At 38.0% G+C, this 62,921-nt stretch overlaps 3 protein-coding genes across 3 annotated transcripts; 1 reads left to right on the plus strand and 2 right to left on the minus strand.

Annotated features, from left to right (window-relative positions):
• The first annotated feature begins 7,265 nt into the window (after positions 1-7,265).
• Positions 7,266-12,013, plus strand: gpr75 (G protein-coupled receptor 75). The gene is made up of 2 exons (XM_066660687.1): positions 7,266-7,630; positions 9,143-12,013. Exon 2 carries the CDS (start codon positions 9,238-9,240, stop codon positions 10,897-10,899), a length of 1,662 nt encoding a protein of 553 aa, XP_066516784.1. The 5' UTR covers positions 7,266-7,630; positions 9,143-9,237; the 3' UTR covers positions 10,900-12,013.
• Positions 12,014-18,610: 6,597 nt separating this feature from the next.
• Positions 18,611-34,777, minus strand: erlec1 (endoplasmic reticulum lectin 1). The gene is made up of 14 exons (XM_066662242.1): positions 34,482-34,777; positions 33,687-33,791; positions 33,293-33,373; positions 31,697-31,774; positions 29,430-29,490; positions 29,295-29,332; positions 28,908-29,131; positions 27,700-27,838; positions 25,972-26,133; positions 25,744-25,803; positions 25,263-25,387; positions 25,089-25,166; positions 24,897-24,972; positions 18,611-20,555 (listed from the first exon to the last, which is right to left on the minus strand). The coding sequence occupies exons 1-14, from the start codon at positions 34,653-34,655 to the stop codon at positions 20,484-20,486; spliced, it is 1,473 nt and encodes a 490-aa protein (XP_066518339.1). The 5' UTR covers positions 34,656-34,777; the 3' UTR covers positions 18,611-20,483.
• Positions 34,778-45,639: 10,862 nt separating this feature from the next.
• chrna9a (cholinergic receptor, nicotinic, alpha 9a) lies at positions 45,640-54,439 on the minus strand. Its single transcript, XM_066662199.1, has 6 exons — positions 54,397-54,439; positions 52,907-53,052; positions 50,655-50,809; positions 48,278-48,461; positions 47,197-47,551; positions 45,640-46,496 (listed from the first exon to the last, which is right to left on the minus strand). The coding sequence occupies exons 1-6, from the start codon at positions 54,437-54,439 to the stop codon at positions 45,640-45,642; spliced, it is 1,740 nt and encodes a 579-aa protein (XP_066518296.1).
• Positions 54,440-62,921: the final 8,482 nt, after the last annotated feature.

Raw genomic sequence — 62,921 nt, forward strand, 5'->3', positions numbered from 1 at the left:
GAGCAGGTAAGGTTTGGGTGGGGGGTTGTTCTCAACTCAACTCAACTCAACTCAACTCAACTTTATTTATAGAGCACTTTAAAAAACACCAACAGCTAAAACAAAGTGCTGTACAAAAGATGTTTATAAAACAAAATAAAATAAAATAACCAATAAGGAAAAATAAATAACTTAAATAAAAACAAAACTAATAAAACAAAACAAATGTCTCATGCTGGGTTAAAAGCCAAAGAATAAAAATGGGTTTTAAGATAAGTTTTAAAAATCGAAAGTGAAGAAGCCTGCCTAATCTGTAATGGTAGGCTATTCCACAGTTTTGGCGCAGCAATTGAAAAGGCTCTATCTCCTCTGAGCTTACATTTTGACCTCGGCACCTCCAGGAGCAGCTGATCAGCTGACCTGAGGCACCGAGCAGTACCGTGGGGATGTAGCAGCTCAGTGAGGTAAGGTGGGGCGAGTCCATTTAAAGATTTAAAAACAAATAAGAGAATCTTAAAATGTACTCTAAAATGCACAGGCAACCAGTGGAGAGAGGCCAGAATGGGAGTTATATGTTCCCTCTTACACGAGCCTGTTAAAAGTTGGGCAGCAGCATTTTGTACCAATTGGAGACGTCTGAGGGAGGACTGGCTGACTCCAAAATACAGTGCATTGCAGTAATCCAATCGGGAAGTGATGAAGGCATGGATTACTGTTTGAAAGTGCTCATGTGTGAGAAATGGCTTCACCTATGCCAGCTGCCTCAGGTGGAAAAAGCTGGACCTAACTTCTGTGCTTATTTGGCGGTCCAATTTAAAATCACTGTCCATCTTAAAACCCAAATTTAAGATAGTTGGCTTCACATACAAAGTCAAGGGGCCCAAATCAACTGGAGGGGCTTCACAGGGACCACTGGGACCAAACACCATCACTTCTGTTTTGTTTTCGTTAAAATGTAAAAAATTTAAAGCCATCCAGTCTTTAATGTCATTGAGACATAACAAAAGTTGTTTAATCAAGAAAGCATCTTTCTTCTTCAAAGGGACATATATCTGGCTGTCGTCAGCATAACAGTGGAATGCAATGCCATGTTTTCTCAAGATAGAGCCCAATGGGAGCAGATAAAGTGAGAAAAGGAGGGGCCCTAAGATTGAGCCCTGTGGAATTCCATATGATAGGGGAGCTGAGGAGGATTCTGAGCCAGCAAAACTCACACACAAAGTTCTGTCCGTCAGATAGGACCTAAACCATTCCAAAGCACTACCACAAATGCCGACTAGATGCTGCAAGCAGGAAACTAAAATGTTGTGATCCACTGTGTCAAAAGCAGCAGTTAGATCCAGCTGGACAAGAATTGCATGGTCCCCAGAATCATTGGCAAGGAGAATGTCATTGAAAACCCTGAGCAACGCTGACTCTGTACTTTGCAAGGTTTTAAAACCAGACTGTAAAACCTCCAGAATATTATGCTCATCCAAAAATAATTTCAGTTGAGCATAAACCACTTTCTCCAAGATCTTTGAAATAAAAGACAGCTTGGAAATAGGCCAATAATTAGCCAATATTGTATGGTCGAGGCCAGGTTTCTTGAGCAAGGGTTGTACTACAGCATGTTTAAAACTCACAGGAACAACACCAGAAGACAGACTGCTGTTAATAATGGCCAGAACCTGCTGCCATATTGTATGAAAAATCTCTTTTAGAAAGTGAGGAGGCAAAACATCACAAGGAGAACCTGAGGGCTTTAAATGGCCCACCACATCCTCCAAGTGCGACAGAGTCACCGGCTCAAACCTATCAAACACAGCCAAGAAAGGGGCAGAGTCAGAGGGGTCAACAGCAGGAGCTGTGATAAGAGCTCTTGCAGTAACAATCTTATCAATGAAAAAGTGCAGAAAGTCATTACACATGTCAGGAGATGCTTTCAAACAGACAGGCTGAGGGGCCTTAAGAACAGAGTCAATGGTTTGAAAATGCTATAATACAATAAAAACTTATTTATTAAAGAATTTATTATGATTAAGGCATTATTATAATTTATTATTAAAGTAGTTATTATGTTAACTATCTTATTTTGTTAATATGTTAATTTGGCAGCATTAATAATATGACATTTTTCAGTAGCCATCCTTTGATTTTAAGCACATTTTTATTCATTTTAATATACTTTCTGTTTTTCTTTTTGTTATGCATTTCCCAGTGCCCTTGTAGAGGTTTTTAATGCAAACCATTTTTCCTGTTTATTGTGGTCAGTAATGGCTTCTTATCAGTTACACATTGTTGCATTGTTGTTAATAGTCTGATTTTTTTCAATTGTGTTTCTGGGGTAAGGGGATAAAAACATCAATTGTAAACGTAAAGATCAATGCTTCTGAAGGCAGCTGTTCTACTCTTTTCAATGATTCAGCATTGCCTCTCTTTTATTTTTGTTTATTCCTCTTTCCTCTTCCCAGGTGTTGCCATGGCAACACCTGGCTTCAGGGGTATTTATGTTTCCATAACAACAGGTAATCTGAATTCTAAATAGTGGGGGTGGGGTTTGGTAGCAGAAAAGAGGATAGCCTTTCTGTATATCAAATCACAGCAAGTTTGTTGTAGGCCAAGTTTCAGACTTCTGGCACTACACCTTTGTAGCACCTTTGTTCCATGTAAATGGAATTTACATTCCATTTAAAGCTACAACCCTATCATAAGTGTCTATCTCTCTTAATATGGTTAGCCCAACCTATGACTCAAAACTATCGATAAACTGGACGCCATGACATTACTTCTGACTTATTACTCAGGTAATGAGTAATAAGTCAGAAGTAATGTCATGGTGTCCAGTTTATCGCTATCTATTTGTTAGTTTATTGTGATTTTGTCAAGGCTGTAGGGAGCATGAAAAGGCTGACGTACACACAAGGAAGGCTTTTAATAAGACAAATTAAAAAACAAATCAAAACAACGCACAATCTGATAATAAACAGGGACAAATCAGAAACAAACTAGAACTAAACTGAACTAAAAACAAACAAAACAGCCATAAATGGGTGTAGACATACATAAACCACACCGAAACACACACCTACACACAAGACCAGACAAAGGAACGCTGAAACCATAGGGGTATATATACAAGCAGCACAGACAAGGATCACCTGAGAAGGATATCATGGGGTCAGGATCACAAGGAGACACAGGTGTGAACACTGATAACAAGGTGGGGCTAAGGCAGAGACAAGGGAGGAGACTGGAAACAAAACAAAACAAAGCCATGTGCTAAAGGAGCACATGGCAAACAAGGGAAACACAAAGAACAGGGTAGAATGCATGACAGATTTGTTCATTCAGTGTTTTAATTTATATGTATCAACTAAATATTGATTATTAATGTAATACACAGTAAGAAAGAAAGTAAGTAAGTGAATTTTGTAATGGAATACTACTAATTAGGGAATGTTTTTGAGATATGTAAAAGATGAGTGTGATTATATGTGTGTGTTTATCTTTGTCCAAAAAGACAGATTATGTTTTCCCATGTTTCTATTCTATTTTTAAAGGTGAACCAGACTATAAATACATTCTCTCTCTCTCTCTCTCTCTCTCTCTCAATAAAGGAAGGTAGAAATGGAAAGAAATTTAGCATCCACACTGAAACTTAACTGGAATCCTGTTCTATTGTTTCCTATTTTGTTTCAATGTGTCTTTTGCTTCCTTACATTCTCTGGATTACTCACTCACTCTTTCTCTATTTTTCTATTTCATTCTGTGTTGTAGGTGAAGACAGCTGACAACTTTGAGTGGTTTCCTGCAGCATACTTTTCTGTGAATAGATGAAGGCTTGCATGCTCATTTTGACACCTTGTGTAGGACATGACAGCGACCATAAAAGGAGGGAACTGAGTTCTGTGGTGGACATCATTACCTCTGCTGGTGTACACACACAGACAGATACACACCTACAAATGGCATCTTTACCCTTCAGTAAAGCAGAGTGTAAAAGCAAATGTGCACATAAGTGCAGAACTGGTTTGAAATAATGTTAAATTCTAAACACATGTTCAATGTCAATATTTTTATTGACATTTCTGTCGGTCCTCAACAACTTCATGGAAATGTTTTGTGTCTTAACTGGAGGATCGCTCTTACCAGCTAACATGGAATGGATCTACTTCCACTCCATGCTGGATTTTCACTGGTGTCCTGCAAGTCTCTCTGCTGGGTCCTCTTCTTTTTTTCTCTATATACCTGTTCTCTTGGTGATATAATTACCTCTCATCATTTCTCTTACCACTGTTATGCTGATGATACTCAACTAATGATTTCCTTCCCACCATCTGATACTCAGGTAACTTTTGTGAGTCACTCTGGATAAGAGCATCTGCTAAATGCTATAAATGTAAATGTAATATGCATCTTGTCATGTCTAACTGATATGGATGACAGCTCACCACCTAAAGCTCAATCCTAGCAAAACTGAGCTGCTGCTCATCCCTGGAATGGCCAGTCTTTACCGCCTTGGTGTGATTCTGGATAGCCAGCTATCGCTCAAAACCAATATCGCGAAAATGACTCATGCAGAGTTCTACTGTACAACAACCAGTCGATTCAGCCTTTTCTTTCTAAGGGGGTTGCCCAAGTGCTAGTCCAGTCTCTAGTCATTTCAAGGCTTAACTACTGTAACTCCCTCCTGAAGACAAGCTGCACGGCTTGTCTTCAATCTTGCAAAAGTTCACCCATGTCACTCCACTGCTGCACTCTCTTTATTGGCTTCAGGTTTAAAACTCTTTGTCTTGCCTACAAAGCCAAAAACGCACCAGCCCCTCCCTACCTTATGGCAATGGTCAAGAGTCATGTTGCATCTTTAAGTACAGCTTGAGTTGACCCGTCATCCCTAAAGACACATGGAGGACTAGCGTAAAGACTCTTCTAAGTCCTGACACCCAGATTGTGGAATGAATTTCCACTGACTGTCTGAAATTGCACACCGTACCAGACTGTATTGCACTTATACCGTGCTTAACTCCTTTCTTTCTAGGTATGAGCACTGGACCTTGTTCTGGCAGCATCTGAGCTCAGGGAGAGTTTGGACTCTAACCTATTGTACCAGCTAGGATACACCAAGTACTTTTTTTAAGTTGCTCTGGATAACAGTGTCTGCTAAATGCTGTTAATCTAAATGTAAATGTAATTAGGATGAAGAATGCTATACATCATTTTTAAATAAAAATTGTGCATCCATTCCAACAAGCATGTGTGCAAAATCACTACTCAAAATGCTTTTGAAGGCCGCTGAATGTATTTAGTTACCAGCAAATAAATATTGCTTAGCCAATAACTCAAGAAATAAAGAGCACATATATTACATTTAACAGCCCATACTGCACAACAAATGAGACCATTCTTCCAGAAGTGCATTTGTGAGGTCAGACACTGATGTTGGATGAGCCAGTCAAGTTCTTTCACACCATTCCTCAAATGTATGTCAGTTAGGACTCTTCATCGACTTTGACGTACCACAAATATGCCTGAATGCAGTTAACAATGCCCCGTCAAGCATCAGAAAGTTTAAACCCTTTCAGCTTTTGCTGCAATGGAATAATACATTTTTTTTATATTATTAATGTGAACAAGTGTTTCTGTTCATACACTAAGCGCAGAAAACACTATTGGAACATTCTTTAGAAGTCCACTGATAATACCTAAAATCATATGCAGCCACCAAGTAGTTATTACTGATACAAATAGAACCGGATCTGTTCCTGATTCTTTGAACCATGAACCGTGACCTGGTGGTGCATTGTGTGTTGTGATGCTATGAGTGTATCAGAACCAGCAGAGATGCTGGAGTTGTTAAACACTTCAGTGTCACTGCTAAACTGAGAGTAGTCCACCAACCAAAAATATACAGCCAACAGCATCCTATGGAGGGCATCCACTGACTACTGAATGATTCCAGGTAGGCTCTGGACCCACCGTGACCATGAACTGGATAAGTGGTTACAGACAATGAATATATTTTTTATTATTTACACATGTAGATCACATTTTCCCCAGAATATATAAAAACAGCACTTTTTGCTTCTCCAGAAAAAGGGGCTGGAGAGGAGTGTGTGTGTGTGTGTGTGTGTGTGTGTTTGTGCATAGGGGACAAAGAGTTTAACTTAACTTAATGCAGTGTCATTAGCTTTGACAGTGTGTGAGTGCAATATCATTGAAATGGATGCAGTGACCCCTCAGTCACCTTCCATTATCACTGCAGTATCTTTGGTTTTACAAAAAGGATCTCTTTTATATTTATTTATTTATTTATTTATCTATCTATTTATTTACCACAGCAGGTTCAAAAAGGCACGGGTGTCACTTTTAAACTTCTGAATACTTTGCATTGCTCCACCCCACCCCATCATCCAAGTTGTGCCCCCGCCTTGCACACAGGGATTCCAGGTAGGCTCCAGCCCCACCACGACCCTGGATACATAAGTGGGTACAGATATTGGATTAATGAATGAATGAATGAATGAATGAATGAATGAACCTTGAGGCTTCTTACTAAAGCAATGAATAAACTAGAAGCAATTTCATTAAGTAATGTTACTGAAAAGCCTTCAAAATTGTAATAGAAACTGAACTAAGTGTGTTTTCTCATTTAAAGGAGAAACATGATAACTAATATATAATAATACTAATATATATATAAAGTATTTGTTCAATTATTCAAATTTCACGCAGTGTTAATCACAGAAAAATACATGTGTTGACATTTAACATAATGTTATATTTTTTATATATATTTTCCCTCATTAGGGCACTTAATAATTGTTCCTTGTTGGTCATATAGCTGTCTCAATACCAATCTCTGTGTCTGCCACAGTAAATGTGTTACAAGGTTTCTGTTGGGTACCCCACTTACTTACTAATTACTTTTAGTACCTAATGAGTTACTTAATGTGGCTTTATTCAGATTGAACAACTAGACAATGATAAATAACCAAAGTGTGGTGAGCATGTATGATAATGCAATGCAAAAGAACATTTTAATCATTCATTTACATTTATAAATTACAACTGATGAAAAATTAACGTTTTTAAGCATGAGTTTTATTTTAATTAATGTATTTGTACCATCTATGGAAATGTTAAATGTACACTGTTTTGTGTAACAGACAATAGAACCTTTGTTTATTAGCTGCTTAATGCAATTATGTGAAATTGACTCTTGGAGTCGAATCTATGATTCCAGATTTTGTGGATTCGAACAGCTCTATTTCTAACGTTTGCCTGGGTAAGGACAATAGCTGTCCTCCGTGCCTGCTTACGTGACATACGGAAACAGCGTTAGCACAGAGCTCATTTTTAACTGACTGCAGTCGGGCATCTTCTCCAGCATTTCCGACAGTAATTTGATTGTGTGTCATTTAGAAAACCTTTCCTTCAAGCCCATCCCTTACTATCGTCGATGCTTCTCTAGAGCTGCACTGAATCTCAACGGAGGGAGAAAGGCGTTAAAGGAGGCAAAACCGTCTCATCTGTTTTTGGCACGACATCAACAGGCAAACCTTCTTTTCTCCCCACACGTAATATTCCTTTACGAATATGGCAAATGCCAGCATATATTAAAAACCTGGGAGGTGTAACAGAGAAAAAGATGAAGTCACAGGAGAACACGGTAAGAACGTTTCCTCGTGTTGTAATTGATAAATATTCGGCTCAAACGGCGTTTTTATGAAAGCTACATCCAGGAAACGCTTTATTTTATTTTGTCTCGTACCTGAGCATCAACGGCACGTATTGCTGTACAGGTTTTATGTAATAGACGTCTATTTATGAGTCTAACTTGCACTGTCAGAAATAGGGGTGGGGGTGGGGGTTGGGGGCGCAGATCCCATTTGAAAGCCTCAGACCGCATCTAACGTACCTAGCGATAGCTGTTCTTAAGGACGTTATAAAAGGCTACTAAAATAAGTAATAAAATACTAATATTATAATATAATAATATTTTACTATATATTTTGTTATCCGATAGAAAATGTATAATGCACACATTCCACAATACGTAATATTAAATTGCCATTTCTTCATTAAAGTTGAATGTTGGGAACTGTATCTTTGCATAAAAATGCAGCTAAGACTAGCTCAAATGGTCTCAGCTGGTCATTAGCTACATTCTTGGTGACGGTGTTCTAACGAGTTGTGCTACACCTTGTCTAACGGTCAAGGTTACTAGACTAGGTGAAAACGGTCCACTGGTTAATCTGGTAGACAAGCTTTTTCAAACTGGATATGCTGGTAGCTCCCCTACACCAGTAGCCGTTAAACGGATATAACTTCAGGGCAAAGTCTTTCAAATATAATATGCCCCAGACAGCGAACATATATCGGTCCACTGGCATAAAAAGGCTGGCACACCACTGACTGTAGACCACTGCTGGTCCACCATGGGACCACTCAGATTACTGTCCTGTACAGATTATAACTCATTTTAATAATGTCAGAGACTTTTATTCTGGAAAACAAACTAATACCAATATTACCAACAAATATGAGAGATATAATAATGAGTATAAGCCTGATGTAAAATGATTATACTAAAAATGTTGACATTGTGCTGGATTAAAATTATTTACTAATCTTATTTATAAAGGACAACAAAAGAACCTAATGAAGGAAAAAATGTAAATTGGACTGTGAATGGAAAAGTGCTAAAATATGACATTTTGTCTAAAATGTTTTAATCACCAGTGGTCTGCCCAGAAAATGTTGTGCAAAACACTAGTGGACTTCCAACTTTGCCCTCAGTGGGACAACAGTTACCTGCCGTCTCCTTGCTATTAGGGGTGGCATGTCTCCAATAAATTAAATTCATATTTTCACATGAAGGGTCTTTTCAGCTTAGTCTCACCCACACATACCCTTACATATATCAGTTAAAAAATTCTAATGGCACTGTTTTAGTTTTAGTCATTAAAAAGCATAAACTGGCAAACTTGATAACAGTAGTCATCAAAGTATATTATTAGTTTGTATAATAGCTTTTTGTCACTGGATGGTAGAGTCTATTGTTTTGCAATCAAGAACAGGGGTTTCTCTTTAAGAAACACTTTTTCCTTAAAAAAAATGTTGTCAGTGTTTATGTCCTACTGGCAGGACTCATACATTTATCCCTCTCTTTGTCTTGTAGTACTCAAGGACAGCAAACAGTGCAACACAATGCTCAGCCTCAGTGAACGCAGCACAATGGCCAAAGTAGTAGGCCCGTGATCCCAACCCATCATCATGTGTACCATGAACTGCACGGCCTGGCCTTTGGACCTGGCAGACCTTGGGAGGCGCCAGGCCTTCAACAGCACCTCAATACAGAGTCCCACACCCAGTGGGTGGGCTTTGATCCACACGGCTACCCTGGCCTCCTGTTCCTTGCTCCTCATTCTCATTTTCTGCCTGGGTTCCTATGGCAACCTGGTGGTGTTCCTGTCCTTCTTTGACCCTGCCTTCCGCAAGTTTCGCACTAACTTTGACTTCATGATCCTCAACTTGTCCTTCTGCGACCTGTTTATCTGCCTCATCACTGCACCCATGTTTGCGCTCATGCTCTTCTTGGACGTGGGCAATGGCGGAGGTGGTGTTTCCAAGGGCTTTTGCTGTGCCTTCCACCTCACCAGCACAGGTTTCATTATCATGTCTCTAGAGACAGTGGCTGTCATAGCACTCCACAGACTGCGAATGGTCCTAGGCCAGCAGCCGAACCACACTGCCTCCTTCACCTGCACCTTAGCCCTTACTGCCCTGCTGTGGACCTCTAGTTTCACCCTGGCAGCTCTGGTCACCTTGCGAGCCTATCCAAGGAGCCCTGGTCCCTGTCTGCCCCACTTTGGCCTCATGGGGAGCCGGGCCAAGGTGGTCTTGTACATATACCTCGCAGATTTTGCCTTTTGTGTGGGCGTAGTTTCCATCTCATATCTGATGATTGCTCAAACATTGCGCAAGAATGCCCAGGTAAGGAAGTGCCCCATCATTACGGTGGATGCCACACGACACCAAGGCCCTCCACCACCCTTCATTGCAGCTGGATTTGAGGGCATGCAATGTGCTGTCCCTGTGCCCTCCCTTTATCGCAATCAGACATACAACAAGCTCCAGCACGTCCAGACACACCCTTTCACTAAGAGGAACAGTGGTGCACTAGTGCCAGGGGCTGCTGCAGGAGCCACATGCTGCCAGATAATGTCCACAGTCAATCTGGCCACAGCCAAGGATTCAAAGGCTGTGGTGACATGTGTGGTTATAGTCATATCTGTGCTCTTTTGCTGCTTGCCGATGGGTGCGTCTCTAGCACAGGATGTCTTATCACCAGAAAGTGGATTTGTTCACCATCAGTTTGAGCTTTGTGGGTTTGCCCTGATCTTCCTTAAGTCAGGCATAAACCCATTTGTTTACTCAAGGAACAGTGCAGGCCTGCGTCGCCGTGTCCTCTGCTGTCTGCAGTGGATAGCACTCGGCTTCCTCTGCTGCAAGCACAAAACCCGACTTCATGCAATGGGTAAAGGAAGCCTGGAGGTCAACCGCAATAAGTCCTCACACCACGAGACCAACTCAGCTTATGTGCTCTCACCTAAGCCTCAGAGGAGACTGGTGGATCAGGCCTGTGGTCCTAGCCACTCTCGTGACAGCATGGCCAGTCCGCGTACCATTGCTGGACGCAAACCCCGGCCTCCGAGCACTTCTACACCCATCAACACTCGCATAGAGCCCTATTACAGCATTTACAACAGCAGCCCTTCAGCAGGACCCAGTTCTCCCAACAGCTTACAGCCAATCAACTCTCAGACCACCGCCTTTGCTAAATGCTATGTGGCCATGCACTACCACACCCACCAGGAGGCTCTGCAGGACTTTGACAGTACCTCTGCCCATCAGATCCCCATCCCTTCAGTGTAAGGGGCCTGTGTTATCTTTCAAAGCACAGGAGTATTTGAATGTCACCAATGTGCTTGCTTACTGTGTGTATATGGGAGCAGTATAGTATTTGCTTGTGGTATATTTGTGATGTTTTTTCAAGAGACTGTGCACCATAGCCTGTTAAAAAGAAAATTGGATATTATTATTTTCCCCAAAATGTTTTATGTTAATTGACATTGGATATTCTATTTTTACACTGACATTATTTCATAACATACGAAAGTGTGTCTTTTATTAATTAAAGGAAAATGATAGTACTTTTCTATATAACATATTTTCCCAGTTTTAAGCAGTGTTTTAAAACAGTGTTTGTGGTTTTAGTTTTATTATAAAGAAGACCAGACTTTCGTAGGCTTACACAAGGCATAGACGTTCACACAGATAAGGGTACAATAATTCATTTCAATGTACAGTTCGGTGTCACACATTTAGGTTATTTTGTGACTTGCATGTTAATATTAAGTTCACTGTAGGTGTTTAGCATAAAAATGTGTTGTAATAGTGATTAACCTTTAGCTTTAAACATGCCATGGTTTGTCTGTAGTAGATGTGGATGCATGTTTTGGGGAGTAAGGTGACCAATGTTGCCCTGTTCAACGGGCATTAATTGGATTGCTGGACAGTAAAATAATCTCAGGTTCGAGGCCCACTGATCCTGAATTTTTACAGCCTATGACATTTTTAAAAACAAGAATCTCAAAAAATGCAGTATAAATGGGGTATAAATTAACAAACACAGTTACATTTCCAATATTTTCAATTGGTCAAACATAACAGTATTTTTAATTTAGCCTAATGGTTAGAGGACTGGGCTTGGTACTGGAGGGTTGCCAGTTCAATCCCCAGGTACCAGCAGGAACATCCATGGCTGAAGTGTCCTTGAGCAAGGCACTGAACCCTCAAAACACCCCCTGCTCTGGGTGTGTGTTCACTGCCACAGATGGGTTAAATGCAGAAGAGTTTTTTTTTTGTACGTTGTACAATGACAAATAATTGCACAATATCATGTGCAAGTGCAAGTACCTAAATCATGTTATTTACAAAACGCATTTCCTGGAAAGCTTGGAAACTTTCTAATAATGCTGTAATTATTAAATAGATACATTATGGAACATCTATTTAACTGGTAATTGTACAAATATATAAATTTCAATGTTTTCACCAACAGACCTATTTCGTAAATATAAACTTTTTATTTGGTAAATATAAAAGAGTTCAATGTGACAAACAACAACAAACTCAAAAATAGTTGGGCTAATAGTTATACAATAACACTGTTCTTTAAGGCTCTATAATTAGTAGTTTAATTGCTAACAGGTGAGGTTATTAATGCTGAGTATAAAAGGAGCTTATACTTCAAAGGCAAACAAAGGCTTAGTTTTTGCACACAGGGATGGTTCGTGTTTCACCTCTTAGTGCCAAATTTTGTGAAAGAATTGTCAGTTCAAAGACAAAAGGCAAGATTTCAGAGAATCTAGTTCTTTCACCATTAAATCATCAAAGCTTCAGTTGAAACCTTGGTGAATAAAAGTCAGAGGTGAGAAACCATTGCTGTATATGCTCAACCAATGAGTCCTCAGCCTGTAGAAACCGCCATTTCACGATAATAGATTTAGCCACGTGCTCCAGAGTACGTAGGAAAATCTTTGTCACTTTGCGCAGTCCGCTGCTGGATCAAGAAAGGTGTGAAACTGTGATTTGCAAAGTGGAAGCCATATATTAATTTTGCACAGAAATGCTGGTAAGTTCTGAAGTCAGAAAGTCAGTGGAAATGTGTTCTATGGTCCAACATGTCCACTATGTGCCATGATCATCCAGTGTGATTTTGTAGTCATAGTGTGGGTGTTTGGCTGGCCTGAGATATCTCTCCTATGGAAAATATATTATGCGTCATGAAGGGGAGACTAAGATGACGGCTGCCACAGAGGGTCTTGTATACAGCAAGAATGTGCAAAAATTCTACACGAAAACAATTAGTATCTTCAATTTCCAAAGTATTAAAAACTAAATTTAAAATAATAGGTTATGTGACCCAGTGGTAAACATGCCTCAGTCCATGTAATTTCAATATTAATAATTAAATAAAAAAAATAAATAATTATATTTAACAGAAAAAATTAAGTCCATAATAAAAATCACTGAAATCACTTTTTGTTATTCTGTCTGTTAAATAAAGGTAAACCAACAGATTGCTGATTTCAGGTTTTAATGCATTTAAAGGTGTGGACATGGGTTTTATATATTATAAAAATATCAAGTACAATCAAAATATTAAAACATGAATTTTGGATGTTTGTAGTAAAATGTGTGTCTCTTTTGTTTTATTGCGTTAGCAATATATTCAAATTTGTATGATTCCTGCCTTGTGGAAGTCTATGAAAGTAGTTTAATATTTCACAGAAAACCTGCATAAAATGTGAATTTGAGAAAACCATTGCACCTTTCAGGATAAATTCAAAAAAATTGGAGAAAGTGTTCTACAATGTATATCTTATTAAATGTTTTGCAAGTAGATTTCCCTTTCCTGATATATGTTATTTTGAAAAGAGTTCTCAGAAATGTTTAATTTATGAGGCCACCCTTTCTTTATGTAATTATGCATTTTTTGCTGTATTTCAGGACTGGAGCGTTCTACTATTATATTCTTGCCAGTATGAAGGATAACTTGGTTAGTATAATGGCATATTGTTAAAAACTGCCACTACTAATGCTGGTATAATCATGATTTCAATTGTTTATGCTCAACTCATAACAGATGATTGCAGCTTTTTTAAAGAAATTAAAAACTTTTTATGCAACTGCCTCATCTGATTGAAGCACTCTGAGTTCAGTTTGATAACTTAATACAACTTTCCATGATAGAAATAATTTACCTCTAGAATAATTTCTGCATTTTATAAATATTTATGTATTGGCAGGTATGTAGTTGGTAAAACAGAAGACAAGTATCAGTCTACACCAGCCATATAGTTGGATCATTATTCTTTTGAATATATTTTATATGAAGCAGACGAATGAATTTGCAGACTTTAGACACATTTCATGCATGGAGTGAAAAAAACATTGTGTCTGGGTTTTTTTTTTTTTTTTTTTTTTTTTTTTTTTTTTATATAACAGTGCTTTTTTACAACCATACTATGATTCTTTTGTCTAACTCTTAAACAGTACTGTTGATGTCTACACTAGGAACTCAAATCTGGTGTCACGCAGCCTTACAAAAACAGCCATCCATTGTTTTATTTGATAGCACTTCATCTTATTCTACTGAATAGAAAGGATGGTTTTCATGTGCTACATTTATTTCATGTCAAACAGTTAATCAGTGTTGTGTATTATCAACATGTTTCAGGTATACCATTTGACAAATTTTATGAATACAGCGTTCTCCTAAAATATTGGCATACCTGGGAAACATCAGGACCATGGGCTGTTAAAACATTGTTGATCATCCTTTTAATGTTTTATTCAAATGTCTGATTTTATTTGAAATAAAATGATTGAAAGAATAAAATCTAAGTCTTACCATAAAATAAATATTTTCTCAAATATATGTGTGCCATAATTGTTGACCCATTCATTCAATAGAATTTTGTGCAACATCCCTTTGCAAAGATAACAACTCTAAGACTTCTAATATAATGCTTAATTAGACTGTTGAACATATGGCAAGATATCTGAGAACATTCCTCCATACAGAATGTCTACCGATAAAAAACAAATCCATATCTTATCATCTCCCATAAATTTAAACTCTCTGTTGTTTCCCTGTTACTAGAGTTGTTCAACATTTTTCCAACTTATAGCTGTTTTGTTGAAGCAATTTGCTTATCAATGCAGCGTAATCATTAATCTGATCATTAATTACTGCATTCTCTGGTCTTTCTGATAGAGACTGTGTTTAAATACGAAGTGGCCTGTATGTTAAACCACATATTTATGTATGTATGTTTTGTTAATGTTTTGAATGAACCGTGAACAGGATAAAAAATAAATAAATAAATAAAACTGAGCACCCTGACACAAGAATAACAGTTGACCATTCACTGTCTCATGCTGTTTATGTTCTGAAATAAATAAAGCACTGCTGTTAAATAGCGTCATCTAATGTTAATAAATGCAAGTTGATGGCCAAACTAAACCTGAGTTGAAATATCAAGGCTGAGTTGAAGTAATTGCACAGAATATTCTCTGTTGCAAACACAGTTTAAAGTGATTGTGATTAAAAAAGAGGTATATATTATTTTGAGACTGATAAAAGTGACGTTCTACGGTTTTCTTTAAAAAAAACAGCTAGTGTCAATGTCACACAGTTACAGTTTCCTGGGGTTGTGAATTTGAGTCCCACTCCGGGTGACTGTCTGTGAAGAGTTTGTTGTGTTCTTCCTGTGTCCACATGTGTTTCCTCCAGGTGATCTGGTTTCTTCCCACAGTCCAAAAAACACATGTTCATCAGTGGATTGGCGACTCAAAAGTGTTTGTACGTGTGAGTGAATGTGTGAGTGTGTGTCACCCAGTTAAGGACTGCTGCCTCTTCTAGGGTGTATTCCTACCTTGCGCCCAGTGATTCCAGGTAGGCACCGGACCTGTCACAACCCTGAATTGTATAAGTAGTTACAGACAATGAATGAATAAATGAATATATATAAATAAAATGCAAATAATAAAAAGTGCTAAGTAATAGTAAGGACCAGATATCCAAAGTATTTTTTGCCACCTAATAAATACAGTGGAATCTCTACCTATGAACTTGATCCGTTCCGTGACCCGGTTCGTAAGTAGAAATGTTCGTTTCTCGAGTCATTTTTTCCCATTTGAAATAATGGAAAAGCAATTAGTGCCTTCCAGCCCACCCCGAAAGTCACCCGTTTTGCACTGATATATGTTTGCAAAACTCTCAAATTAGTAAAAAAAAAAAAAACGTTGCATTACTAAAAGTAAAAAAAAGTTTTAAGTGGTTACACATCGCTACCTTGAAGACGTGACGACTGGCTGGAGGAGTGACACAGGCACTGGCTGTATGACGGGAGGTGGGGGGTGGGTGGAATAACGGAGAGTAGGCGGGTGAATGTGGGGAGACGAAGCGTAGATACAGCTTAACTTGGCACAAATTTCGATGTCTGCTATTTACACTAATGCTACATTGCTAAAGCTACAATATGCTAATCTTAAAAGCTCACTCAAGTCTGGGGCGCTGGGAGACTCGCCTATTGGGTTCAGTGGCCATTTCCAGCCGCCGGCTGGAAAAAAAAATATAGGCGTTCTTTAGTAGAGGTTCCACTGTATTTCAATGCCTAGGAGATTTATCGGCACCACTTTGAAATAAGACTATACTTATAAAAATGTATAACTGGTTTAAAATCTGTTTATTACATGGTTATTAATTAGGTTGTAAACACCTTAAAAGTAACTATTAATCATTTGTAATACAGAGATAAAAGAGAAACAGTGACATCTTTTTTGTCTAATATTGAAAGTGTCAAGAGAGCTTAGTCAAATTGTCTAGGTAAAGAATAAGCCAAGACCTAAGAATATGAGTTTACTCATTCATTCATTGTCTGTAACTGCTTATTCAATTCAGCATCACGGTGGGTCCAGAGCCTACCCAGAATCACTGGGCACAAGGCGGGAACATGCCCTGTAGAAGGCGCCAGTCCTTCACAGTGTGACACATACATCTGTGGACACCTTTGAGTAGCCAATTCACCTAGCAATGTGCATTTTTGGACCGTGGGAGAAAGCCAGAGCAAACTCACACGGTCACCTGAAGCTGGGCTCGAACCCACAACCCTAGGACCCTGGACAGCAACATTAAGTGTTGCACCACCGTGCCGCCCAATGTGAATTTAGTAATTTCACTTTGGTTAATTGTAGTAATTTGTTGGTGGTTAATTAATTGAAAATGGTCGTTAAATGGTTAAACTGACAGGGTTAATGATGACTGGAGAGACTGAATTTATAAACCAATAAATAAAATTGTAAAGCACTTAAAGAACTTTATAAGTGTAGTCTTATTCTAAAATATCAACAATTTATGTACGTATGTACTTAGATAATCTTGAGATAAGGATTCAACATTAACTTTTTAGAATCTCTATGGTAGAAAGGTACACTTAAAGGGAAATTATATAATATTTTTACATTAAAATTACAACTTAATAATCATTGGCATGTTTCAGGGGGAATATAGGTTCAACACTGCAGAAACTGCACTATGTAACTTTGGAGGGGAGTAAACTTTGTTTGTTTGTTTTGGATTCCATCAACATTGCAATTAAAATGGAAGACCTGTAGATTCTTTGCTTTAGGTGAGGAAAATGCCTATATTTAAGAACTCTGGGTTATCATTACAACCACTGTAAAAATAAATTAATAAATTCACACCAAAAGGCAGGATATAAGTGGTAAATAACAGAAGGTCAAGAACATGGTCTTAATGGGGACGTCTATGATAGTGGGGAAAAATTATGGTTTGTTTACATTCAGGATCTCAATGTCTTTTAATGTGGAACCGTATGCTTGAGATGAAAAAAAAAAACGACTGTATGGCTGAAATTTAAATTGTAAGTTTTTGTTTAGTTTTGTAGCACTTTCAGTAATGCATAGCCGTCTTAAGACATTTCCACCTTACGCAAAAATATTTTCAATATTACCCACACCTATGGAGAAGGAATAGGGCAATATCCCCATCCCAGTTCATGCTTTCGTTCTTTCCGTTGTCTAAAAAAACAACAGAAGCTTATTCTCTCCCATGAGCAGAGAGAGAGAAAGCTGAGAGTTAGTTTTTTACTCATTTACAGACACTGGGGCTTCATAAACACATTAGGCACGTTTTTCAGCACACAGACTAGAGAGCTAGCAAATAGTGAGGAAACATCTGATTTTTATAAAAATGTTTTTTGATTACAGTTGTGCCTTTATGGAACACTCTACATAAAAACTGTGTTGAATGAAGTCACCCTCAGTGTGTGCTGCTCTCTGCTCTTTATTTTCACCATTGGGCCAGTGACACATGCATGTTAGCACTGCCCTGTGGAAACACTGGCCATACCAGTTTTGTTTTGTCCTCTGTTTTGCTGAAATTCACCACCTCCAATCGGTCACACAGACACTGCATAGGTACTAACCACTTTCGTTTTAGCCACCCCTGTTCTGACTAGAGTTTTGTTTTCCACGTTTTGCTTCATAACTTTTGTGTTGCTGTGATTTATATGGCTTTTGTAACCCTCTGTAAGCACATTGGTATATGGACAATATGCGCAGCAGGCAGTGTCGCAGTCACACAGCTCCAGGGGCCTGGAGGTTGTGGGTTCGATTCCCGCTCCGGGTGACTGTCTGTGAGGAGTTGGTGTGTTCTCCCCGTGTCTGCGTGGGCTTCCTCCGGGTGCTCCGATTTCCTTTCACGATTAAAAAACACACGTTGGTAGGTGGATTGATGACTCAAAAGTGTCCGTAGGTGTGAATGTGTGCGTGTCTGTGTTGCCCTGTGAAGGACTGGCGCCCCCTCCAGGGTGTATTCCCGCATTGTGCCCAATGATTCCAGGTAGGCTCTGGACCCTCCGCGACCCTGAACTGGATAAGCAGTTACAGATAATGAATGAATGAATGAATGTACAATGTGAGCACATGTAAGAGATGAATGAAATGGGATAGAAATCAAAATATTAGAGACAATTCTTTAATAGTCAGTTGGTGAAGATTTAAATTAGGAAATTATCTGAGATGGCTTAACAGGACAAAAATCTGAGAGGCAAGTACTACAGGGACTTGGAAGAAAGCCAGAAACAGCCAAAAGGGGGAATCCTGTCAGAAATGGTACAAATTTTCTCTTGAACAAAATAAAGCAAAACAGTATATTTTTCAGAAGAGCTTGAGCAGACTGAATAAGTTTGGTGAGAATGTCGCTTGGATTTGTGGCCTAAGGCATTCATTACAGTTGATAAAGTACAAATAAGCTGAATTTAAACCAGTTTTTTTTATTCAACCATGTGATACGAGAAGAAGTGCGCAAGTTTGCGTAGTTGCTCAAACCTGCTGTATTCAGCAAACATACAGTTCTGATCTTCAGCGGGGCAGAGACAGAGGTGGATAATAACTACACTACACACTACATTTACTTGAGTAACTTTTTGGATTAATTGTACTTATAAGAGTAGTTTTAATGCAGCATACTTTTTACTTTTGAGTATATTTGTGGAGAAGAAGGGGTACTTTTACTCTGAGCTACATTCTGCTCACTACTCGCTACTTATTTTTATTGATCTGTCTAATGCACAATCTCTTTGTTTTGTCAAGACTTCCAACAGTGGCTCTATCACATGACCTAGCATCTCACCAATCGAAAGTCGCCACTAGAGACATTTGACTCAGTTTCACCAATCAAACAGTGTCATGCCATCACATGACCACTCAAAAAATCCCTGTGGCAAACAGTTGGAAAAGAGCACAGAATCACAGTACAATGGCAGAGACAAAGGTGTGCGTTTTGCAACAACCCAAAGAAACACAGCATCCCTGGCCCCACATAAAATTAGTTATTGTCGGTGAATTTAATTTGTTACCTAGTAAAGATTTAATTTATAATTGTTTAGTTGTTCAAAAATTTGTTCACTGCCGTTTTATATTTTTGTGCATTCAGGTGTATTATTTGACACCTGACTATTAAACAATGAAGTTACTCAGCACTTGAGTTGTTTTTTCACTTAGTACTTTTTACTCTTACTCAAGCAATTAATTGGGTGACTACTTTTTATTTTTACTTGAGTCATATTATACTAAAGTAACAATACTCAAACTGTACTTGAGTACAATTCTTGGCTACTCTACCCACCTCTGGTCGGAGACTCATCACAGAAAGATAAGGGGAAAGTTGAGCAAGATGAACAGAGGGTAGAGGATTTATTCCCCAAAAGGCAAACAAAGGTACTGAAGATTAAATATGACATAGCAAATAAGGCAACAGTAGAGCATGAGTACGTATCACTCCACTGTTCACAGACCCTTTCCAAATATTTGCAGAGTTAAATCAAATCACATTATGAATTTTTTACATCCCAGCTTCATCATGTACATTTTTCCAAGTGCAAAATGGCAAAAGCAAGCATTAACAGAAATTAAACCAAATAAATAAAAACAGTTAAAACAACCAAATTTGTTACTTTCTAATAAGAACAAGTGTCTGCATTAAACTTAGAAAGATAACTGCAGTGTGTTTATTCATATCCATTCATTAAAACGTGGCAACAGAAATAACTAACCACAAACGAATAAAAATGTCCTCCTGCACATCTGAGGAATCCAACATTTTCTCAGTTTAGTTGATTATAGAAGACTTCCAATTTCTTGTAATGCCAGCAGTGCATACAACAGTTCATCCACAGCTCAGTCCAGAAGGGCTCAGTTCAAAGGGAACCTTCAGGGCTTTTAAAAGGGAGAGTGAGGAGTTCTTGGCCACTCATCTCATTTCCATCTCAAAGCATACACCAAAGCTCCTTCTCCAAAAAAACACAGATCACTTCAAGTAAAATTGCTTTTTTTCTGCATACAGGGGTCCATTTTTGTTATTTTTAGCTAGGGGCAGAGAGAAAGCCATTCTCATCAGCTGTGTCCAGAATCTTACAGATCACTGGAGATTCCACCTGAAGAAAGAATATTATTACAAACATTAGCAAATTGTTTGGTTAAATCTCTTATGTTAAAATGTCTTTTATATGATTCTGGAGAATGACTGTCGAAATCTGAACTGGGCAGGAGGGTAAACACACTCTTCCTTTCAGTGCTCCTCCAGAAGCTCCAATCTGTGTTGTGTTTCTTGGCCTGAGTTCTTTGTTTCCCATATGCAGAACTGGAGATGAGTATAAACATCAGTGCAATCAGTGTGGAGAGCTACTGAACCATAAGGAAGCATTCACTAATGTTACAAAATGTGCATTGGATTGAAAATGCATACAGCATATGAAAATGCTGATAACATACGTCTTGGTTTTCATGTTTGTTTCCATAGTTTTGTCAGTTTGGTGACAGATTTGTATGCTCAAAGACAAATCCAAGCAAAGTTGTCTCACAACAGAATTCATTTAAGGTAGAGGATAAAGTCGAATTATTAAGTGTGTTTTAAGAAACTTCAAGCCACCTTACATGGAATACAAACCCCATTTCTAGTAAAGGTGGCAAATGTATAAAAAAAGATTATTAAAATAATTTAGGCCTGCCACACATTCAAAACCAGGCCAATTAAAATCCAATTTATATTTCTTTTAGAATCTACACCACAAGTACAGTGTAGTTAGTGTGAAGCCACGTACCCTACACTGTAGTCTGAAGTCTGAAGTGCACCTCTCCAGAAATGTAAATACACATCATGGTGATGCAAACCTTACTGTACTGCAGTTGGATGAACATGGATCAAGTTAAGGAAAGATTAACTGAAAAAGTCTAGAAAAATGAACTACGGCACACTATAAAGACAGCCAGATGGTGGAAAATTTATGGCAAGGCATTTCTTCAAACATCAGGTTGAACGTCATGAAATGTATGAAGAGGTAGAAGAACTTGAGGGATATACAATTTAAAATATGGCCACCACAAATAAAAATGCAATGAAGAGTGAGGAACAAGGTAGGAAAAAGCACCAGTGCTGCATGTGTTTCCTTCCTGGCTGTAAATGCAGAGCAACACAGACATCTCACAAGAGCGTAGACAACTTGTGCAGACAATGTCCTACATTTTGCATTGACATAATGCAGAAACAAATCTGCTTTATATATGAAAAGTTTATATTCAAGTAAACTTCAAGTTTAATGCATTTTGTAACAATAAACTGCAAGCAGGTGTACATAAAAATGTATGACAAGGGCTCTGTCCAAAAGCTCTAGCTTTGCAGGGTGTCATGGCTCATCGTTTAGGCTAAACTTTGTGAGGGCTTTTTCTAACCATTCAAAAAGAACATTTCTCAGTGCATGTCAGCAAAGCAATTAGGTCTTTATCTTTTCCCAATGTTATGTATGGGAAACAGTGAAAGGAATTTCAGAAAAATCTTGTTCTGTGTAGGACATAGCCAGTCACCATTGTTGAATGTGGGTGACCTTCTAGCTTTTAAATGACACTGCATACATGGCCACATTGCTTCTGTGATACATATAGCCACATGGGTTTAGAAAATCACCATCACATAATACAGTCTGCCACTTCATCTTTGCTGTCCAGTGAAAAACAAACATCTCCAATATAGCAACTTTACAGGAAAAGGAAAACGGAGGTCAACGTAAAAAAAAAAAAAAAAAAAAAAAAAAATTCCAAGTAATGGAATTTGGAGCATTTCTTTTGGTCCATTCATCATGAATTGTCCACAGTGTGAAGTATATGAAGCTAAGTGAATGACTTAAGTATTTGAATATTTGTCTGAATTTTATATTTGAATTATATACATCTGAATAATTTATATTAGCCTTATATTTGTATGGCATTTGTTAAACTTGAAATTGAGGTCAACCAGCAGGCTTCTTAGGAAAAGCAAACTTCCACAAAGTGATAACAGCATTAACCAATCACTCCACCCTCTTCTCACAGCCACCAATCCCAGAGCAATCTTACTCCATTCCAATTCCTACCCTGAGCCCAAAGTACTTCCTTGAAGTGAGCACTTGAATGACAGTGTAAGCGTGAGCAAAAGGGGTGCCGTGTTCAAGTAATGAAGGGGTCTGAGAGTAAAACTGTCCATCACTACAGCTTAAACATATTTCATGCTGTTTAGCAGAGCTCTGTTCAAATGTTTTACTGTATGCTCAGACAGAAATGTGTTGAAAGTGGAGGTTTTATCATAATCTCTTATTCATGTGTGGAGGTGTTTCGGATCATGAGTTTTTTTGCATAAACGAACGTAGTATCATTTAACCAGCGTCTTCACTTTTGTAGTTTGTCATGAACAGACAGGCTTTCCATGATCATATATTGTTCTGAACTGCATGATGCTTTCATTATACCACTACGGCAAATTAAACTGAGCTTGACTCATTACTAAACACAAATACATGTATTATTTATTAACCAGAATTATATATAGTAGGAACCGGGTATTGCAAAGAACCTACCACTTATGTAGGAATACATATATTTCTGTATAAATGTCATGTTTTAAAAACAGTGCTGTGTGCAATGTTGGCCCAGTTGCCTCATATAAAATTAACGAGGCCAAAAAAAAACCCCAAGAAAAAAAACATGCCCTCTGATAATGTGGATTTATAACCTGGAGATTTCTCTTCTTTTGGTGTAAACTTAAAACAGAGACACTGTGTAGATGAATTTACTTCAGTCAGATGTGTCCAGTAAAACACTGTGACAATCTCTGTGTACATTAACTTTTCCTGAGAAGCCCAACGGGTTGACCTCTGGCCTGGATTCGAATATTTGGGTCTGGATTTTTTTATCTGAATTTTTCCAAATCTGAATATATCAACACCAGAAAATTTCAAGTTTATCAAATGCCTTACTAATATATTTCAAATATCCAAAATTCATTAATTAATTCATTTATTACCTGTAACCACTTATTCAGTTCACAGGCTCAGTGAGAACCCAGAATGGCTGGGCACAAGGCAGGAACACACCTGGAGAGGGTGCCAGTCTTCATAGGGTGACACACACATTCACTCACACATATGGACACTTGAGTAACCAATCCACCTAACAACGTGTGTTTTTGGACCGTGGGAGGAAACCAGAGCACTCGGACAAAACCACACACGAACACAGGGAGAACACACCAAACTCCTCACAGACAAGTTACCCAGAGTGGGATTGGAACCCACAACCTACAGGTCCCTGGAGCTGTGTGACTGCGACACTACCTGTTGCGCCACTGTGCCGCCATATAAAAAACTCAGATAAATTAAAATATAAAAAATTCAGACAAATATAATTAAAATATTCCAAATTGAGATTCAAATACATTGATTTAGCTCCATATTTGCTGCATCCAAATTTTGTTGTAATCTAAAAATTCACAAAAAATGAAGATACATGTTTTTCATTGGACAGCCAGGATATATTTTTTGTAAATATAGACCAATACTCCAAATCTTTGCAGTAACACTGACTTTCTTGGGACATCCCTGGCTATTTAAGCAAGTTTATGTGCTACAACAGCGTGGCTTCGAAGGTACAGAAGACGCGTCTTACAAATGTAATGGACATTTGAAATCATGTGTAAACGTGCAATGGCCTATTGAATGCGTGCAAGACAAATGTTACGGACATCTGCATTCACACGTAGAGCTCGAACAGGTTAAGTCCAGAAATTATGACATTCATTTATATAGTCTCCATGTACAGAGAAGTTAAAACTGTCAAAATGATTAAAATGTCTGATGTAAAATTCAAACTAACTCATAGCTGGTACAATCGAGCTCTTTCACTGTGAAAAAAATCTGAATACTCTGAAGTAAAGAAGAACATTGCAGAAAAGATTCCCCAACCGAAAAGTTTTTTCTAATCAGGAGTAATTAGACATTATTATTTGGCTAGACAGCTGTCAATAAATGCTGAATTGATAAAACTGAAAACGTTCTTTCTGAAAGGCTTTAACATATAAAGAATTAAAAGGTAAAATTTTTATTCTTGTTAATTCAAATTTTCATATGTACAGGAGGACACATTTGAAGCACAAAGTAAATTTACAATATCACTTATGTTTTATAAAAGTAAACAAATATAATCTATACACATATCTTAGCTATATAAAATATAAAGTCCAATGAACTAAAATATATTCCTGACAGTGAATAATTTATAAATAAAATATATATATTATATATAATATATCATTTATAAAAAGGCTATATTTCTGTTTCAGAAATGTATAATTATATTTTTTATATTTATATTTTAATTGTATATGTCTATCTATCTAAGATATTCTACAATGATCAATCAAACATCCATGACTGTGTTTACATCTCAATATAATTAAGTTTAGTTCTCACCCCTAGATTATACTGGCAGGTTTGAGGCTCCAACAGGTACACAGTTACAGCATGAGGAGACTCTGATTCCTTACACCTGAAAAAACGAGACGGAAAAACACCTGGCTGAAAGACCCAGAAAACACAAATCTGTACACATTCACTGTGTAATACCTACTGACTTAAATAATTTTGTCCGGTGTGTTCACTCACTTCAATTTCACTACAACCTGTCTTGGCTTCCCTGTCAGGTCACACACATCTCCATGTCCATAAAAGTGGGACACCACTCTGGCAACATATAAAAAGGAAAAAAAAAAATGAATTTATAAAAAGCAAAAGACACTGGTCTGTCAGGAAACCTTACAAATAATAAGAGGGTCATACCTCACTTTCTGCATTCCATCATCTTTGAGCTGATAGGTACGAGCCACATTTTTCTTGGCCCATTCTAAATGTTCCTCTCGATTCCAGCTGCCTACTACCACGATATTCTTCCCGTGCTCTTTATCCTTTAGTGGCACAGAAACCAGCAATAGTTAAACAACGGAAAGTATAGAAGTCACACTGGCAAACTGTGTAAAGCAGAAATGAGTATAGCAAAATGATTCTGTGTTCTGAAGATGATTATTCAAATGCATGAATTTTTGGATTGTCGATTTTTTTTCTGTTCCAAAAATATTCTATTAATATGTGGGACTTTAAGGACATAAAATCGCTTGCAAAAATTACCTCGATTCATACCAAAATACATTCATATGTAGTTAAATTTAACAATGCACTAACCAATTACTAATATATTGCATTGTATTTGCATATGCACAAAAATTACAAATGTCACAATCAATAACTCTCCTTCTCCTCTTACCTCATGATATTGATGGACATGCTTTCCATAACAGAATTCATATTTCCACCATCCAACTCCCTAAACAAGAGCATACAGGTATTTATTTCACCCGCAATACTAAGGGGAGGGGATTATATATATAAACACAACATGAGCTATATAACATGGTATAGTATCTGCGGTTCAGGAGAAGCTGATCCAAGATCAGCACTGTTAAAACAGTGTTATGATTCATTATAGCTTTACCCCATGCAGACAGTATGAGCCACTGAGGAACTCCTTGATGAGCTGTTCGTCGGTCAGGCGGGAGATGTGGGTTGTGCCCACTGTGACATGGGCTTGACCACCAACAGCCAGGGGTTTATGGGTAGAGGTGTAGGCCTCTTCACGCACAGGAGATGTGTCCTCCTGATAGGAGGAGGGAGAAGGAGGGGAGGTGGGGGGGGGGGAGTGCATCAGTGCTTCTCAAGATTTCTTGATGGTTATTTGTGGTCCTGATGGTATAATTTATGATAATACTAGTGTAATTTTGGCTCTGTGGTGTAGAGGTTTCAAAACGGGTTGCAACTTCAGTAGTTTTTAGATGGTTTGGTTACAAATATCACATGTACAACAAACCAAGAAAATATGTAAGATATTAAAGATGCCTGTAACAACAAAAAGGGGGAAAACACATCTAATCTGCTTCACCAACAGAAGTACTAAGCTGAGTATGAGGAAAATCAAAAAAGAGCTCAACAGCCAATGTGACAGCCAACTTTAAAGGTCTTTTTGATATACCTTAATGTTTGCTGTTTATAGGCATGCACTAAATTTTCCTGCACTTCAGTTTTGTGGAATTTGTGTTACATTTTTAATACAGCATCAGAATCTTTATAAGTTGCTGTTGTTAAACAAATAAAATGTATAGATATTTTGTTTCTACTGAATGTTTAAAATACATTTATGCTAAATTACATTTATACTAAAATAAAATTTTGTTACAATAATTTTGTTGCAATTTCAATGTTCCTGAAATTAATACTGTTTTTTTTTTTCAGTGTTTTCTCATATCACCAAAAATACTGTTTTCGCAAAGATACCATGATATATCTTGATATTATTCTAGGGCAATATTGCCTACCCCTAGTTCCTAGCCCTAAGTGAAAACAAACAGTTAAAAGGCATAAGCTTTCCAACAAGCACATGTTTAACAAGTCTTAAGATATTTTTTTTTATAATTTGTTATGGTGCTTTTCCTCTGCATGGTGTCTACCTGACTTAACTAGGCCGTACTCAGCTCCTGATATTGATATTCCATGAGGCAAATCTGGTATCTGGTATGTGGAACCGGGTAATTTTTTAGATCCTCCTCGCTTGTTGTTCCAAACAGAGCGGGGACCAAACATGACACGTAATCCTTGCAGAGTACTGATTGGCCAGAGAGGCTTTTCTACACAACAAAATGCAGACATCCAACACAGGCCAAGTGTTTGCGATATATCCAAGCATCAATAGCAATGACATTTGTTTTTAATCAGACTCACTATAGCAGGTGATAAAATTATGCTGTGTTTTTTGAGGTTTAAACACTCATTGGATTGGGAAGCAACATTATCTCCCTCGAGAGCTGCAAGGGGCAACAAAGAACATAAAAATAAAGTCCACTGATCTGATGTGAGGAGCTGTGTTCAGACCCAAAACAACAGTTTAATACATGGTACAATGCTTAACATTACCCATTACCACCGCTGCTATTGTGGTTTCAAAAGCCCATGATTCCCATTAGAGATGGTGATTTACAACGTCACAGGTTATATTTTAAGGGACAGATTTATAGTGGAAAACCCAACCAGACACCAAGCGAATACAGCCGAGCAGATCTGTTTAGAGTCAAATAAAGTAGGTACCATAAAGTGGAAAAGCACCATTATATACAATAAATTTGCCTTAGTTCTGATGTTCGGTATAATGCATTTTCCCCGCTTCTCTCACCTCTCTCTCAGTGGAAGAGCTGGAGTGTGGCCTAAGAAGCTCCTCCTGCTGTTTGTCCAACTGTGAGAGACTCTGGGGTCTGAAGGGGGATCCTGCCAGAGCCTGGCAAAAGATGGTGTTCACCGGGGATGATTTGAACCTGATGAGAAACAAATTTGTCATGAAAATGATACCTTATATGTATAAAAATATCAAACTTCAGCTGCGTGAAATGCAGTGCTAGCTAGAGCAGTATAAATCCCCTGATCACTAGGCTGTTGAGAAAAGCACACTAGAATAAATGAGCCCCATATCTAATATACTTTTCCACTGCTTGGGCCTACAAAACTTGACTCGACTCAGCTCTTTTGCCACTGGCTAAATCTGGTACCTGGTCCTTGGAACCGGGTACTGTTTTAGATACTGCTCACGCCTGGTACAAAAGTAGGTGCTAAATGTGATGTGTAAATCTTTCAGAGAGACCTGTCAAACACAACCAAATGAATGTGATCTGCAAGAACTGGGGCACAGAGCTCAGTACAAAAAAAAGTAAAACAACACACAAATACACAGTGAGTAACCAGCCCCTAATTTTACCAGAAGCAATGTTTTGGATTTCAAATATATATTTGTATAGGATATATATTTTGGGAATATAAGATACTAACTGTTTTGTAAGTAGGATATGTGACCATTTGTGCTGTATACAAAACCTGAGCTGCTCAACAGTCTGGAGACTGCAGGCAGGCCAATCACGAAGATGCACACTGTGTATACAAAGACATGGTTGTGTAGGTTGTGCAGAATGAGGTCTGGCATTGTCCTTGATGGAAGCTTGTCTTTCAATTACCAATATGATCTTCACATATATGCAGATCACACATTACGTGAGCACAGGTGCACCGCCATGCAAATGCTGATGTTTGGAAATTTGGTTAGTAAATGTCTGGATGATTTTTTTTTTCTTTTTAAGTATGATGCTTTTGTGTAATTCTGTCTGTTAAAATGTACAAGAATCAAATCACAGATTTGTGCATTTTTTTGCATTTTACAAAATTTCACAAATGGATTTTTCAACTCTTTCCTCTAATAAAATAATTTGTATATATTGAAAACAATATTTTCATTTTTCCCACCCCAAGTACTGCAAAATACTGTGCAGGTCCTTGATCAATTTGAAGAATATAAATGGTATTTGCTCTCTAATCTAGGCTGTTGTCTGTGTGTACCTGTACTTGGGATGAGCACAGAGCAGTGGGGTAAGGACCACGACCTCATACTCGCAGGTGGTAACCTCAGCAATGGAGAGAATCTCATGCTTGGCTTCTGGGTGACAAACATACAGCACCGAGGTGGAGCGAGGTTTGTTCTGTTTGAGCAGACATGGAGTGCCGTTCCCCATCTCCACAGGATAGTAAGGTGTAAGTTGGCCTTCTACATTCTTAGTTGGCACCTGTATATTAGACAATTGTAAACAAATATATCAGACACCATATACCAAACATATTATATTTATATGTTGATGCCACAATACTGATATTAAAAAAGGGAATACAAGCAACTTCCATATATTATCCTTTCTGTAAATAGGAGAAATATTCAAGCATTTCACACACCTCATTGACAGTATCCTCCACTTTACCAGCTTCAGATTCTGAGGAACATAGAGAGCTTATTAAATTAAACAGAACAGAGACAATTATTAGAATTTTTACAATCACATTTACAAATATTTAAAAAATATTCTTCACCTGTCACATCATCAGGGTGTTTATTCATGGTACCCAGGTAGTACTCCTGAATGTTTAGTTTCTGCAGATATAACACACCACAAAAAGTTTACAAAAAACTTTTTATTTTATTTATTTTTTTTAATAATGTTCTGTTCCAATTTAAACTGTGCTGTCACCTCCTATTTTGCCCAATTTAGAGTCTGCAACTTGCACACAAGAGATTTTACCATGCTGAACCAAAAATATTTCAACAGCATTTTACAGGACCATTTAATCCACATGACCAGAGTAATGTCACACTTGTTGGTGCGGCCATATTAGTGAAACCAAACTGGTCAACACAGCAGTAAGAGTGGTAATGATGATTCTGATAGTTTGGAAACAAACTATATTTGTTACAGAGACAGGATTTTGTGACATCACCAGCTCCATTTCGAGCGGGAGCTGTGCTAGAATAAAAGAGACCAACGACTGTAGGAAAATAAATTTGACTGACACCAGGATCACAAGTCTGCTATTTTGGCATGAGGCAGATTGTCAACCAGAATGCAAGTGGAAGAATCCGGACAGTGAGGCCTGCTTAACACTTTGAAAGTATCAAACTGGATCTAATTAGAATAGTTAGACTCTAATTAGACTCACTGCTACTGTTAGACAGTATACTTGAATTAAAGAAAATGACATACATTTCAGAAACATGGCATTCAAGGGACATTCATACTGGAAAGGCTTTTGTGTGTGTGTGTGTGAGAAATATATTTTGTGCTTTGCAAATATAGTGATGTCTAAGCTAGCCATCAAAACAACTCCAATTCTGTGCCTTGACAAGAGAAACTGGCACTAAAATTATGTTGCTCTAAGACTCTTTTTCAGTCACTAAGGTGCTCTTATTGAATTTGATATCTTTTTCTTTAAGAAATCAATTTAAAACTTACCAGTAACGCAAAAGTAAATTCATTTTGTTAGCAAAACAGAAGAGAATATGCTCTTATTTACAACGGAGAATAAACATTCTCTCTTTTAATTTTAACTATGATGCATATGAGCTAAAAACTGGGTCAATTTTTCTAGCTTTATTACGAGTTGTCTCACAGTAGAGGTGACATTCATAAACCTTCAAATGTGTGTATGCTTGGTGTTTTAAGGACATCTAAACCACCCCAACAGTGTTTCACTTTCTACAATGAGTAATTGGTTAGGCTTGCTGAGTATTACTTTCAGTCTTTTTTTTATTCAGCATTTGGATTAATTTATTTAACCCAGCTGCAGGGTTAATGTGTGGTTCATCCATTGTTGGAGTAACTGCTCTTCCCCTCAGTTTGAATGTAAACAGCAGAGGATAATAATAATAGACAGAGTGGGCACACTGCAAGATATTTTCAAATAAATATACTAATATTATTAGGTTTAACTTGGCAGTGTACACAGCCAAGCAGTCACATTAAAATTTAAGTGCTAGAAAGTGCCTCAGAACTAGTGTTGCAAGTCAGCTAATGTTATCTAACTAGAATGTTTAAGGGAAGAAAAAGTTCATTTAGAGCTAAAAATGCCGATATCATTGTTTCTCTGCAACTATTTATTTTATATGTTTAAAATCTCTTTGTTATATTGTGTGGAAGAGATAAATTGTTGACCGACAATGGCTGTATACCAAATCATGTTGTGCTCCCTTTATAGTACTGTGTTAGAAATGCCACGTTACTGGAGTGAAAGATTGCTAGTGCGAGAGTCTTGGTTTGTGTATGGGAGAGTGTTTGATAATGTCTGCAAATGTTTGATAGTGTGTTTTCAAAAGTTTGATAGTGTGTATGAGAGAGTATGATGGTATGTGTGAGAGAGTTTGATAGTGTGAGTTAAGTTGGACACTTATGTGATCTGTTAAATTTGACACTGATGTCATCTGATGTGGTCTTACTAAAACACCAAAATATTTTTGACCTGTCAGTGCATGGACTACACAAGACCTCTGAAGGTGTTATCTGGCACCAAGATTTTAGCAGTAGATACTTAAAATCTTGTAAGATGCAAGGCTGGGCCTCCATGAAACAGACTACATATTTCCAGTACAATCTGAACCTAATGTGAGTAAGATTGTTGGAATATTTTCAATTGTTGTCTTCAATTATTTGGTTGGTTATTACGAAACATTTTGTTTTAATGGCTGTGTTGTTGGCACTAAATCAGCTCCACAGAATTCACATTACTGATGCAAAATACTATCATTAATATATATTCATATAATATTAAACTTATTTAACGCAATATTTGAAACTGCTAAAACAAACCTGCCCAGTCTCCTTCTCCTCGTGATACTGCCTCACATGTTTACCATGGCATACCTCATATGTCCAGTAAGACTCAATCTGAAAAATAAACAAATAAATAAAAATATAGTATATGGTTACAAGGTTGTTGCCCTGTTGTTCACCACCCCCCGGTCACAAACAAGAACCGGTGCCACTGCTATAATAGTAAAGCTACTATAATTTAGTTTGTGTAAGGTGCACATTTTTAAATTAAACAAACTTTAAATTGGACATTTTAGGGGAAATTGGACACCCCACTCAGTTTTTGTGGGTTTCCCAAGTCAGAAAATGAACTACTTAAGATTTTAATCCACTTCCTCGGTCATATGCAGAGACTTTAGATACTCATCTGTGTATCTCCAATCACAGAGCTGGACTTCGACAAGAATATTGAAAATGTCAAAAATCAGAAGGGAGAATACAAAGAACATGGCTAAAAAAAACAGAGCTTCTTCTAACTTGCTTTTTAATTCTGTGCACTCATGTTGAGGTAAACATTGGCTCATTTTCCTTTAAAGAAACAGGTTCTGAAACCATTTGTTCAAGGGCCATTTGTAAAGGACTCTGTAGATAGAATGAGAATGGTATTTTTACTAAAGGACATCACAGACGGTTCATTAAAGCCCCAGGTTTTTGTGCTTTAAATTAATAGTGATGACTAAGAGTTGTGTTGCAAAAGCCAACTTCAGCCTTGCATAGTCCCGTATTTAAGGTGGAAGAGATCATTTAAAAAAAGAAAAATGCTATTAGTAAGAAGGAAACACCTGTCTCCTAAAACATCATTTAACACGGATGGGTAAAATTGATAAGGAGGATAACATCAGCCTTTTCTAGTGAAACATTTCAGATAGAAATGAAAAGTAAAATATGAAGCTGGTAAATACCGGAAAAAACATAGCAGCTTCTTCACTTTTTTGCCTTCCACTAGCATAGGTAGATATTATAGTGAAATAATATACACTTTTCTTTGTAAATATGTGGATTTTGGCTCATCCTTTTTGGCTTTGCCTGCCCAAAATTTTTGAAAACATCTTGTATTCATTTGTGTAGGTCAGTTATCTTCAACCTGGCAACCCGTGTGAGCTTTGTTGTCTGGGGTGGGCAGATAACTCTGTCCAGTGTTTTGAATGTGGTGTGCAATACCCATTTTAAATGCTTGCTCTCAGTATTACAGATTGCTCCTTTAAAACGCTGTCATTGTATTATTTTCAAATAAATATAGGGTTTAAATCATTAATGATTTGCACAACATTACATTAGGTTTTATTTTTTTATTGCACTGCACCCCAGATTTTTTTTGGAAATGGTTTGTATGTTGATCAAAGCATGTCACATATGTTTCATTAATACTTAAGGGAATTGTATCAACTTGTTGGGAAAAAAAATTGTATAATATGAAATAAATCTAAGAAAAAAAAAGTGTGTGACTGAATGCTGTTCACTGTGATCAAATAATACTAAAAGGCTGTTAATATAATAAATGATCAAGTCATTCAGAGTATATCTGCAGTACTGTTTTTGAAATGGTGCAAAGAAGAGTTTTTAAAAAAAGACCAACCGAGATGTGAAACTTACCCTGTATGAACAGCTGCTCTGTTTGAATAATGGTGAAAGCAACAAAGCTGGGCCATGCCCTGTATACCCTTTTTCCTCATCCTGACAAAGATAAAGTGAGGCAGAATTTTAAAAATGAGGGAAAAGTCAAGCAAGAGTGTAGTGGCAGAATAAGAGATAGTGACAAAGTCAAAATGCCCCCCACATCCCCCAAAACACACACAATAAATAAATAAATTCATTCATTCATTCATTATCTGTTACTGCTTATCCAGTTCAGGGTCGCATGGGGCCAGAGTCTACCTGGAATCACTGGGCGCAAGGCAGGAACACACCCTCGAGGGGGCGCCAGTCCCACACAGGGCAATACACACTCACACACATTCTAAATAAATTAATTAATTAAACTCTTTACCTCATCTCCATCAGCCAGGGAAGGTAATAAGCACTTGTATTTCTCTTTCTCTGCTGTTGTCATAATAAGGAAATCATCTTCTTTATACAGACCCCTGGAGGTTGGCTGAAGATGACAACCATGTATAGGAGTTATTATATGATTACATTGTTTCAGCTGGATTTGTGATTTTAGAGTACACTTTATGTCAAAGACTTTGTGCTTAACTATATTTATTTTAAAATGTGCAACATCACTTCTCAATAAAAGGTTAATAGGGAGGTTGCTTTTATTCTTCTCAGAAGAAGATTTTGGACTGGTTGTTGGAACAGACAAATATCCAAGTCTATTTGCATACATGTCATTGAGCACTAGCCTACAGGAAATCCCACAATGCACTTTCTTCTTAAAGTGATTGGCATTTTTCAGCAGAATTGCTCACAGAGCTAGTAATAGGAACCTGGTGTCTGAAGCGTTTAATGCCTCTGAAAGTTACCTCATGGTCATTTATTACATAAATGGTTAGGAATATGTTGTCTACTGCCTGATACCACTGTTTACGAATAATTGCTAAGTTTTGGCTTAAAAAAGTCATACACTGATAGAAATAGTCTTGCTAAAACATTTTAAAAGTTTATCTGTTTAATATTATCAACGGTAAACATAAACATTCAGAAGACAAATGAATGTTTACTGTGTTGAACAGTAAATAAAAACAACTGTTTACATGTCTGGCAGGCGTAAATCAACTGCTGAATGCGTATGTTATCAAACTGTCAGTAGCAATAGAAGACCATTTTACACATCTGTTCTTACCAGGCGGATCTGTTCCCCAGGCCAGTTGATTTTAAAGGGAATGTCATCAGTAAACATATAAGTGCTACGGTGAGCAGACGCATAAACACAGAGCAGTAGTACTGCACACACACAGGTGGCAAAATAGCGAGCACCAAAAGTAACTTCAGGAATAACAATCACTCTCGACTTCATTATATTTTTTTTTTTTTGAAGAACTAAAAAAATGCGTCTAATCACGACAAACCATATGACTATAAACGTCCCTTGTAGCTAGTGTTAGCTCCCCCCACTCCCGTAGATTAAACCTAACAGGAATTGCTCCCAGCCTGCCACGTCCGTGTCGTCAGAGCCACGTAAATAGTCGCGTCATCTCCGTTCCGGTGTTACCCTATTTCGACTGCGCATGCGCTACGTTACTGCTTTACCCTCAATTGAAACCGTGAACAAACACAAAATGAGATGATCTGTCGTTTATCGTCTTTAAAAAGCTGAAATTACACATAATGCATGTTTGTTTATAGCTGACTATATCCGTATAGATGTGCGGAGACTACTTTTCGGTCCAAAACAAAAATACAAACTCGTTAACACACTGATTTAAAGGTTAAAGTTGTGGTTAGCGATTCATTCGTATTCTAGTTTGCGATATTTTATTTCTTTTAGATGAAATTGGAGAACAGTATTGTCGTTGTACAACTGTTTTACAACGAAATTGTAAAAAGATCAACCAAAGAAATAGTAATGAGTAAAATAATAATAAGTAGCAGGAATAGTAATAAGAAGAAACAAATTTCAGATATCGAGTAATAATAGATTTACTAAGTGACAGATGATAATAGCTAAGTGAACAAATAATAATAATACAACATTGCCAAAGTATTTGCTCATTTGCGTTCGCATGCATAATGATCTTGAGTGACATCCCATTCTTAATCCATAGGGTTTCATATGATATCAGCCTACCATTTGGAGTTATAACAGCTTCATCTCTTCTGGGAAGGCTTAAGCAAGTTTTCAGAGTGAGTTTATGAGACGTTTTGACCATTTTTCCAGGAGTGCATTTTTGAGGTCAGACATTGATGTTGGATGAGAAAGGCCAGGCTTACACTCTCCACTCTAAATTGGTGTTATATCAGGTTGAGGTCAGGACTCCAGTCAAGTTCTTCCACACCACTCATCCATGTACTTAGGGACCTTGCTTATGCACTGGTGTGCAGTCCTGTTGGAACAGCAAGGGGCCATCCCTAAACCATTCCCACAAAGTTGGGAGCAAGAAATTGTCCAAAATCTGTTGGTTTGCTGAAGCATTAAGATTTCCTTTCATTGATTAAGGGGTTGAGCCCAACTCCTGAAAAACCCCACACCACAATCCCAGCTCCACCAAAATTTACATTTGGCACAGTGCAGTAAGGCAAGTACTGTTCTGGCAGCTGCCAGGCCCAGACTCATCTATCAGACTGCCAGACGGAGAAGTGTGATTTGTCACTTCAGAGAACATGCCTCCACCGTTCTAGAATCCAGTGGTGGCGTGCTTTACACTACTGCTTCTGCCACTTTGCATTGTGCTTGGTGTTATACGGCTTGGATTCAGCTGCTCGGTCATGGAAACACATTCCATTAAGCTCTCTGTTTGCACTAATCTGAAGGCCACATGAAGTTTGGAGGTGTGTAGTGAATGACTTTGCAGAAAGTTGGTGATCTCTACACATTATGTGTCTCAGCATCCGCTGACCCCACTCTGTCATTTTCTGTGGCCTACCATATCATGTCTGAGTTGCTGTCATTCCCCGTCGCTTCCACTTAATTAATACCAGTGACAGTTTACTGTGGAATATTTAGTAGCAAGGAAATTTCCAGACTAGACTTGTTGCACAGGTGGCGTCCTATCACGGTACCATGCTGGAAATCACTGAGCTCCTGAGAGTGACCCATTCTTTTATAAATGTTTGTAGAAGCAGTCTGCATGCCTAGGTGCTTGGTTTTATACACCTGTGGCCATGAAACAGTTTGGAACACCTAAATTCAATGATTTGAATGGGTGAGTGAATACTTTTGTCAATATTGTGTAAATAATAAAAACAACAGGAAAAAAACAAGTGCAAACGCAGATGTTTATCAAGTCATGTAGGAAGACATCCAGTTATCCACCACTTTTCTCAGACCTTTAAAACTTGCTGAATAGACGCGGCTTTCCTCTCAATCATTCGCGCAGATTCACAGTGATTTGAACAGAGTTCAGTAGCGAAGCAGCGAAGGGCGGCGAAACTAGACGAGTCATTGGATAAATGCTGGGTTTTGTCCCGCCCATCGGACGCTCAGCGTCTCTGGGGGTCTATGGGGCAGTGGGCTGGCCTCAGCTGGCCCGGACGCTCAGCTTCTGCATGATGATTGGATGATCTGTCTGAGGCTTAATCCCTTTTTGATTGACAGCGAAATGAGCGAATCAGTGATACTTTGGTGTAAAGATCCGTGGGAGCATTACATTTTCATTCTGTTCTGAGTTGAACCAGACTTTCTTAAACCTCCTAGCTGCATTTTCTTTGTTAACGACTAGTGACAAACTGAGCTTCTATTTCTGGTGGGTTTTTTGTAGCTGCTTGTGTTTGGAGAGTGACTTCTATCTCTAATTTCTGACTTCTATCGTAGTTTCTGTCCAGCGGGTGATGCTGAGCCCCTCCACCGTCACAAAGCACTCACAGGCGGACACACTTCACATGGGCCAAGGCCGTTTAAGCAGCCTAGCTCTGCTGGCCATTGAGAGGACACTAGTCAAGTCCCTGGAAAAGACGCCTTGTTGGTACGACAGGGTCACAGATCATTTTCTTGAAAAGGAACGGAGGGTAGAATTTATGTATAAATAACCCAACACATTTTATGATGTAGGCCGAAATTGAGCTTCCCCTCCTTGAAAGACCAGCATCCGCCACTGCATATACAGCATACTGGTTGTAGGCACACTGTCTATAATTGTATTGCGAGCTAATCTGGACATCTTGTCCATGTCTTTTTGTATATACACTGAAAATCAGTGTACTGTATACGAGCACTCATTTTTTGCAAAACTTGTGATTATGTCTAAATTAGTTACAGGAGCGGCTGGTCAATAGAGGGCGCCAAGCAACCGCTCTCCCTGGTGGAAATTCATTCATTCATTCATTGTCATTCATTCATTCATTCATTCATTCATTATCTGTAACCGCTTATCCATTTGAGGGTCGCGGTGGTTCCAGAGCCTACCCGGAGTCATTGGGCGCAAGGCACCGGTGAAATATTTTTTGTAAATTATATTTGTTAAAATATATTTTTCTGTAAAATTATTAGAGGAGTATGTGACAAATATATAATAATGTGTAGTGAATGAAATATTAAAAAGAAATATATATATACATTAATTTAATCTTATTATTATTAATTTGGCTTGTCAAAGCCAAATTAGCGTTCTTCAAAATCTTATTATTCTTATTCTTATTCTTATTCTTATTAATCTGGCTTGTCAAAGCCAAATTACTGTTCTTCGAAATCTTATTATTATTCTTTTCGCAAAATTTAATCAGCTACTCCTCCTAGGGTTTTGATGCTACAGCCGCGAAACTTCACACGTTCATAGATCAAATCAAATCAAATCAAATTTATTTATATAGCGCTTTTCACAACTGATGTTGTCACAAAGCAGCTTCACAGAATTCCAGTAAGACAAGATTTGACATGAAATGTAAAGACAAATGTAAAACCCTCAAGTGAGCAAGCCAGGGGCGACAGTGGCAAGGAAAAACTCCCCCAGCTGAGGAAGAAACCTTGGGAGGAACCAAGGCTCACAAGGGGTGACCCATCCTCCTCTGGTCAATCTACTGGTGATGATAGTTAGTAGTCCATGAGAACTTCAGTGTAGGGACAGCTTCAAGGCACTTGGTGGTTGCTGGAGCGTGGGCAGCTGGTCTGAAGCGTGGAGGAGGATCTCGACAGTCATCCATCAGTGTCCAGACAGACAGGTGGGCAGTCGTTTACTCGGAAAGATGTAAAGGGATGGAATTAGTTTTGAACTGTTTTGTGTTTGTAAAGTAGAAAATATGAAAATTTCCAGAGTGTGGCTAATGACTCCGGCAGATCTGACTATGACAGCATTAACTAAAAGGAGAGAACCAGGAGGACACACAGACACGGGAGCATCCTGAAACACTGGCATCCCTCCGCTCCACCGTCAACAAACCTGAGTGATCGCGAGAAACGGCGGGACGACAGCACCAGCATCTCAGTTTACTATAATTCCCTGTGTCCATGGACCCCCCGGATCTGCCGCCTTTATCTATGGGGGAGCATTAGCTACCAAATGATAAACTAAACAAATGAGTTTTTAGCCTACATTTGAAGATTGCGACTGTGTCTGAGTCCCGAACATTTTCTGGAAGATCATTCCAGAGTTGGGGGGCTTTATAAGAAAAGGCTCTTCCCCCAGCTGAGGCCTTCTGAATTCTGGGAACATTTAAAAATCCAGTATTCTGTGATCTGAGTGAACGTGGGGGCTCATAATAGGAAATTGTATCTTGAAGATATTCAGGAGCAAGCCCATGTAGAGCTTTATATGTTAATAACAAAATTTTGTAGTCAATGCGGAATTTAACAGGCAGCCAATGAAGTGATGATAAAACTGGGCTGATATGTTCAAATTTTCTAGATTTGGAGATGGTTTTAGTGAGGACCCTAGCTGCAGCATTTTGAACTAGTTGAAGTTTTCTTAAATTGCTGCTGGTGCATCCTGACAGTAGTGCGTTACAGTAGTCAAGCCTTGAAGTAATAAAGGCATGTACTAATGTTTCTGCGTCCTGGAGGGATAAGGCATTTCTAATCTTAGCAATATTGCGAAGATGTAAAAAAGCTGTCCTAGTGATACTACCTATATGTTGATCAAATGATAAATCCGGGTCAATTATGACACCAAGATTTTTTGCTGCTGAACCAGGTTTAACTGGAAAGTTAGCTAGATTTAAAATTAAGTCTGATAATTTATTTCTTGTCACTTTTGGACCCAAAAGCAGGACCTCTGTTTTGTTGCTGTTTAGGAGGAGGAAATTACGCAACATCCAGCCTTTCACGTCTTTTACACAGTCCTCTATTTTCTTTAATCTGTGTTTGTCATCGGGCTTGGCTGAAATATACAATTGTGTGTCGTCTGCGTAACAGTGAAAGTTAATGTCATGGTTTCTTATAACTGTGCCTAGCGGTAACATGTATAATGTAAATAATAATGGTCCTAAAATAGAGTCTTGTGGAATTCCAAATCTTACTTTAGAATAATTTGAATTTAGATTGTTTACTTTTACGAATTGATAACGTTCCGTTAAGTAAGATTTAAACCATAATAGGGCTGTCCCTGTGATTCCAACCATGTTTTCTAACCTTTCTATGAGAATATTGTGGTCTATTGTATCGAAGGCTGCGCTTAGGTCAAGAAGCACCAACAGGGATACGTGGCCTTGATCAGAGGCAAGAAGAAGATCATTTGTTATCTTGACTAGAGCTGTCTCTGTACTATGATGTTGCCTGAATCCAGATTGGAATTTTTCATATATATGATTCTTATGTAGATATGAACTAAGTTGTTGGGCCACAGCTCTTTCTAAGATCTTGGACAGAAATGGCAGATTAGAAATAGGCCTGTAATTAGACAGTGTACTAGCATCAAGATTTGGTTTCTTGATCATAGGTTTAATAACTGCTAGTTTAAAAGTTTTGGGTACATGGCCCAGACTAAGCGATGAGTTTACTATAGTTAAAAGAGGATCAATAATAGCTGGTAGTACTTCTTTGAGCAACTTTGTGGGAATTGCATCAAGTGTGCAAGTTGTACAGTTTGCGGAGGTGATAATCTTCTCTAGTTCTAATTGTAGTTCTAGTATAGTTCTAATAGATCCTATGCCAACTCGGGTTGCTTGTGTTTTATGGAGCGACCCGACTTATGGATTCCGGAATACGAGCTTCCAAAGTGGGAATTTTTCCCATAGGAATACATTGGCCAAAATTTCAACCTGCTCTAACTCGGTCAATTTTGAAGCTACGGACACGAGATTTCAGACGGTCGGACCCGGGCCCACCAAGACCCAACACGTCGAATATCGGACCTCTCGCACTCATCTGTTCTGTTTAATCCCTCCTTCAATATCCCTCCATTCATTTGAATGGGAGATGGTTAGAGTGTGTGACATCATCGTCACTCAAGCTCCTCTCTCCAGAAAGCCTTTTTTCACTTTTCAGCCGAACATTTCCCCATAATTTCCTTATACTTTCATCTAGAGACTTCATTTAAATTTTAAATGGTAGGGAAATTTCCACTTTCTAGCACCTTTCTCATGTTAATATGAGAACATTTGAAAATACGGTTTTTGAGTTATGAATTTTTGTTCGGCACTTAGGGAGGGTTTCGGCTCCCATAGAGTTCAATGTATTTTCTGAGCGGCTCAGCGCGCAGTTTTTCAATAATTTGTTCTGTGATTAACTCGTCATAACACGATCAATTCTTGCTCAAAATGAAAAATGTTTACACCAAATCGATCCCCAGAGTGTCGCTACGGTATGTTTGGTTAAAAAATGAACAGGAAAATTTTCCGAGCTACATGAGTTTGTTTGGAGGGTGTCCCCCGTAGGCATTCATTGAATTGTGAAGCTCTCTCAGTCCTTCACTTTATTTGCATGCGTGCGTGAAAGAGAGAGAAAGGGAGGGGGAGGGGTGTGAGGGACACAGAAATATACAAGCAGTCTCTAAGATTTTAAAGGTCATCTTTAAGGTGGATCTCCAAATAATGTTGTTGTTTTTAAGGTGCACGTCTTAATAACATTGTGGGTTTCTTAAGGTGGAATTTTTTTTAAAGGTGGCAATCAAAATGCAAGAGGTCTTTTTAAGGTTTTAAGGGTTATTTGAAGTGGTCATTTATTTAATGTGCAGGTCTAATTTAAATAGGCATTTTTTAAAGTGGAAATTTTTAAGGTGGATTTTTTTTTATTTCTCCTTTCTAACACCTATAAATTTGAAATCATTTCACTGTAGAGATTTTGAGTTATGAGTGTTTATTCGGCAGTAGGGAGGGTCTCAGGCCCCCATAGACTTCAATGTATTTCTTGACTGGGTGAGCACACTTTTCTTTAAAATGTTTGTGTGCTTTTACTCTGCCATAACACCAACAATTCTTGCTTAATCTACACAGTTCCTGCACCAAATCCACTGCTAAATGTTGAATTTTCATGTCATTCATTTTTCAATGTGGGGTACGGGTTTCATACAGCGCTTGTTCAAACAGGACATGGTCCTCTCCTATGGGACACCTATGGCAGAACTTTCCGGAACACTGGAACACAATTTAACTGCCACTCTCACACAGACACTCATACACAATACACACAGACTCATACACACCAGTGGTGGGTGCTGTTCTTTCAATGAGGGGAAGCTCAATTTCGGCCTACATCATAAAATGTGTCGGTTTATTTATACGTAAATTCTACCCTCCGTTCCTTTTCAAGAAAATGATCTGTGACCCTGTCGTACCAACAAGGCGTCTTTTCCAGGGACTTGACTAGTGTCCTCTCAATGGCCATCAGAGCTAGGCTGCTTAAACGGCCTTGGCCCATGTGAAGTGTGTCCGCCTGTGAGTGCTTTGTAACGGTGGAGGGGCTCAGCACCACCCGCTGGACAGAAACTGCGATAGAAGTCAGAAATTAGAGATAGAAGTCAGTCTCCAAACACAAGCAGCTACAAAAAACCCACCAGAAATAGAAGCTCAGTTTGTCACTAGTCGTTAACAAAGAAAATGCCGCTAGGAGGTTTAAGAAAGTCTGGTTCAACTCAGAACAGAATGAAAATGTAATGCTCCCACGGATCTTTACACCAAAGTATCACTGATTCGCTCATTTCGCTGTCAATCAAAAAGGGATTCAGCCTCAGACAGATCATCCAATCATCATGCAGAAGCTGAGCGTCCGGGCCAGCCGAGGCCAGCCCACTGCCCATAGACCCCCAGAGACGCTGAGCGTCCGATGGGCGGGACAAAACCCAGCATTTATCCAATGACTCGTCTAGTTTCGCCGCCCTTCGCTGCTTCGCTACTGAACGCTGGACGCTCAGCGTCCACACTGTTCAAATCACTGTGAATCTGCGCGAATGATTGAGAGGAAAGCCGCGTCTTTACCAATGATAAGAAGCTGATTCTGAACAAAAATTGAGCGCGTTGTAGTGCATATTTATTCAATGACATGTACACACAACAGTATATATTTGATCACTTATTTTTTGACATTTTAGGGGAAGCTGAGCTTCCCTTGCAGTCTTAGAGCAATCGCCACTGATACACACAGAGCCTAATACATAGGAATAACAGCATATCCCACTGACCCAAGGAAGCCACAGATAAATGTGGCTGGATTGTTAAGGTGGAATTTAAAATTCCAGCAGCAGTTTTTTGAACAAAGTAGTCTAATGAAAGTCTTTTTAAGATGGTAGGGTCTTTTTAAGGTGACCATTTATTTGTCAAAGTCATCTGCTTAATATGGAAGCCTAAATATAAAGGCTGTTTTTTTAATGTGGAATTTTTCAAGGTGTTCTGCAAAATGTAATGGGAGTCTTTCTTTAATGTGGTATTTATTCTTATGTTAACGTCATAGCTATTAACCAGCATATAAGCTAATGTGGCAACGATATTAGTAATACGTGACAAGCCAAATTCAAAGTTCATTCACGAACTTTCCCCCTCTCTAGTTTATTTTGTACTGTGAAGTGCTTCCACGTCTGCTCTGCATGTCCAGAAACAAATTTGCATCGCCTATTCTGGGCGGGGTCAATGGAGGAGCACAGCCAATCAAAAACAGTTGCTGAGGTTAAATAATCGCCTAGTGATATAAATTTGGCCAATCAGCGTCCGTGAATTAGACTTTGGTGGCAATGTTCAGTCAGCTGTGGAGTTGGTTTTCTATACACGATCCAGCAATATACTTAATATAATATATAAATTCTTGCTATTGTCTTAGTGTTCTGTTTGCAGAAGGATTTGTTTTGTTTGTTTGTTTTTTACCAGCAGCCCCACCTAGAATATTTTTCACCGGCTGCCACTGGTTATGTATAAATTATTTATGTGTGTGTGTGTGTGTGTTCTTAGGGCTGAGAGTTAATTATGTATTATTGATGCATGTGAATTCTTGTCTTACCCCTCATACATGTGGAAACAAAGTCACTTTAATAATTAAAGCATTGTTTTAACAATTAAAAAGATACCACTTGTTTTTGAATGGACAGACTAAAGGAAAGGAAAGATAAAAGAGTGAGTCATCAAAAGTAAACAGAAAAAGCTGTAACAAATAGTTTGGTGTGATAGGGGAATATCTGATTTGGTAGGTTCAACTATAAGAATGCTAAAATAGAGTATTATTATATCTTAAATGGTAAAAATAAAAATAAAAAAATGTCCCAATATTTCTCAACCCTGGTCCAACTTTATTAAAAAGTACCCTGCTGTGTTAAAGAAACACTTATTACACGGCCATGCAAAAGTCAGAAACCACTATTCTATTATAAAATTCCAAGGCAAAGCAGATCTTATGTTCATTTTTCAGCATAAAAAAAAGAAAGATGACTACAGTGAAATATAACTAAATATAATAATATCAATGATATAATGACACATTTAATGTGTCTACACTTACATGTATTTCAACTCTTTTGGACGAAAATTGTTTCAGTTGTTCAAGGAAACCTAAGTGATATTTTTATTAGGGAAGTTTTTAGCTATATTAGATTTATGAGCCAAGCAATATTTTTGTAGTTCCTTATGTGAATGCTAGTGTCTATTTGAAAGTGATGTCACATTCAAAAAAAAATCTGTTGTCATTCACTAACTCCTATGGACAATTTCACATAGCCAGTGGACATATCAACTTGTGATTTTGGATAGCTGGAGGAAACCAGAGCAGATCAAAGGAGGACAAACCAAGCCAAACTCACAGACAATGACCCAAGACAGGGAAAGAACCCAAAACCCCAGGAAACCTGCAGCACTATGGGGGTGATACTACCTGTAGGGCCAATGTGTTGCCTTTGAATAATTATTTTTGTTTATAATTTTTTTAAAATCATGCACATTAAGCATAGACAGATAAAGTGGTTTTATTTAGTTTTTATGTAATTTTTTTTATTGAAACACTCTTGCATTTAAATTTTTCGCATGGTCCAACTTTCACCAAATTATTACAGAGTTATACAAAGCAAAAGAAACATCACCAGAAAAACACAATTACTTTTTTATGCCATTTTATAAGTAACACCTACTATAAGTGTACTTTTATATTTACAGTTACTGAATGGAACCTTCTCTCTCAACACTACCTTTACTCCAAGAATTAAAGAGGAGAGATCACCACAGGACCACTCCTGACCTAATATTTTTTCAATGGTGGATCATTCTCAGAACTGCAGTGATACTGAAATGGTGGTATGTTAGCATGATTATACGTGTGTGCTAGTATTAGGTCAGTGATGTCACACCTTGACACTTTCTGGTTGTTTTCCTCCTTCCATGTGGCTCTGTTTGTTGTTTTCCTTCTCCTCACATGGCTTTGTTTATGTTCACTCGCTCCACCTCTTGTTCCGCCTCTCTGTAATTGTCCTTAGTTATCTGTGTCAGGTGTCTCTTGTTAAGTTCGTTTATTTAAGCCCTCTTCCCTCACTTCCTGTTATCGGTCATTTTGAGTTTGTTTGTTTCATTGTGAATTCTGTTGTTCTCTTGCTCGTTTTGTTTCATAAATGTTTTCGTAGTCTTCGTTTCTAATCTAGTTCGTTTGTTTCATTCCCCAGTCAAGTAAATGTTATCTCGTGTTTCTCGTAAGGTTTGTTTTGTTATTTCATTATTAAACCTTTCCGTGTTGTAGCGAGTGTGTCCGCATCCTTTAAATCTACTCCTCACACCACCCTGACAAGTGATCTTCATAGGGTTTCTGGTGCATCATTTTTTTTTTAAGAAAAGCTAGCTTAGTACACTTTGGTAAGTAATAAATGTATTTTTTCATTGATAATTGGAGGCAGGTGATTGGCAGAATGTTTTAAAAACCAGAAATATATTTTCTGAACTTTTTTAGTTTTCAGCACTGTTATGAAACCTGACGTAATATTACACTTAGGAAGAATCAATGTAACATTGTCTCAGGACGCCTTGGCCATGATGAGAATGCTCATGAGGAAGACCATAACAAAGAAGATCCACATGAAGAACCTGTCCATTACCTTGGCAACTTTTTTCCACTCTGCCCCTTTGGCCTGGTGAGACCTTTGCTCTCTGAAGTAGTTAGCAATATACTCAATGTTGCCCACCACTTTTTGATGCTGGCCACACACACATGTGCACCCTGCATCAGCTCCTTTAGCATAGTCTTCCAATGAATATGGTTTGTAACAGCTGTTGTGGTGATAACTATTGCCTTTGGGGTAGCCGTTTCCATGTTCGTAAGCATATACGTTGAGTTTTTCTGGAATGGAGAGATCAATTTGTTTCAATTTTTCCTCACTCTGGTGTATGGGGTGTACAGCATTGCCATCACGTCCAATATGGTGTGTGTACTTTGGCCGATGTGATTTTTGTTGAGACGAAATCTGTCTTGGAGAACACGCCTTCACATGATGCCCCTGTGCAGTACAATGCTGGTACCTGTATCCATGGTGATTGTTGACATGGCGACAGTCTGTATTAAAATCACTGCACCTGTTAAATTGGTGGTCATTGTGGCCAATGTCACCATAAAAATCATGGTCAAAGTAGCCATCTCTCTCCAGGCTGGCCAAGGGGTTCTCAGTGAAGACTGTACCGCGTTCACTTTCAGGAGTTGTGCAGTTCTCACCCACTTCATACACAAAGAATATTTTGGACATGTAATCAATGATTAGGACTTTTGCCCAGTGAGGCACTGGTTTGGCTTCTGCGCCACAGAAGTGAATGTTCATGATGAAGATCGTCAGAGAGGTGGATGCCGTAATCATTGTCATTGTGGCTATGTAGTATTTACCTACAGAATAAGAAAAGAAATAGTGAATGATCACTTCAGCCAAAGGTTTGTGGTGTCGAGCCCTGGATCTGTGAACTCTTCATCTATATCTTTTCTTAGAAGGATAGAAATGCTTTTGCAGCAAAGGGGATACATTTAATGATCCTCATTTCAAAAGAATTGTTAGATGAGATCACCAATTAAGGTGCACAATATGAGGTCTTTTCTACTAGTGGCCCTCAAACTAAATACCTCTACAGGAAAACAGCTGAAACAGCTGAAGAGATTGCCTCTCTATTTTAGTTTATTAGGAAATGTACTATACGTATTTTATTTCTGTTTTTCTGTTATTGTTGTATTTTTTACTATTTATACTTTACATTTATTGCTCTTCTAGTAGGGATTAATAAAGTTTTATCTCATGTAAATTTGCTGGTTCTTGTGATATCACAGAAACAATGGATTAATAATTGGGCAGAGCTTTGTTGACATATACAGAGTGCATTGTGAATGAAATGTACTTTTTTGACACTTGCTATGTTCACATGCTATATTAATCTCCTACTTACTTACATTTAAACCATTCCTCCCTACATTCCTTTACATAATATGCAGGTCTGGGTCTTGGTCAGAACAGTAGAAGTAGCACTGTGAAATCAGTACTGTTGAAAACAGCTATTAAACTGAAAATAAAGCTTGGGAACTGTACACTTAAACTCACCAATGAGTGGCACATTCTCAGACGGAGGCATGCTCTCTGCCACCATCATCTGGAAGACAGTGAGAGCCAGCAGCACAGTGACACCCAGAGAGACCTTCTCCCCAGAGTCTGCAGGCAAATAGAAGCCCAGTGGAGCCAGGAAGGAGATGAGAAAGCAGGGTAGCAGCAAGTTGTAGATGTAGAAGGAGGATCTGCGTTTCAGCAGCACTGTGTAGGTGATGTCTGGGTATGGATCCGAGCAGCAGCCATACATAATCACATTCTTTACAGCCGGCATTCCATGACACTCCCACTCCACATTCTCTACAAAGTCTGACAGATCACCACCTTCCATCCCACCCATAGTGATGTCCACCTGGGGAGATTGGAGTGGGGCAATAATCAAATACAAACATATGCAACAGCTAGGAAACAACCCAAATACAGCATTTTTTGCTCATTTATATTCATTCAGGGTTGCAGTGGGTCCAGAGCCTACCTGGAATCATTGGGTGCAAGGCAGGAAAACACCCTGGAGGTGGTGCCAGTCCTTCTCAAGGCAACACACACTCACACACATATATATGTGCCCAGTGATTCCAGGTAGGCTCCGGACCCACCACGACCCTGAACTGGATAAGCGGTTACAGACAACGAATGAATGATATAGCACATTTCTCAATTTCTCAGTCTCTTACATAATCTCAAAATACCCCATGGATAAGTATCTTTTGAAAAAAAAAAGAACGTATCACAAAATCATAAATTTTACTTCTTCATAATAATACGTTTTAATTTCTTACTTCATTGTGAAAATTGGTGACACTAATAAATTGGGTGCTTACTGTAGTTTGCTCCCTTTATGTTAAAATCACTCAATGAACAATAATTGTGAGGTGTGTTCTCTGCAGAGGATCTGTATTTATTTATTCATTTTAAAAGCATTTATCCATTCACATTCCACATTTTTTTGCATTAGAAAGTATGTTAAAGTACTGTGAGCATGCATTTAGTTCTGAACATTTTGTTACATTTATTTACATGTATGCATGTATGTATGTGTGTATTTGTGTATGTGTGTTTATTCTGGTGTGTGTTTCACCTGGTTTCCATTGTAGGTCCAGGAGCCAAAGGTGAGGTTGCACTGTTGACTATCAAAGGGAAAATAAGAAACATCCACCACACATGAGCTCTTAGTGATTGCAGGAGCATCCCATGTGATTTCCCCTGTATACCGTAACACTACGTTAGTGTCAGGAGGACCTGATGAGTCTTCTTCATCAGCACTGAAATAGAGAGGTTGTGTATGTGTAAGCATATTATGTTGTATACACAATTTTTTGCTGTTTGCTTATTGTATAAATACCGGTTAAAAAAGGCCTTTGCCCAAAATGGCAAATCATCAAGCTTTTAAAGGATGGATGATATTGGAAAACACTTCAGCCTGCTAGTATTAAGTTTAGTTTGATTTAACACTACTAAACCCAGGCACTCTGGGAAAATGACACTGTAATGACACATTATAAGCAATAAAATGAATGAGAAAATAAATCTAAGTTATAGAAGTCCTATAAAATATATGCTTGTCTTTTGAAATTGAATCTGGGCTGCAAAAGAATGTAACCATTCTTACTATAGTTTTACTTAGCTAACCTTTTCAGCAGCAAATACCAAATGTTAATTCTCAGCAGCAAATACCAAAAATAACTTAAAGGCAACCTCTATGGTTGTGGAGAAACATTGTCTTCACATTTGTTGTTAAGGTGGAATGGTATATTTGAAGGGGAAGAAAGATCGCTGTTTGTATGTGGCTAAAGTTTAACTTGTCTGTAGGTTTTTATACACTGTTTAAATTACCACAGAAACTCATTTGTTACTCGAGATGCTCAATTTTGTATCTGTTTTCGGTTTGTGTTTACTTTCATGCAGTAAGCTTTCTCCCAAATTTAGAGTCAGTTCCATCTACAGCAAAAATAAGTCAATATTACGCACATATGGAGCAGAAGTAGAGCAAAACCCTCAATTCGGTTCATGCTTTTCAACGTTTGGATGTCCATTTGTTGTTTGAAAACCTCCAGATGCCTCTGGCATTTAAGGAGCAAGCTATAATATATTGACTGTACTCAATTGTGAATGTCTAGTGTGTGTGATTATAGATTAAGGAAAGAGGCTAAACTGAAGCACTGGTATCCCCTATAGCAGTGTTGAAGCCAGTATATTCACTCTGAAAAGAGACTATGCAAGAGTGGAAATCTATTAATGTTTTGGCCTGAGATCCCGCTTCTATCCAATGACATTACAGTCCAACCTCACCAGGTTGCCAGATACACACAATAGCTGACATATCAATCAATCAATCAAATTTTATTTATATAGCGCTTTTCACAACAGAAAGATTCAGAAAGTATCACAAATCAGCTTTACAGAGATCCAGGTCTAAGCCAATACCTGCTTTGAGTCACTGTCTGTGAAGAGTTTAGTGTGTTCATCCTGTGTTTGTGTGGGGTTTTTGTAGGTGGTCTGGTTTCCCCACAACAAAAAGGTGTCAAAATACACCTTTGTCTGACGATTGGTTGTGTGAAATTATCATTTGTGAGTGTTTGACAGTTTGCATAGCTAATTTGTCATGGTGAGTGTGAGGAAAATACATGTAGAAGGCAGATGCAGGGAGGTTAATTTTACAAGAAATGTAAGAATAATGTTTGAAAACACAAGGGTTCAAAACACACATATAAGAAAACAAAGACAAACACCTGGGAAGCAATGATAGGGAACAGTTAGTCTCAGCTCCAGACGCTCCACCCACAAGTTGATATTTTCAGTGCATTTAGGTGGCCTCAAGATCTAGATTCTGCCAGCCATATTCAGATTGGCTATCTGCCTCCTTTAACTCATCAATATAGCCTTGTGATGGGTTATTTTGCATGTTGGTCAAGTTTAGTTTCCTGCAGTAATAGGCAGTCTTTGGCCAAGTTAAAGGGGATGTCCATGATTATGGGGAAACACAGTTCTCTCTAGGTTGTTTACATTGAGGTCTCTCCGTGTATTTTAAGGTGGAATGGTATGTTGGAAAAAAAAAAAACGACTGTTGTTAACGCATAGACATCTTCTGAATTCGTAGATATTTCCACTTTAATAATCCAAATCAACAAAAATAAGTCAATATTACTCACTTTCCAGCAAACAAACAGACCTGAGAGAAAGCAAATCATGAGAAACATCTTCTGAATTATATAAAAATTGTTTTATTTTTTTTTATTTTTTTTAATTACAACTCTGAACTTTGCATTTAAATTGTGAAAAGTACCAGACTTCCCATAGGGACTCCGGCAATGCAACTAGGGAACACCTGACTTGGGAAATGGCCAAAGGATCATCACCATGATGATTAAACAAACAAATGGCTTAGACAAACATACACAAACTACACATGGACATAAAAGCAAAACAAAACAAAAAAAGTAAGTTGTATTATTTACTTGTTGTAAAGGACAATGTCAGGTCTCCATACAAGCTCGCTCGGAATGCGTATAACCTCCAGGCCATCATACTCCTCTTTATCCCAGCTCAGATATGCATCATACCAAATCTGCCGCACCCATAAGTATGTGGTCAGTACTTGGTTTCTCTCATCCTTTCAACAAAATGAAAAGAAGCAGATTTGGAGTTAGCCATGAAAAAAGCATTCATACATTGTAACGCATCACTCTGAAGGTAGCAGTTTAATGAAAACTCATTCATTTGAGACCACCTGTTTGTTTATTTCATTTCCAGTTAAAGAAGCCATTAGGTATCAGTTAATATTTTTTAGCAGTAGAAAACAAGCAGAAAGTATATTTAACACAATGTTATAACAATTAAACAGCCTCACATTGGTCATCACAGCAAATTTTATCATTCTGTCTCAAGAAAGCACAGTAGTCTCTGAATGTACAGGACAGCTCCCTACTCTTCCCTACCACTCAGAACACATCCTAAAGTAACCAAGCTGTAAAACTCATATATGTTTCTTTAAAAGTAAGAAAAAAGGCTTCTTGGGGCTTAAACACTTGTATAATTTTTATAACGTGCATAATAAAGTCTTCAAAAACAGACACTGGTAGGTGGAATGACTACTCAAAGGTGTCCATACGTGTGTGAGTGAATGGGTGTGTGTGTGTGTGTTGCCCTGTGAAGGACTGGCGCCCCCTCCAGGGTGTATTCCCTTTTTCTCCCAAAGATTCCGGGTAGGCTCCTGACCCACCGCGACCCTGAATTAAGCGCTTACAGATAATGGATGAATGAATGAATGAATGAATGATTCAAATGGGAATATTTTCTCTCATATATTTTATAAAGATTTTCCAGAGAAGTTGTGTATTACAAATGTATAGTACAGCAAATTACAGATTTTCAGCATGCTCCTGTGAATCAGAATATGGCATGCTTAGGGCTCTAGGCCATTAGACATAATCAGTGTCTTTAAGAAACCAAATCCAGTACGTGGAAAGTCCTCTGTTGGGTCAGTATATAAATATTTCATTGAGCATGGTCAGAGTGGAGACTCACTTAATGAGAGTTTTAAAGAACACAACCAGGTTAAAAAGCATATAACATACGGTTATCTATGCGGATGGCCAGAATTATTAACCAAATTCAGGATTCAAAGTAGCTGATGCCTGCAATTTGACTCTTAGCCTGCAGTCTAGATCTGTTTCCTATAGTGTATCATGAAGACAAGAATCGAACAGCTGTGACTACTAACCGTTGGGCAAATATTTCACTTGCAAAGATTCAACAATTTGTATCCCCATTTCCCAAAATCTAAAAAAAAATTGATTGAAAGTAAAGGTGATGTAACACCATGGTAAACGTGTCTGTACAAATGTTTTTCAATGTGTTGTAGGCATCAAATTTTTAATTTGTATATTAAAAATTAGATTTTTTAAAACTTTTTTTTAATAAATAAGGTTCAAGAATATAAACAAATCACATTTTTTTCTGCATCCTATACAAAATAAAAAATTAGTTTTGTAAAGTTGTGGAATTAACCTTTGAATGTATGATGTAAATAAAGTGTAAATATTATTCATTATGTAATTATATATATAATTATATGTATATATATGTAATCACGTTAAATAATACATAACTAGCTACATAATTCATTATATTACAAGTATAAATATATATGTAATCATATTTAATATTTATGTCAGTAAAAAATAAAATAAGAACAATAATAGCTGAAGACAAAGGGGTGGAAAATATGACTAAATATTGTTGTGATAAATTACGTAACAGTACATTTTTGTGAGCATATCACAGACATTACTAAAACAGAATTGCTTCATGTTTCATTAAATAGTGTACTGGTCTCCAAAATTTCACTACATTTATTTGTCTAGTCAGTTAACCTGGGGTCAGTGACAATATTATGACTGGCTATTGCAGTCATAAAGCGTGGGAATCGGACAAGGGCATTCATCTGAGTCATGCGGTTTACACAGTGTAGCCCACAAGGTCATAGACTTTACAAATACACCACACTCTCAAAGCACAAAAATGCTAACTACCCCTACCACAAGAAGACCAGATATATGATGTAGGTGGTGCATTCATTTTCCTTGACCTCAGTGCCAGAGGAAGTATGTTTGAGCCTTAAGTCAGACACTATGTTTTTCTTGCCAGGTCAGCTGTGTGCGGTTATCACCTTTCCTCGGTGTATGTGTGTATGTGTGTGTGTACTCACCATATCTTTGATCTGTGAAAGTGTAATCTGCAGCGTAACATTGAGGGCCTTGTCAGTGTCCTCTACAGGCCGCAGGGCCTTGGAGTAATTCTCCATAAGATCTTTTAGCAACTTTTGAGCGTAGCGACCCTGAGCAGATAACACAGCTGCAGTAAAAAGGAAAAGAATATAAATGAATTCTACATTAAATGGATGTATTATTGTAGGCATATGGCACAAAACATACACAGAAAAGGGAAACAAGAAGGGAATAAATCTCTGTTTAGAATCTATGATTATAATCTTGATGAATTGGATTTTCTTTCAAGTTTACTTGCTGGAATCCAGGCCAGAATTAAATTAAATATGTGCTATTTACTTTTTTTATTTTTATTTTTTTTAGAAGTGTGTTGCACACAGCTTCAGAGCCCCACTCCAGGTGACTGTCTGTAAGGAGTTTGGTGTGTTCTCCATGTGTCTGCGTGGGTTTCCTCCGGGTGCTCCAGTTTCCTCCCACGATCCAAAAACACACATTGGTAGGTAGATTGGCAACTCAAAAGTGTCCGTAGGTGTGTGTGAATGTAAGTGTGTGTTGCCCTGTGAAGGACTGGTGCCCCCTCCAGGTTGTGTTCCCGTATTTGCACCCAGTAAATCCGGGTGGGCTCCAGACCCACTGTGACCCTGAACTGGATAAGCGGTTACAGACAATGAATAAATGAATGAATTAAGTGTGTTACGTACATCAAATTCTACATTTTTGCCGCCAGTTAAATAAGGGTTAACGTGAGATATGAAATCAGATTTACTAGTTTTTAAGAATTTTTGTATTGATCATATAACAGTCAGAACATTCTAGAAATCATGTGAACAAAATTGTAAATAATTTAAAATATATGCATTAATATTCAGTTTAATTTTGTCTTGAGATTTCATTTATTTTAGCATCAAGAGGGACATTTTAACATGTAAAAAAATACATTTAAGATACATAAAATTTCTTGTAGTATAATAGATTGCTCTTACAGTTAAAAAACAATACAAATGGAGGGGAAATATTGAATTCTGTGTTTACATTTTGTGAAAAGGATTTAAAAGTGTTTACCCAGAACATCACATTTTATTTTTATTTTCAAGGCAGCATATTGTCTTACTATGTGAAACCTGTAAAGTTGCACAAGATTAACATAATCAAAAATTTTATACACTTGTTATTCAACAAACATACATTTATTTAATTAAAAACAGTTATGACATCATTCTAGACAGTAATTGTTTTAAAAATCTGAAGAGAATGTGGGGTATGGCAAGTGGTGCTCATGCTTGCATTCCGAGCTGTGTTCCTGTTTACAATGAAAATGAGGAGGTGCAAAATAATGTATAGAGATGGCAGGCTCTCAGCAAACTATATGTATCATTGAGTCTACAAATGTCATGCATTTACTCACCATAAAACCCACTGAAACACAATACAACATAAAATAACTGCCCTCATAACTAGTCTCTCAACTTACCATGTAGCCGCATGATAATGAAAACAAGAACCCAGATCTTCATCTTTCTTTAAAGGTAAAAAGCTATTTTTTTCTACATTTCTTTTCTTTACAGGTCAGTAAAAACTAATCTTGTGGCTACATGTTTCAGCAACATAAGAGGAAAAAATAACAGAAACAGGTCTGTCTAAAGTAACACTGCTGGTACTCTACTGCGGTTGCTATATTGCCGAAGGCCTGAATGTCAATCTCCCTCTGGAACAAGACCTGGGGTATCACATAGCACACACAGAGAGAGAGAGAGAGAGAGAGAGAGAGAGAGAGAGAGAGAGAGAGAGAGAGAGAGAGAGAGAGAGAGAGAGAGAGAGAGAGAGAGACTCAAGGAAACTAACTGAAACCTGCATTTAGAATGAGCGTGCATTTCAATTTCAAGTCTCTTTTGTTGGTGGGTATATGTGTGTCCTGACACCTGATTGAACTGCATAAAGGTCATGCAACTTGAACATTGCATACTCTAAATTTCAAATCAAAACACAGGTAACACATACGCACACTTGTTTCACAAAACATTAATTACATGGTAAATGTTCTAAAAAACCCTCAGCCCACAGTTAAATTTGTTTCATATTTTAGGGCTGGATTAGCAATAAAATTAATGTAGAATATTTTCAAGGTAATGCCTTAACTTTTACATGTCCAAGGTTAAGAAGAAGAAGAAAAATAAATGTTACTTTCCTAATCCCTTGGGGAAATAGTGCTGGTGTGCAAAATCATTGCTCAAAATGTTTCTGAAGGCAGTGTTGCCTTTTAGGATGAAAAAATGTATTTGGGTACAAGCCAACCGGCAGGGTTGAAGGTGACTGGTTAGCATCCATCGAGTTCTGCCTAAAGCTCTGCCTAGACCCCAATGGTTTGCAAGCACTGACTACCAGAAATGTCTCTGGAAGAGGAACGTGTCCTATATAATTTTCTTTTTTGTTACTGTAAATTGCTGTGTCCTAATTTGTTAGAAAAGTTGCAGAAATCTCAGTATTTTGTTTGCTTGAATGGAGAATAATTAACGTTCTGCCTCTGAGGACGTTCCAGTATGATATACATTAAAATTTATCTGCCTCTGAGGCAAAAAGTACATTTTGAACAATTGATTTATGATGGCTGCCTCTGAAAAAGCTGCAGAATGACACATTAAAATGCTCTGCTTCCTCAGAGGCAGCAATCATCTACTTCGTCTTAGTACACAGTAAATTCACAAGTGTTAAATCAACACTATTAGTGTTAAATTAACAATATTAATATTGTCAGTGTTAACACTAACAGTGTTGATTTAACACTGGAGAATCTGTGTACTAAGACGAAGTAGATGATTGCTGCCTCTGAGGAAGCAGAGCAGTATAACATTCTGTAGCTCCTTCAGAGGCAGCAGTCATAACACGCTAGGTGTTAGCAATACTGATAAAGGTGTGAACTATGTTATGCTCACATCAACACGTCTTTTACAGCCATTTTTTACAGTTTAACCGTCCATGGGCAACAGAACTAGCTGTTACAAACAGAGCAACAGTGTCATTTTATCCAACTTCTATTAAACAACTATATACTTTTGTGTAGTCCGGGGTGAAATGTGTTTTCTTTGTTTATGAACTCTGCAATAGCGCCGCACAACACTACACTGATGATAGTAGAGTTAAGCCCTGCCCACAGAGAAACCTCATACGTCTAACAAGCACAAAAGAAGCCAATCAGAATTCTCTCCTTGTCACACACACTCCTACTCTGTGCGTGTGTGTGTGTGTGTGTGTGTTGCTCTCTCTTGCTCGCACGCTCTGTTTCTAAGTCGCTCACTCTCAAAAACCGATTGTGTATTTTTGTGGGCGCCTCCCGGAACGTCCGAGAAAGAATATCTGAATACGGATGAACACGTGTCTATTCATCATGGACTATTCGTTATTTTACATGATGGCTGGCCCTACCCATCTTTAATTTTGAAAGCCTCAACCTCTCAGAGACACACTTTTTTTTAAATCCAGTAATGTCACTGAACTGTTGCACGTCTTTGTGTTAATTTTGTGTCAATATTTTGAGGAAATATCATATTTTGAGCGAAGATTGCCATCTTTTAGAGGTGATTATCATGTTTAAAAAAGGAATATTTCATTTTGAGAGGGCAGCGGTGATCAGCCAATGAGCTTGAATATGTTTTCAAAACTTAAAAACCTACTCAAAAATGTGATTTTATTTCAAAACTTATACGTACATTCCGTTCCTTTCAAAACTTAAAAACCTGCTCAGCAGCAGGCTCTACATTAAAAACACACACACACACATTCACGAACTATTTCTAGCCTCAATTTCACAAAACACTCCCAATTTCCAGATATAAATGTAAAATGCTTGAAGGTTTTTGCCAAATTTATAGCTAATCAGAGCCCTCTATGGGCAGGTTCAATCATATCGTCACCAACCTTCTTAAGAACCTTGGTTCATTTTGTACAAATACCGACAATTTGCACGCCTTGTCTGCATGTGTTTGTTGAGTCAGTAAGACCGGAACTTTGATCAACGTTCCAGACTGGGATTTTACAATGGCCAGCCAGTATGGATTGCAACAGAGGTCACAAAGACAGAACAGCGGCGGTATTGGTCACCAAAGTTGAACTTGACACGAAAAGGTTAAGTTTATTCACCTGGAAGTCATGCATGTGAAATTGACTTTCTCAGTTAATCTTATTGAAATAAACGGAAATTGTGAATTTCCTCAATCATGTCAAAATATGAAACATATAGTTTTACTTTAGTGTGAGGAATGTCACTGGTTCATGTGTTACCTCCTGGTGTGAAATTCAATTTGTCTGACAAAACTAACATCACTTCAATGCAGAGAGAGACCTTATCCACAAACAAACAAATTTCCCTGACTGTGGATACTGTTGTCCGCATCAACAGCCCTACAAGCTCAACACACACAGATACAACAGATTACCCAAACTACAACAACAAAAGCACTCCTTGACATGAACATTCCCCAAAATAACTGCTGAACCATTTGAGGGGAGGCGTTAAACACACAGGGAGCTCCCCCATGAGCCCCAGCCTCTCTCAGTCCACTGTCACAGCACAGTTTCCTGCTTAAGGGCTGATAACCAGCCCCAAACACCCATAACACTGTTATGGGTCCCCAGAAATGTCTTGTGTTAGCATTAGCCTTGCTAACTTCAAGTCCCTCAGTAGCATTCATGATTTACATTTTTAACCTTGGTGGTATTGCCCATTCCTGAAATAATAGGACATTAAATAAGTGCTATATCTATTACAGGCTACTAGAGGGCGCAGGTCCTATTCATAATCTAACTCTCCCTCCACCCATTAAATTCCCTGTAGTCACATGGTCGAACCCGAGTCTACAATGTAATCAGAACAATTCCATTAAATAGGCCCCAGGAATGTACAACTAACATAATTTCACAAAGTCTAGAGCCTAATTGCTTGAGTTGTGTCAGTTATTTTAAGGTTTTTCAGGTGAAATTGCTTAAACTTCAACCCACCCATATTTCAAAACCCACTCAAACGCCTACATTTTATTCAAACACACACACACACATTTAGGATAACGCGCTCAGAGATGAAGAAAGATCAAAAAGTGCGACAGGAAGTGGTTGTTCTCTAGCCCTTATGATCTTCTACCCCATTCACTCTTCCTTCTCTCAGAGCCGTATGAAATGGAGGGTTCAGCTTATATAAGAAACTGCTGCTGAAATACATCTCCCATGATGCACTCACCTCTGCATTTTTTCATGAGTACTGTCATTTCCTGTGCAATGTTTCCTGAAACATTTCAACTTATCATTAAAATTGAGAATGATTTAACATATTTCATATAGGAATCTATAATACTGCTCTTTAAACCTTTTTCACCTATGGTTCTCATTATTATTCAGTAATTCATCCCTTTCAGGGATGCACAACCATACACCATTCAGAAAAAAAATGGGAGAAAATATTTTATTTAAAATAACAACACAAAACAAACAAAAATTACATGATGTTCAGGTTTGACTGATATTTCAGACTTGTATTTCGTGTACAAGGCAGATGAATAGGTTATTGGTTAATAAACCTAGCAAATTTAATCACAAATCTGTGCTTTGGTGCTGACGCCTGTTTAGAAAACTGGTTACTGACTCTGAAGGACACCTTAGTGGGACCCACATGTTTTGAACATGGGCTAGCTGGATTCAAGATAGCTAGCTGGGTGTGTTGATGGATGAACTATTAGTGGGACCCAGTTGAGCAGCATATACCAAATAGATGTGGACATCCCAAAAACGGTATATACACAAAACAATCACTGGATAAGGAACACCTACCTTGTTTCTACACTCATAGTCCAATTTACCAGCTCCACTGATCATACAGGAGCACTTTGTAGTTCTATAATAATAGAATGTAATTCACCTGTTTATCTGCAAACTTTCTTATCCCAATTTCATCCTGCTCATCAATAGTCAGGACTCCATGATACCACCATAGAGAATGATCTGAGTGCTGGATCATTCTCAGTGCTGCAGTGACAATGATGTGGTGGTGATGTGTTAGTGTGTGTTGTGCTGGTGCAATCGGATCAGACACAGCAGGTTTGTTAAGACTTTTTAAAACCGTAAGTGTCACTGCTATACTGACAATAGTCCACCAACCAAAGAAATCTGTGGTTCTGTGTCCTGCGTCAACTAATGAAGACCAACAAGACAAACTGTGCAGCAACAGATGAGCTACTGTCTCTGACCTTACATCCACAAGATCTCCACAGATGAAAGATTTAAGAGCAGGATGAAATGAGGAAAAGTATGTAGAGTTACAGGTTGACTACAGTCTGTTGTAGAACTACAAAGTGCTCCTGTATGGTCAGTTGAGCTGATAAAATGCACAATAAGGTAGGTATTCCTAATCCATGATTGTTCGATGTATATGGGCTCCCTATTCAATGTATACGGGCCCCAGGTGGGCATATATATTTGGCCAACAGATAGCATGTGGACTAAACATGGTACCCAGCAGTCCTGCCCATGTGGGCCTCACGTGTCTGTTAGCTGGAGAGTACGTTCATCTGGAGCTTATTTTGCATTGTATGTTAGCTCTGTTATTCTTTTCAAATCTCTTTTTATACACAACATGTTTACAACTGTATGTGCAATGCTTTTTAAAGAAAGACATTCAAACTCATACACACTGAGACTGGAAAAGCAATAGTTATGCTTCTTGTTGTCACAGAGGTTGACAGGTGCTGATATAGTACCTTCAAACGCACAGTATATCTGCATGCCATACATCCGCATGGATGTGTTAAGCAGAATACATATAACTGATAATGCACAATTGTTGATGTTACAACTTAACTGTCACAATTGAACAGTCATGCAGGTCTTTTATGTTTATGTGTGCTTATGAATGTGTGTATAAGAGAGAGAGAGGGAGGGAGAGGGAGCGAGAGCGAGAGCGTTTTGTGTGGTGAGTGCTGACTGCAGGTGTTTCCTGTTGTAGAGAGAGCAATGGAGATAGAGACAGAGAGGCTTGTGGTAAGATATGTGTGTGTGTGTGTGTGTGTGTGTGTGTGTGTTTGTGTGTGTGTGTCAGACCACAGTGCTGAGAGAAGTTGTACAGACATATACTGGACCACATTGATCAGGTCATACAATAATGGTAGAGAAACCCCATAACCAGCTCACACACTTCAAATGTGGGTTGACATTATGCTTTACAGCTATACATGTAAATGTGCCACTTTTTTCAGTAGCAGCACTGGTTTTTGACTTCTAAATTCTGATCCGATGGTGTTAGCATGCATATCATGACATAAGGCCATGGGTCATGATGAAGTCAAAATCAAATTAACACAGTAGTCTCCATAACTCTGATGTTTATTGCCTGAATTCTACACTGGTGCTGTGTGGTCTAATCAGAATATGAATCAAGCTTTATTGGCCTAGGCGTGCATATAAAAGGAATAAAAGGAATATGGATTTGGTTCCTGTAGTTCACAGTGAACATAGATATACAACATCCAATATTAGTTTAAAAAAAAAAAAAAAAAAAAAAAAAAAAACATTCCTCCAATACACATAGACTAACACACACACAGTCTTACCCCTAAACCATATATTGTGCAGATGTATATGTTTTATATTAAAGTGCTGAGGGCAGCGGTTATGTGCTGTAGTGGTAATGTGGCAAAGGCAGGTGAGTGGTGTACCGGATGAAGTGCTATTCTGAGAGGTTAAGTGCAGAGTAGAGAATGTTGTGTGTAATACTATACACAAAGTAATTTAAAGTGCAAAGTGTAAAAAAAAATCAATAAATGTAGAAAATGGAGTGCTGTGCGTATTTGTAACATCTAACTGTTCTGAAATGTGATGGCATGCGTGAAGAAGCCCTATTAGCTTCACAGTTTACAATTTGGTTTGTGACACTGCAAACTATAAATCTAAATGTATTCTACAAACTATAAACATTTAAATAAGTAAGTAAATATATAAAAAAATTGCACAGATTAAACCACAGACTTTTGTACTTTTGTATATATTTAAAACTAACCATGTGCTCCTCACACTGTCAATTTATATGTAGATCAGGTTACATTAAACAGCACTGGAAGTGAGGGATGGAGAACTGGAATTAGCTTCAGTTAAGAACTAAAATAATAAGAAAAAGACTGTCTGTAACACATTTTAGTCCACCACTGTCCCACCAATACTGAAGGTGCCTCATGACAGTTAAAACTGAGGAGTGTCCACTTTCTTTGTAATACGAGTGCATGCAAATATCATTCATTCATTCATTTACTGGCCCAGCGTCGTGGTGCATGCAAATTTCACAGACCATTTTGATAATAATATCGCTACAGCTAATCTCGTTTGCTAAAAGTGTGTGTAAATTTAGGCATAAATATTTAACAACATAAACATATTTGTTATGTTTTTATTTCTTTATTCTTTAAAAACTATTTAAAAAAAAATTGTCCTCATGGCAATCCTTGATTGTCATCCATACTTGGTAAACCTGCAGCAGGAGGCATGTAGGGGGCCTATCACAGAAAGTATGGCCAACAACCCACCAGAGAAAACACATACAGGCCCATTTCATATCACATTTTGTAGCTCAGCTCTCTCTTCACCACAGCAGTCCAGTACAACAACCAAATTTCTTGAGACACCTATGATTGATCTCAGGGACCCTTGTTCTATTATTTGTGAAAAAGATGCTAAACTCGTTCATTTGTGGTAGGTTCTCGTCCTCTGCATGAAGCTCCCCCCAGAGGTCCCCCACATCCAGAGTAAGGGTGTGGTGCAAAGCCCACTGAACACAAGGCAGTGGTAAAGGGACCTGTATCTGCTGTTTCCTGCAGGGATCCTAACCATTGAAGAGCAGGGTGAAATGGGGATAACAGGTGGACTACAGTCTGTAATTGTAGAGCTACAAAATGCTCCTCTACAGTAAGTGTAGCTGATAAAATGGACAATGAATATAGATACAAAGGAGGTGTTTCTAATCCAGTGACCGATCTGAGTTTTCACTAGAGATCGTGCCAAAACTGAAAAACTGAACTACAGCTGGTGAAGTAAAAGCCATCTAATACACAGCAATAATGCATTGCTTAAGTATATAATTTAAGGAAAGTAATAATACCACACATACAAACACACACCATTCTACCACATTAAACAAGTCAAAGATATTTAGTTTACTTCACATTTGTTAGTCATTGTGACTTTAAAACAATAGTGAAATTTTTGCACATCCTTACTTGATAGAACATTTCAACTGCTCAACAGTTTGTGGTCGCCATTGTCTGGTTCTCATTTTCATGATGCACCATAGGAGACAGAGGGGGAATGCAGGCAATGTGACTTTAAGCCACACTAGGAGACACTAGTTGCAGAATTAGACCACAGCCTTGAACAAGATAAATCAGTTATATAAATGAATGAATGAATGAATAAATTAAAAATAAATAAATTTTGGTGAGTCAAAACACTGGAAATCTTTCTGTGTATTTTTGTCAGATAAATAAATGTTTTTACTTATATTTTTTTAAATCAAAATTTGATTTGAAGGTGTATTTACACATTAATCATTTGATTATGCAAAAAAAAGGACATAAAACAGTGTGTATGTATGTAGTATACTCAGAGGTATTTCTCACCCAATGTGTGCCCTCAAGATTTATGACTAGTTTCAATGTCTAATTTGATATCTTCAGATCTAGTGATTTTATGCAACTGTGTTACTGACATGTAACATGAATTTACACCAGGTTTACTGTGTAAAGGATCAGACATTTTATGAAGCTTGTGTTGGGCTCAGAAGTTTGTGTTAGTTGTGAGCTCCTGCTGGGAAGTGGTTTTTGGGGTTTGGACCTTATACAGTTCTCCAAAAGCACAGGCCTACTTTAAGCTGCCATCTCCCTAAACCACATCATATGTATATTAAGCTCACATGTAGTGCAGCGTCAGTTCCTTAAACACAATGAATCTGACACTGTGTATAATATCTTG

The sequence above is a fragment of the Hoplias malabaricus genome, chromosome 2 (assembly GCF_029633855.1).
Source record: "Hoplias malabaricus isolate fHopMal1 chromosome 2, fHopMal1.hap1, whole genome shotgun sequence".
Lineage (NCBI taxonomy): Eukaryota > Metazoa > Chordata > Actinopteri > Characiformes > Erythrinidae > Hoplias > Hoplias malabaricus.

Coding starts and splice junctions, on each gene's coding strand:
- gpr75 (XM_066660687.1), top strand. CDS start 9,238: ATGTGTACCATGAACTGCACGGCCTGGCCTTTGGACCTGGCAGACCTT.
- erlec1 (XM_066662242.1), bottom strand. CDS start 34,655: ATGAAGTCGAGAGTGATTGTTATTCCTGAAGTTACTTTTGGTGCTCGC. Junction 27,839..28,907: donor TGTGCTCATCCCAAGTACAG/GTACACACAGAC, acceptor GTTTCTCATCAG/GTTCAAATCATCCCCGGTGA. Junction 26,134..27,699: donor GCTCTTCCACTGAGAGAGAG/GTGAGAGAAGCG, acceptor TCCTCCTATCAG/GAGGACACATCTCCTGTGCG.
- chrna9a (XM_066662199.1), bottom strand. CDS start 54,439: ATGAAGATCTGGGTTCTTGTTTTCATTATCATGCGGCTACATG. Junction 48,462..50,654: donor GACATTGTCCTTTACAACAA/GTAAATAATACA, acceptor TCTCTATTTCAG/TGCTGATGAAGAAGACTCAT. Junction 47,552..48,277: donor GGACCTACAATGGAAACCAG/GTGAAACACACA, acceptor CAATCTCCCCAG/GTGGACATCACTATGGGTGG.